A 71,723-nucleotide genomic window follows, 5' to 3' on the forward strand; every position below is an offset into this window, starting at 1 on the left:
AAAGCCATGCACAGATGGCGGATATACTAAAGAAGCATTTTGTGCAGCAGATGAATTGTTTGAAGGATTACCAAACAAAAACCCCATTATGGCCAGGGTTAAAGATATCCCTGTTTCTGCAAGAACTGTTCAGCGCCGTGTCAGTGATATGATGCTTATTATAAGGGAACAACAAGTGACTGGACCTAAAGATTGTGTCGTGTTTAGTGTTGCACTTGATGAAAGTGTAGACATCAATGACTTGCCTCGTTTGGCCATTTTGGCAAGATTTTGTGATTCTGCTGGAATCCGAGAGGAACTTGTGCTGTGTAAAACCCATCTATGGTACCACAAAAGGTGAAGATTTGGTTAAAACCTTTGTAGAGCATTTTTTAAAGTGTTGCTGTTGACATGCGAAACATCTCTGCAATCACAAGTGATGGTGGGAAAGCAAAAAGGATTCACCAGAATAATTGAGGAACAAATTGGGCGCCCTGTTATTAAGCTCCACTGCATTATACACCAGGAAAACCTCTGGGCAAAGATGGCAAATTCTGATCTTAATAGGGTGATGGCAATTGTTGTGAAAAGCGAGAATTTTCTGTGAGCTCGCTGTGCCTTGACCGCTGCTTGAAGAAGTGGAGAATGTATACAAAGACATTGCACGTCACTCCAATGTAAGGCGGCCGAGTGCTGGGAAAGTGCTGGAAAGCTTTGTCAGCTGCATTGATGCAATAAAAACCTTCCTTATTGAAAAGGGCGAGGAGTGTCCAGAGCTAGAGGACGTCCAGTGGCTGGAAACACTTATGGTAGATATTACATCACACCTGAATGAGCTTAATGTCTGCATGCAGGGAACTGGACAAACAGTGATGGGGCTACTGTATACGCTTTAGAGGGAAGGAAAATATGTCCTGCTGAAAATGTTAGACCGTTTTTGGATATTAGGCCTGAAGTGTCTGGGGCATTGTTAGTCAGGGCCGGCTCCAGGTGTTTATGGGCCCTTGGGTGACGGAGCCTCAGTGGGCCCCCTTGTGGAGCAAAACTCCATAAAATAATCGGAGACCCGGGGGAATAAAAACATAAAAACACTGTTACTTGTCCCCCAGCTCCGCTGCAGTCCTCCGCTGTCGGCCTTCTTCAATGACATTGGAGACGTCAGACAACTAGGCTGAAGCACGCGAATTTGAGGCCTTTGACCAAATTTCAATTTAATTCAGTTTTAAAGAAATGCTTGTCTGAATTGCAGTCGTCTGACTGCAAAATATCGGCTCATTCCGTTAGAGTAGACGCTGCTACAGAAGCTGCGCGCCTTGGTTTGGATGAGTCGGTGGTTAGAAGAAATCTATGTCCGTCCAGATCTATTTACTGTTGGATTTTCGGTTCACCTTTAGTCGTGTGGATTGTTGGACACTCACTGGTGTATTGGGCACACGTCCGAGTGTAGTGAGAACCTGTCTCTGGATGTTCTGTGGTTCGGCATGCGGGTATGACATGGGAGCCGTTATGGATGAAATTAGGAAATTATCTGATATTAACCCTCACCCTGATTGTCTAATTATTCACTTAGGTGGAAACGACATCGGGAAGGTAAAAACGACTCGTCTTGTTTGAGATGGAGAGAGATCTTCCTTTAATGAAATGTATTCTCCCGCTGCAGTTTTTATAATTTCAGAAATAGTCCCTGGACTGAGTTGTCTCCAAAGTAAGTTATCTATAGGAATAGGGTAAGCAAATAGGGCTATGGGGCATATTTTGCCTTGTTTAGGGGGGTTTTCACATATAAAATCCTAGATACATATCCTACACCTACCTTCTCGGTTATTTTGGATAAACTGGTGACGGAGGGGGTGAACCTGGGGATTATCCGTGAAACAGAGAAAAAAACATCTATTAGTGGATCATCCGGTTGTTCCGTTGTTTCACAGACTCCCCAAGATCCACAAAAATACAACCCCTCCGCCACTTTGTCCTATCATTGCTGGGATTTCCTCCCTAAATGAAAAAATTAGCGAATGGATTGATATGCTATTACAGCCTCTAGTTGCCAATCTGCCAGGCTTTTTGAGAGATACCAAACAGGTACTACAAAACTTTGATGGGTTCCAATGGAAATCCAATTATGTCTGGGTTACAAGTGATGTCAGCAGCCTTTAATCTTCGATCCCACATGACATGGCCTTGCGAGCCCTTTGTGATTTTTTACATCAACATTCTACATTTTCTGATGTATTATGTGAATACATCATCTCCGTAACACATTACCTCCTCAACACACAATTTTTTCTCTTTTGACAAGAAGTTTTACTTGCAGGTCTGCGGGGCCCCTATGGGGTCTCGTTTCTCTCCCACTCTCGCAAATATTTATATGGCGTGGTGGGAGAAGTTTGTTTATACTAACGATAATCCGTTTAGGGAACATCTGTGTTGGTACAGCCGCTACATAGATGACCTGTTGATGGTCTGGTCGGGGGAAGTAGCGGCCGTATCGGCACTTTTGGATTATTTCAATAACAATGGGATGAATTTGAAATTTACACACGAGGTAAAACTAGAATCAGTACATTTTTTGGACATTTGTTTAACGGGGAATAGCGAGGAGGGCACAGTTTCTTCCAATTTATTTCGGAAGGAACTATCAGGCAACACAATTTTACACGCAGCCAGCTGCCATCCTCGCCACACCACGCCAGTCCATCCCCGTGGGAGAGCTCATTAGAGCCAAACGAGCCTGTTCATCTGATACGGATTTTTGCGCACAGGAGTGCGATATACACACCAGACTAAAACATAGAGGATATCCCTCTTGGCAATTGAGGAGGGCTTCCTCTATTGTCAGTAAGAGATCTAGATCCTCACTCTTGATGGACTATAGTCGGAATGATGTAACCAAACATAATACAGAGGGTGTTTACTTTTGCACCAATTATAGCAAAGATTATAATAAAATTATTGACATCGTTAGGAGATATTTACCAATACTAGAACAGGATGATGTGACAGCAAACATTCTGAGAGAGGGATGTAAATTTATCTCCCGGAGAGGGAACTCCTTGGGTAGCATATTATCCCCCAGTTTATATCTTGGCTCTCAAATTAATAGAAATACTACTTGGCTAAATATCCAAGGATTTTTTAGGTGTGGAGCACCCAGGTGTCGGGCATGTAATTTTGGAGTGAAAACTCAGGTTTTTGAGAATACACACACCCACAAGAAATATCACATTAAACAATTTTTGAATTGCAAAACCAGTTACATAGTTTACTTAATTTGGTGCAGCCATTGCAATCTCTTTTATGTGGGCTGTACTATTCGGCCACTAAAAGTACGCATTTCTGAACATCTCTCTGATTGCAATAAAACCTCTGCTAGCAATATTTCTGGTGCTTCGAAACACTTTTCTATGCACCATAATGGTGATGTTTCTTTCTTTCGTTTCTGTGGAATTGAACATGTTAATAGACCCACAAGAGATGGTGACTGGAGGAGGAAATTACTGAAACGGGAGGCCTTTTGGATTTTTGAGCTGGGTACTCGATTTCCAGGGGGCCTCAATTTCAGAACTGACCTTATTTATTTTTATTGAAATTGGGACTTTTTCAGCAAAAACATTCAGCTTTTCTCCCCTTTCCTGCCCTCCCCTCTCACTTCCCCTCCTCCTGTTCCCCCCCCCCTTTTCTCCTATACGGTTATGCCCGTAGGTTTTTTCCTTGAATATATATATTAAATTCATTTTTAGTACCCAATCACATAATGTTTATGTTTTGCATCAGTTGCGATTGTTATATATATATTTATTATTGATAATTGCGGATATGCGGATATTGAATATATGAAACTTTTCTGCATATTCATATTTGCATCCGGTATGGTGTATCATATATTGCATTGATGTGGAGACTATTGTTGAGTGAGATAATTTTCCAATTCAGTTTCAGCATCAACCATCGAAATTTCTTTTTTTTTTTTTTTCGTGCGGATTATTTATATTTCTGGGAGTTCTATTATGGCCCTTTTCTGCAATCATATGATTTTTCATTATATGTTTTTGAGTTTCCATGGTCAATTCATAAGATATTTGGAACATTCATTCTGGTCACCGCCTCTTGCGATCACATGGTTCTATTTACGATCACGTGACTGGTCTGGTTTCCTTGGTAAGCTTATGCAGTGTTTTGGATCTCCTTTCTGTCATCACGTCTAGCCGTACACACGGGCCTTGGAGTTATTAGGAGTTTCTCTCCTAATATACACATCATCCATGATAGGGGAGTCCCCCTTTTTATGCATATATATGGTTTCTTTTGGGAACCATTTGTGTTGCATCTCGCTTCATGACGTGTAACATGTTGTTTTCTTGTATAACCTAGGGCTTCCCCTTTGGGTCTGATGATATTTTCCATGCATTATTCTTATATATTTTCATGTTAAGTGTTGTTATCATATGTTTATGTGTAGATGACATAGTTCGGATATGATTTTATTTGTGTGTTTAGTGCTTTTTACTTTATTACCCCTGTGGTGACAGCTATAAATACCTAGACCCGAGAGCATTTCTTCATCGCCATGAGTAAGGGACAGATGTCCCGAAACGCGTAGGCTAGTTCTTATGTCGTATACACGTATGCCATAAGTTCCTTTGATTTTGTTTTTCACTTACCTGTTTTTCTGGTGCTATAATGAGGAAAGTTTTTTATATTTTATTTTTTTTTTTCAAATAAAAATTCTAAAATTTAAAAAAAAATGAAGACATTTTTGCTCTGTTGTGCTGAATAACTCTTTAATGTGATTTGTGCCTTTTGGATCCCCACCGGAGGATGTTTTTTTGGGCACACAGAGCGGTTACTGGATGCAATAGATTGGGATAAGCAGAGCTGTGGACCTTTTCTTTATTGGGTTTTTCCTATAGACTCCATGAATTGGAGGGGATTATCGCCGGTCTCTACAGAGCTGACAGCGTGCACCTCTCCGATATGCTATTGAGGTGGCCTGCGGCGTTTGGGGGGGGCTTGTCTGATTGTCAGACCCGCCCGCCCTGCCCTTTTTATTTTTTCGTGGACTGGTTTTCTTTCTTTCAGGTTCGTTGTCACAGCTAGCGGGGGGGTCCATGCCCAGATACGGTAAAGTTGGGACCTACATGCTCGCTGGTTCGCAGCGGAGCATCCAGGAGGAGGAGGAGGGGCATGGACGAGTTTCACTTTTCCCAGTGGTTTTTGTTTGTTCAGTTTAATAAAGCTGTGGCCTCCCCCACTTATACCACATTTAAGGAGTCGTGTTTTTATTGTGGGAAAGCTTATGGTTTTAGGTCGCCATGGTTTAGGGTTTTATTATTATTTATACGGTCCAAGGAGTCTTCTTCACACCCTGAAAAACTCCAAAAAAATAGCTGTTTGCAAGAACTTTCTCCTGGGTTCTGGCGATGTGGAGACGCCGCCTTATTTGATAGCCTGGGAAAGAGATCCTGAGATCAAACTAGATGAGGAACAAATGTTTAAAGTGCTGAAATGCTCCCATGGCTGCTCCGCTGGCGTCTGACACCAAGAGACCCTATATCAATTGTTATCGCGCTGGTACAGGACCCCGAATGGGTTATTCAGACATAATCTAACAATCTAGCTAACTAATAATTGCTGGAGATGCAAAAGAGAAGCCGGTACTTATTTAGACCTTCGGTGGTCCTGTGGACTTGTTAGAAACCACTGGTCTGAAATTGAAGAATACATGGGTAAGGTCCTCCAGAGACCACCTTTCCCCAGAAATGATCTTCCTTCCCCCCCCCCCCCCATGCTGTCATGGTGTATGGAGGGTTTCTAATAACTTTATATTAAATAGGTTACATTTTTTATTATTTTTGTTGGCTACATTTGCACGGCTGTTCGGGGGCAGAGACTTGGCCAGAGACAAGGAAGCGAGATGGAGGATCTGATGGAATAAGGAGACTGGAGGAACGTGTTGGTCGGTTTGTGGGATCTGATGACTGGAGGGGCGAGGTCTTCATACTCTGCTTTCTTTCTTGGACCAGGTATATGTGCCCAGATAGCACTGCTACAATGTGCCCGGGATCTCCAGTGCTGCTCCCGATCCTCCTCCCGTCTCATTCTTAATGGACCCCATCACAAAGGACATCCAACGGTGCAAACGACCCCCAAACATAGGCCAGACAAGTACAGATCCTGGCCTGCACCATTAATACTCTATTGCTGTGCTCAGGGGCAGACGTTACAGTAGGATTGGGTTTGCTGCTGTCAAAGACACGTTCGCAATGAAGGATATAATAAACCCAAAAGCTTTAACCTCTTAAACTTTACACTTCTGTATCTGGAATCAGCAAAATGTTTATGATAATGAGGTCAATGAAATAAAAGGAACATCAAATAGTCACATCCTAAAGGAGCTGCTGATGGAGATGACCGTACGCCTTATCAATCATGATGTCTAACACTAAAGGTACTCTGGCTAATACCCCATAGATGAGAGAACTTATGGAAGAAACTGTGTAATATGCTGGAATTGATGGAATGCTATGTTTTGCACAAAGATATAGAGTTTGAAACCCCACAAGTTTGAAGGTCCATTCACATGGAGTATTTTGGTGCTGACTCTGGCGTGGAATCTGCAATCAGCAAGGAAAACGGCTCCCCATAGAGATATATGGGTTCTGCTAGCAGAAAAAAAAAGCTTCCTTCAGCTGCTTTCAGACAGAGTAACGCTCCGCTCACTCTGACACGTAAACACGAGTCAGAGTGAGCGCTTCAAAACAGAATCCCATTGACTTCATTGAAAGCAATAGGTGAAAAAAAAGCCTCCCATTGAGTTGAATGAGTAGTATGCACAAGACAGAACCCACTGAAGTCAATGGGATTCTGTTAATCGCTCACTCTGACTCATGTTTGTTTGCAAACAGCCTGAACTTGCCACAAAAGCCAACCCTTCACACCCCCACCAGCTTGCAGAAGAACCCTGCTCGGCTCCATCTTAATGTCAGTAGTGCCTAACTTAACGTTTTTTTTCTTAAAAATGATATTTCAATGCAGAGGGGATGTGACTTTGTGCACAGACAGGATCTGGGTTCTGCATTTGTAATTAGCAGAATTTCCCTTGGCTTGCATGTTTATGAACTGGATGTGAAATCTGTTTTCTATATTTCGGCTTCTGCAGAGCCATCCTGTCCACCAGGACCAAGCAGCTGCCTTACCACCGGATGGACATGAACGTGTCCCGACTCCACCAAACAGTACGTGGATGCTACACATACAGCCCAAGTTTACAAGGTGCACTCTTTGCAATATAATGTTGCTTGCAAATTTGGTACTTACAAACTCTGGCAGTGCATGGTTTTGGTTTGCAATTGCTACATGTGGCCCTTATGTATTATAGTCTATCTTCTTCCAAATCCCCCCAGACAGTGGCCCTTGTAGTGGCCTAGAAGAAAAAAAAAAAAAAAACACTCCTCTTTTTTGTGTTTTTGGCTGCAAATTCGCCTTTAGGGCCTCCTCCTGCTGTGTTGATATGGTTTCTTAATATTTTTTTTAGTTTTTCTAACCGTGCAGGTTCACTCCAAGCCCAATCTTTGGGATAAGGAAGATCCCCTATATCCCGATCGGCACACCCGGGCAGCCAGCTGGGTTTCCATTTGCTAGAGCAGCTGTACCCGGAGTGGCCCTCATTTAGCCGGGCACAAACAATGTGCACAGGTGAGTATATAGAGATATTTGTCCTTGTTTTTAGTGTTTCTGTCCTTTATCAGGAGGGTGAACAGCGAGGACCTGTGTAATTACTGTGGCCCCGATCTGCCACCAGCCGCCACATCCTAGGCAGCAGTTATTTAAAGCCTATGTCCACGCTGTGGCAGCAGACGCTCCTGACACGCCGGAAGTGGATTCTATGATAACTCAGTTCCGGCAGTTCTGTCGCATCCACCATGGTACTTTGTATAGAGGCTGAGATTACCAAATCTCGGCCTCTACGCAAACCAAACCCCTTTATTTTACACCTGCCCCACCTTTTCAACCACCCCCTGCTCCCCGTCTTGATCCCCCTCTCCCTCCTGGTGGTGGTGAATTTTTGCGTTCCTTATATGACCCTTTTTACCCTCCTCCTCCTTAACCCCACACCTTTTTGGTGCAAGTTTATTTGGGATAGGGGAAGGGAGTTGGCTTTGGATATGTGGGGTGGTGGGTGGTGTTTTGGGTAGTTTTTATATCTTATAAATTTTGTTGATTAAAATTTATTTTTTCATCTTCCAAAAATGTGTTTGTGGGTTTTTTTCAAAAATTTGATTTACTTTTTGATTACTTTTCTCTTTTTTTTCTGGTCGTTATGTCAAAATAGTGAACGTCTGAACACAAATTTAGAAATTTGCGCAGTACGGTCGTGTCGTTCTCCACACAAAAATGGCGCCAGAGGGAGCGCTACTGCGCATGCGCGGGATTTCGATCTAAACCACCGTGAATAAAGACATTTAGAGGCAGTAAATAGAAAGCAGGAGGAGGTCTTACAGAGAAGAACCAAGAGAGGAGGCGTCAACAAAGTATGACGTGGAGGGTGCACGGAACGCCCATGGTGCACGGTGGGACTCATTCACATATATGTTTTAACGTTAATTCATCATAACGGGGGGAGGGGTCTTTTGACAAACAATTAGCAGGACCTGTATAGACTGTTTATCTATAATAGCCAAAATCAATTGATAGAGCCCCTTTAATTTTTTTGGATTGTTTTATTTCCAATTTCAGGCGTTGGACTCCGCCAGTTTGGATCAGGACCGGTTCATACCAGCCATGGACAGTCAACTCCCGATCCAGCTGGTGGAGGAACAGGCCGATCCCCGGGAGCGAGCGAACAGTATAAGGACAATAGGATGTGGGAGGAATCACAGGCCAGGCCATCACTTACCGGGAGGAAGGAAGCCCACAAGACAAAGCTCATTCAGGTCACTAAATAAAAATTTTTTTATAAAAATGTTACATTTTTTGAAGACATTTTTATGACTGGAAGGTGGTTAAATATATTTGTTAATAATATTTCTTTATAATATATTTTAGTTAAAATTTTAATTCACCCACCCTACTAAATAAAGCATAGAAAAATGTGGTGGGTTTTAACAAAACATTTTTATATATTTTTTTTCAGTGAATGATGTCAAAGTGCGGCGGCGATCAAGAGACAGAATGAAGAGTCAGTACGAGGCCGAGCAACGCCCCAAGTGTCCGGCAGTACTTGCTTCACTCAGACACTTCGGTTCCTAACCCCATCGTGCCGCACCAGAGAGTAAGTAAAAAAATTTATATTCTTTTAAATCTATTAAATAGAAGTGTTTGTAAATGAAAAAATCTAATTGTATTTCACAAACAGATATGTAGAATATGACAGTATTGTTACAGCAGAGCTAGGACTGTACAAGAAGATCCCGCTGTTACAGAAGAATAATCCCTACGAGCAGCCCTGGACGCTATCGCCTTGTGAAACACATCGATGGCTGAATTCTTATCTACACAGCCTCAGCTTGTAGTTGGCGACATTGGATAGGACAAGTTCTCTGTCCATAAAATAGTGTTTTGGGTTTTTTTTATAATATTTCATTTTGTTAAAGGAAAAGGTTTATTTTATTCTTTTCTTTCTACAGCAGCGGTAACCTCTGAGCCGCCCATCCCCCACCCTCCAGCAAGTGATGACCCTGCTCCGCCAACCTCTGCTTATAGGGCAGGTTTGGGACATGGCGCTCCCCGGCCTGGTTTCCCACTCAGCAGCTCCTCATCAGGAGGGATAGAGGAGGCAGGAGACGGCAATGGAGGATCTCACAAGTATCTGTCATGATACTTTTACAAGACGGGATGAACGGACGGACAGATATGAGGAGACTTTCAGCAATCCATCAGGAAATCGGCTCAGAACATCGACAACTGGAAGGGATGGTGTTGTCGAAATCTTCCTCAATCAGTTCACAGTGCCGCCAAACTCTGGAGCCACGGATGGAGCAAATGAGTCCAAGCAATGCCTATAAGTGTAGTATGGCTGCCACTCACATGTTCTGGAACTTTCTACAGCCCCCCCCCCCCCCCCCCATATTGTGTATATTAGTGTAGTAGTCATATTATTATCATGTATATTAGTGTAGTAGTCATATCATTGTGTATATTAGTGTAGTACTTGCTATTTCCTATATGTAATTGCTGTATTTGAGCTGTTATATTACAGATCAGTGAACACATGTTGGAAGGAAATATAATAATAATACATTTTATTTCTATAGCGCCAACATATTCCGCAGCGCTGTACAATTTATAGGGTTCAGATACAGACATACATAACAAAGAACGTCATTTCACACAATGGGACTGAGGGCCCTGCTCACAAGAGCTTACAATCTATGAGGTAGAGGGGGTGACACAAGAGCTTACAATCTATGAGGTAGAGGGGGGGACACAAGAGCTTACACTCTATGAGGTAGAGGGGGGACACAAGAGCTTACAGTCTATGAGGTAGAGGGGGTGACACAAGAGCTTACAATCTATGAGGTAGAGGGGGGGACACAGGAGCTTACAGTCTATGAGGTAGAGGGGAGGACACAAGAGCTTACAATCTATGAGGTAGAGGGGGGGACACAGGAGCTTACACTCTATGAGGTAGAGGGGGGACACAAGAGCTTACAGTCTATGAGGTAGAGGGGGGACACAAGAGCTTACACTCTATGAGGTAGAGGGGGGACACAAGAGCTTACAGTCTATGAGGTAGGTGGGGGGGACACAGGAGCTTACACTCTATGAGGTAGAGGGGGTGACACAAGAGCTTACAATCTATGAGGTAGAGGGGGGGACACAAGAGCTTACAATCTATGAGATAGAGGGGGGGACACAGGAGCTTACAATCTATGAGGTAGAGGGGGGGGGACACAAGAGCTTACAGTCTATGAGGTAGAGGGGGGACACAAGAGCTTACACTCTATGAGGTAGAGGGGGGACACAAGAGCTTACACTCTATGAGGTAGAGGGGGTGACACAAGAGCTTACAATCTATGAGGTAGAGGGGGGGGGACACAAGAGCTTACACTCTATGAGGTAGAGGGGGGACACAAGAGCTTACAGTCTATGAGGTAGGTGGGGGGGACACAGGAGCTTACACTCTATGAGGTAGAGGGGGGACACAAGAGCTTACACTCTATGAGGTAGGTGGGGGGGACACAAGAGCTTACAATCTATGAGGTAGAGGGGGGGACACAAGAGCTTACACTCTATGAGGTAGAGGGGGGACACAAGAGCTTACAGTCTATGAGGTAGGTGGGGGGGACACAAGAGCTTACAGTCTATGAGGTAGAGGGGGTGACACAAGAGCTTACACTCTATGAGGTAGAGGGGGGACACAAGAGCTTACACTCTATGAGGTAGGTGGGGGGGACACAAGAGCTTACAGTCTATGAGGTAGAGGGGGGGACACAAGAGCTTACACTCTATGAGGTAGAGGGGGGACACAAGAGCTTACAGTCTATGAGGTAGAGGGGGTGACACAAGAGCTTACAATCTATGAGGTAGAGGGGGGACACAAGAGCTTACAGTCTATGAGGTAGAGGGGGGGACACAAGAGCTTACAATCTATGAGGTAGAGGGGGGACACAAGAGCTTACAGTCTATGAGGTAGAGGGGGGGACACAAGAGCTTACAATCTATGAGGTAGAGGGGGGGACACAAGAGCTTACAATCTATGAGGTAGAGGGGGTGACACAAGAGCTTACAATCTATGAGGTAGAGGGGGGACACAAGAGCTTACAGTCTATGAGGTAGAGGGGGGGACACAAGAGCTTACAATCTATGAGGTAGAGGGGGGGACACAAGAGCTTACAATCTATGAGGTAGAGGGGGGACACAAGAGCTTACAATCTATGAGGTAGAGGGGGGACACAAGAGCTTACACTCTATGAGGTAGAGGGGGGGACACAAGAGCTTACAATCTATGAGGTAGAGGGGGTGACACAGGAGCTTACAATCTATGAGGTAGAGGAGGGGACACAAGAGCTTACAGTCTATGAGGTAGAGGGGGGGACACAAGAGCTTACAATCTATGAGGTAGAGGGGGGGGGACACAAGAGCTTACAATCTATGAGGTAGAGGAGGTGACACAAGAGCTTACAATCTATGAGGTAGAGGGGGTGACACAAGAGCTTACACTCTATGAGGTAGAGGGGGGACACAAGAGCTTACAATCTATGAGGTAGAGGGGGTGACACAAGAGCTTACAATCTATGAGGTAGAGGGGGGGACACAAGAGCTTACAATCTATGAGGTAGAGGAGGGGACACAAGAGCTTACACTCTATGAGGTAGGTGGGGGGGACACAAGAGCTTACAGTCTATGAGGTAGAGGGGGTGACACAAGAGCTTACAGTCTATGAGGTAGAGGGGGTGACACAGGAGCTTACAATCTATGAGGTAGAGGGGGTGACACAAGAGCTTACAATCTATGAGGTAGAGGGGGGGGACACAGGAGCTTACAGTCTATGAGGTAGAGGAGGGGACACAAGAGCTTACAGTCTATGAGGTAGAGGAGGGACACAAGAGCTTACAATCTATGAGGTAGAGGGGGTGACAAGAGCTTACAATCTATGAGGTAGAGGGGGTGACACAAGAGCTTACAATCTATGAGGTAGAGGGGGGGGACACAGGAGCTTACAGTCTATGAGGTAGAGGAGGGGACACAAGAGCTTACAGTCTATGAGGTAGAGGGGGGACACAAGAGCTTACAATCTATGAGGTAGAGGGGGGGACACAAGAGCTTACAATCTATGAGGTAGAGGGGGGACACAAGAGCTTACAGTCTATGAGGTAGAGGAGGGGACACAGGAGCTTACAATCTATGAGGTAGAGGGGGGGACACAAGAGCTTACAATCTATGAGGTAGAGGGGGTGACACAAGAGCTTACAATCTATGAGGTAGAGGGGGTGACACAAGAGCTTACAATCTATGAGGTAGAGGGGGGGGACACAAGAGCTTACAGTCTATGAGGTAGAGGGGGGGACACAAGAGCTTACAGTCTATGAGGTAGAGGAGGGGACACAGGAGCTTACAATCTATGAGGTAGAGGGGGGGACACAAGAGCTTACAATCTATGAGGTAGAGGGGGGGACACAAGAGCTTACAGTCTATGAGGTAGAGGGGGGACACAGGAGCTTACAGTCTATGAGGTAGAGGGGGGACACAGGAGGTAGCAGGGGCGGCATTGCTTATACAGTGTTCAGACAATTTTGTGCATGAGGAATTGTGATCGGCCGGTCTGATAAGATGCGTCTTTAGTTTGTGTTTGAAACTGTAGAAGTTGGGAGTTAATCTGATTGTCCGGGGTAGAGCATTCCAGAGAAGTGGTGCAGCTCAGGAGAAGTCTTGTATACGAGCGGGGGAGGTTCTGATAATAGAGGATGTAAGTGTTAGATCATTGAGTGAGCGGAGAACACAGGTTGGGCGGTAGACAGAGATGAGGGAAGAAATGTAGGGAGGTGCAGCTTTATGGAGAGCCTTGTGGGGGAGGGGGAGAACTTTATATTTTATTCTATAATGAATAGGCAGCCAATGTAGTGACCGGCACAGACCAGAGGCCTCGCTGTAGTGACCGGCACAGACCGGAGGCCTCGCTGTAGTGACCGGCACAGACCGGAGGCCTCGCTGTAGTGACCGGCACAGACCGGAGGCCTCGCTGTAGTGACCGGCACAGACCGGAGGCCTCGCTGTAGTGACCGGCACAGACCGGAGGCCTCGCTGTAGTGACCGGCACAGACCGGAGGCCTCGCTGTAGTGACCGGCACAGACCGGAGGCCTCGCTGTAGTGACCGGCACAGACCGGAGGCCTCGCTGTAGTGACCGGCACAGATCAGAGGCCTCGCTGTAGTGACCGGCACAGACCGGAGGCCTCGCTGTAGTGACCGGCACAGACCGGAGGCCTCGCTGTAGTGACCGGCACAGACCGGAGGCCTCGCTGTAGTGACCGGCACAGACCGGAGGCCTCGCTGTAGTGACCGGCACAGACCCGAGGCCTCGCTGTAGTGACCGGCACAGACCGGAGGCCTCGCTGTAGTGACCGGCACAGACCGGAGGCCTCGCTGTAGTGACCGGCACAGACCCGAGGCCTCGCTGTAGCGTCTAGCCTGATAGATGAGCCTGGCCGCTGCATTCAGAATAGATTGTAGAGGAGAGAGTTTAGTGAGGGGAAGACGGATTAGTAAGGAGTTACAGTAGTCAAGGCGAGAATGAATCAGAGAGACAATAAGTGTCTTTAGTGTATCTCTGGTAAGGAAAGGGTGTATTCTGGAGATGTTTTTGAGGTGGAGGTGACATGAACGTGCGAGTGATTCAATATGAGGGGTGAAGGAAAGGTCTGCGTCACACATGACCCCGAGGCAGCGGGCCTACTGCCTAGGAGTTATAGTAAGGCCTGAGACTGCAATGGATATATCAGGGACAGATCTGTTAGATGGTGGAAACAGCAGTAGTTCAGTCTTAGAGAGATTTAGTGTCAGATAGAGCGAGGACATGATATTAGAGACAGCAGAGAGACAGTCACTGGTGTTCTGTATGAGTGCAGGGGTGATGTCACGGGAAGATGTGTATAATTGGGTGTCATCAGCATAAAGATGGTACCTGAGGCCAAATCTGGTGATGGTTTGTCCATTGGGGGCTGTGTAGAGAGAAAAGAGCAGGGGGCCTAGGACCGAGCCCTGAGGAACCCCAACAGCAAGGGAAAGAGGGGAGGAAACAGAGCCCGCAAATGATAGACTGAAAGTGTGGTCTGAGAGATAAGAGGAGAACCAGGAGAGCGCAGTGTCCATGAGGCCGACTGAGCGGAGCAGAGTGAGGAGGAGATGATGGTCAACAGTGTCACAAGCTGCAGAGAGGTCCAGAAGAATAAGAAGAGAGAAGTCACCATTGGATTTAGCCTTTAGTAGATCATTAGAGACTTTTGTGAGAGCCGTTTCAGTAGAGTGCAGAGCGCGGAAACCAGATTGTAAGGGGTCAAGCAGAGAGTTAGCAGAGAGATAACGGATTAACCGAGAATGAACCAGGCGTTCCAAGAGTTTAGAGATGAAGGGGAGGTTAGAGACGGGTCGATAGTTAGCAGCACAGGACGGGTCCAGGGAGGGTTTTTTCAGTAGCGGGATTATAACAGCATGAAGGGGGATGGGAAGATTCCAGAAGAGAGAGAGAGGTTAAATATTTTAGTAAGGTAAGTAGTGACAGCAGGCGACAGAGATTGGAGAAGGTGTGAGGGGAAGGGGTCACTACTGCAGGTTGTGGGGCGAGATGAAGAAAGTAGCTGGGAGACTTCCTCTTCTGTAACAGGTTCAAAAGATGAGAATGGACAGTCTGAAGTGCGGCTGGTGAGGGGATCAGTACTATCGTAGGTGTGGGAGTCAATGCCACCTGGGGCTTGGGCAGTAATTTCCTGACGGATCTTATCAATTTTATCATGGAAATACATGGCCAGGTCATCAGCACTAAGGTCTGTGAATGACGTCTGTTCCTTGGGTGTGAGTAAGGAGTGAAATATATCTGGTGCATGAAGACGTTTCAGAAACTGATGGAGAGAATGTTTCATCTTTTGTAAGTTAGAACATCTTCCCAAACCTATTTAGGGGGAAAATTGCAGAAAAATGTTGTTAAACAGAGAAGTATTTAGAATGATGGAAATAAACACTAGACATCCGTGTGGGCGCAATACAGAATCAGAACTGGCACACACATATTAAGGGAATAAAGTTCTTAATAAAAGATACAGTCCAGCCTGCGGTAAATATGAGACGGATTACGCCGCATTCATATATAGAGAGTTTACATTGGGTATATACTCCCTACTGATCAGCTACTTGTTTTTGTAATTTGGTAGAAATTTGGAAGGTTGGGGCAACACGGTGGCTCAGTAGTTAGCACTGCAGCCTTGCAACACTGGAGTCCTGGGTTCGAATCCCACCAGGAACCTCATCTGCAAGGAGTTTGTATGTTCTCTCCGTGTTTGTGTGGATTTCCTCCCATTCTACAAAAGACATACTGATAGGAAAAATGTACATTGTGATCCCTGTATGAGGGAAGGTCCTTCAGATAATTAATAGGTGTTTGTAGGAAACAGAGGTGATTGCGATAGTAATATACATGATATATTCTTGTAAGCTTAAATGTATATATATCTATTTGATTTTGCCTCTTCAGTGCACATTCTAGCAATGATTTGCCTGTTTGTGGGTGTTGTATCCATAAGAGATGAATGTATCTGAGCCGCGTGTGTTATGTCACAGTAAGTTTGTATTCTGTGTAATTTGGGGAGTTTGTGCCGTTGCTTTGGCCTCCCGCTGTATTTTTTGGAATGGATCATGTGACTGTCTTTGTTATGTCAGTGCGTCTCGTTGCGTGCTCAGTCACGTGACCCATTCTGGGTTCTGGGTTTCTAGAAGCAGGAGGGGGGGGGTCTCCTATCACGGTTTGTTTCATATTTGGATCAGTGATTTCTTTGTGAGTTTTTCTGTATATTTTTTCTTTTTTTGATCATTATTTTTTTTTCTATTGTTGCAGGTTATTTGTATTTGGTACATGCAGGGTTATAGTGATATCGTAGGTGAAGGTTTGTGCTCCACGGGTGCTTTTAAATAAATCCTTTCTGTTTTTAGTGTATTAGGCCACAAGGAAGGGTTTGGTGCCCTAAACCGCGTCGGCTTCTCAGGGATCGACATTCTTCCTGTTAGTAACACGGTCACTTATTATTCGTGCACAAGTACATTTGTATTACATGTGGATTATTGCTGGCGGCTGCTGATAAGGAATTATTATTATTATTGCCGGATTATTCCTTTTATGGGATTTTTTATCGGTTTATATTTTCCTTTTGTTTGCTGAAGTCCTGACGGCGATTCCTTGCAGTCTGACTCAGCGCCAATCACCTGGATACGGCTGAGAGAACATCTCCCTTACGGCCTAAGAGCTTGTGCGTAGCGTCACTCCTGCCTACAGAATAGAACGTCTTATGGACAAGGACATTATCCGGATCTGGACCCCGATACTATAGACCAGTAGTACAGATTATAGGAGAGGCGACATATGTATTTCTCAGTTTGGAGCAGCTTCATCCGTCACATGGGGATCCAAACTGCAAATGAGGGTCAATGCGGATGAATGTTAAGTCCTGTATGTGGTCACTAATAATCCTCATGTGACATGTTCTAGGGGAGGTCCCTGGTGGAGAAGGGTCTGGGGGTCCTTGTAGGTCTGGTCTGGGGGTCCTTGTAGGTCTGGTCTGGGGGTCCCTGGTGGGGAAGGGTCTGGGGGTCCTTGTAGGTCTGGTCTGGGGGTCCCTGGTGGGGAAGGGTCTGGGGGTCCTTGTAGGTCTGGTCTGGGGGTCCCTGGTGGAGAAGGGTCTGGGGTCCTTGTAGGTCTGGTCTGGGGGTCCCTGGGGGTCCTTGTAGGTCTGGTCTGGGGGTCCCTGGTGGAGAAGGGTCTGGGGTCCTTGTAGGTCTGGTCTGGGGGTCCCTGGTGGGGAAGGGTCTGGGGGTCCTTGTAGGTCTGGTCTGGGGGTCCCTGGTGGAGAAGGGTCTGGGGGTCCTTGTAGGTCTGGTCTGGGGTCCTTGTAGGTCTGGTCTGGGGGTCCTTGTAGGTCTGGTCTGGGGGTCCCTGGTGGAGAAGGGTCTGGGGGTCCCTGGTGGAGAAGGGTCTGGGGGTCCCTGGTGGAGAAGGGTCTGGGGGTCCTTGTAGGTCTGGTCTGGGGTCCTTGTAGGTCTGGTCTGGGGGTCCCTGGTGGAGAAGGGTCTGGGGGTCCCTGGTGGAGAAGGGTCTGGGGGTCCTTGTAGGTCTGGGGGTCCCTGGTGGAGAAGGGTCTGGGGGTCTTTGTAGGTTTGGTCTGGGGGTCCCTGGTGGAGAAGGGTCTGGGGGTCCTTGTAGGTCTGGGGGTCCCTGGTGGAGAAGGGTCTGGGGGTCCTTGTAGGTCTGGTCTGGGGGTCCCTGGTGGAGAAGGGTCTGGGGGTCCTTGTAGGTCTGGGGGTCCCTGGTGGAGAAGGGTCTGGGGGTCTCCTCTGTGATTTGGCCTCCTCTCCCCATAGCCCCTGCTCTGCCGTCTACTCCTGCTCTGGGACTTGTGCTCAGAGGTTTTATGATCTCTGTGACACCAGCACCGCTGTCCTGACTCACTAGATCCCTTTGATCTCCTTATACTGTGTGTGCATTACAGTCCATTTCTGACCCAGCCCTATAGAAATGGTGTGAGGTGTGTCCTGTAGTGTCATGGTGGCCACACACTGTACAGAACCCTCCTCTGATCACCTCCTGTCCCCCATTACACACTATCCCCCTGTTATGTCTCCCCCACAGCTCCAGCACAACCTCCCCCTCCGCATACAAGGCACAAAATGGCGACATCAGCTCAGAGGAACTCTAATATACCCCGCAGTACAGAGCGGCAGTCACAGCGCAGAATCACAGCGACACCTAGTGGCGGGAGGAGGAACTGACTGCAGCTAATGCTCTATTATACCCCACAGTACAGAGCGGCAGTCACAGCGCAGAATCACAGCGACACATAATGGCGGGAGGAACTGACTGCAGCTAATGCTCTATTATACCCCACAGTACAGAGCGGCAGTCACAGCGCAGGAGCACAGCGACACCTAGTGGCGGGAGGAGGAACTGATTGCAGCTAATGTGCTAGCATTACACATAGAGCAGTCTATCAGTGACTGTGCAGGACTGAGATCTCATCATGTCAGACTGTCTAATAAGAGAGATGCACTGATAGTCTCATATAGGGACTGACCTGCTCCATGTGGAAACTCCCATGTAAGGACTGACTTCACTTATGTGTATTAACAGATGGCTGCACCATTGTACCAAACAAGCCCCCTGCCCTCCTGTGTCCCCCTATCTCCTCATAGACTGTAAGCTCTTGTGCCCGGGCTCTCTGACCTCTTGTGTCCCCCTATCTCCTCATAGACTGTAAGCTCTTGTGCCCGGCCCTCTGACCTCTTGTGTCCCTCTATCTCCTCATAGACTGTAAGCTCTTGTGCCCGGCCCTCTGACCTCCTGTGTCCCCCTATCTCCTCATAGACTGTAAGCTCTTGTGCCCGGCCCCCTGACCTCCTGTGTCCCCCTATCTCCTCATAGACTGTAAGCTCTTGTGCCCGGGCTCTCTGACCTCCTGTGTCCCTCTATCTCCTCATAGACTGTAAGCTCTTGTGCCCGGGCTCTCTGACCTCTTGTGTCCCTCTATCTCCTCATAGACTGTAAGCTCTTGTGCCCGGGCTCTCTGACCTCTTGTGTCCCTCTATCTCCTCATAGACTGTAAGCTCTTGTGCCCGGCCCCCTGACCTCTTGTGTCCCTCATTCTCCTCATAGACTGTAAGCTCTTGTGCCCGGCTCTCTGACCTCTTGTGTCCCCCTATCTCCTCATAGACTGTAAGCTCTTGTGCCCGGGCTCTCTGACCTCTTGTGTCCCCCTATCTCCCCATAGATTGTAAGCTCTTGTGCCCGGGCTCTCTGACCTCTTGTGTCCCTCTATCTCCCCATAGATTGTAAGCTCTTGTGCCCGGCTCTCTGACCTCTTGTGTCCCTCTATCTCCTCATAGATTGTAAGCTCTTGTGCCCGGGCTCTCTGACCTCCTGTGTCCCTCTATCTCCTCATAGATTGTAAGCTCTTGTGCCCGGCCCCCTGACCTCTTGTGTCCCTCTATCTCCTCATAGACTGTAAGCTCTTGTGCCCGGCCCCCTGACCTCTTGTGTCCCTCATTCTCCTCATAGACTGTAAGCTCTTGTGCCCGGGCTCTCTGACCTCCTGTGTCCCTCTATCTCCTCATAGATTGTAAGCTCTTGTGCCCGGCCCCCTGACCTCTTGTGTCCCTCTATCTCCTCATAGACTGTAAGCTCTTGTGCCCGGCCCCCTGACCTCTTGTGTCCCTCATTCTCCTCATAGACTGTAAGCTCTTGTGCCCGGGCTCTCTGACCTCTTGTGTCCCTCTATCTCCTCATAGATTGTAAGCTCTTGTGCCCGGCCCCCTGACCTCTTGTGTCCCCCTATCTCCTCATAGATTGTAAGCTCTTGTGCCCGGCCCCCTGACCTCCTGTGTCCCCCTATCTCCTCATAGACTGTAAGCTCTTGTGCCCGGGCTCTCTGACCTCTTGTGTCCCTCTATCTCCTCATAGATTGTAAGCTCTTGTGCCCGGGCTCTCTGACCTCCTGTGTCCCCCTATCTCCCCATAGACTGTAAGCTCTTGTGCCCGGGCTCTCTGACCTCTTGTGTCCCTCTATCTCCTCATAGACTGTAAGCTCTTGTGCCCGGCCCCCTGACCTCCTGTGTCCCTCTATCTCCTCATAGACTGTAAGCTCTTGTGCTCGGCCCTCTGACCTCTTGTGTCCCTCTATCTCCTCATAGATTGTAAGCTCTTGTGCTCGGCCCTCTGACCTCTTGTGTCCCCCTATCTCCTCATAGACTGTAAGCTCTTGTGCCCGGGCTCTCTGACCTCTTGTGTCCCTCTATCTCCTCATAGACTGTAAGCTCTTGTGCTCGGCCCTCTGACCTCTTGTGTCCCCCTATCTCCTCATAGACTGTAAGCTCTTGTGCCCGGCCCTCTGACCTCTTGTGTCCCTCTATCTCCTCATAGACTGTAAGCTCTTGTGCCCGGCTGTCACGGAGCAAAGGTATACGTCTTCCTCCGGATGGTCTTTTGAATCAACACGGACGCAAGAGGTCAGGAGACAACAGCAATTTATTGTAATCCACAAAGTTAGTAGCCGGCGGCGGTCACATCAACCGTAACAACAATAAGTCCACAGAAGTCACAATCCAATGATAACTTTGGTTCCTTGGTCCTGTAACTAAATTCTGGCTCTCTGCAGAGCTGTGCATCCATGTTGGCTTCTCCCTGAGCTTGGCTTCGGGTCACTGCTCCCACAAAGTGGCACTGTAGATTTCCAACATCGTTGCCTAACAGAACATCAGCCGGCAGCCCGCTCATCACACCAATTGTGCATCGTTTTGGTCCATAACCATAGTCAAGTTCCACGGTAGCTTTAGGAATACGTCTCCGAGTACCCCCTGCCAACTTGATAGAAATGCCAGGGCCCTCCTCTAGGGCCTCGGGTCGCACAACTCGGGGGTCCGCTACCGTTAGGAAAGCTCCCGAGTCCCGGAATCCAACAACTGTTCGACCATCCAGTAGGACCTCCTGCAAGTGCTTCCGCTGAAGGTTTGCGGGATGTGTGGCAGAAGGCTGAATCCCATAGACCCCTGGAGGTGGAACAGATGGGTCATTCATGGGGTCATCTGGAAATGGGGCCAAACTTTCTGTCCTAGGGGTGGTTCCCAGGTAGTGAATAGGCCGGGATGCCACGGTGGCCCGTGCCCCCATGTTAACAGGGCAACTAGCTTGCAAATGTCCAGGCCGCCCGCACCCAAAACATCTGCGCTCTAGCATTCTTCCAGTAGGTCGTTGTCTAGGGACAGGGTTGTTCATAGCTGGAGGCCGATGGGCTGGGGCAAAGGTAGAGGGGGAATTGTAATCCTGAGGCCGGGCACGAAAGGTGGGTGGCTGGATGAAGGGTGTCTGGCGGACTGTGGTAGTTTTCCGCTCCTCTGCAAACAACCTCTTCCACTGCGGCTTGATGGTCAGGCCCTCATCTGCAAGGGAAGCAGCTTGCTCAACTGTGGCTGGGTTCCGTTCCAGCACCCACTCACGGATCTCAGCGGGGCACTGGGAAAAGAACTGTTCCTTAAGTATGACTTGGAGGATCTTATCGACTGTGACAGCCTCCTCTCCTTCTAGCCAGCGCTTGCATGCTTGCTTCAACTTGTGGGCGAACATGTGGAAGGAGCTTCCCCCATTGTAAGACAAAGAGCGGAACTGAACTCGGTAGGTCTCTGGAGTGACTGCATAATACTTCTGCACCGCTCTTTTAATGGCCTCATAGTCCCGCTGATCACTAGGGTCCATGGCTCTGAGAGCTTCCGCAGCCCCATCTCGTAGGTGCCCCACCAGATACCGGACCCAATCCTTCTCTGGGACTTCCATCAGGTGGCACTGGTGTTCGAAGTCCTGAAAATATCCATCAACATCCCCAGCCGCTTCATCAAAGGTCTTGAAGTGTTTATGGGAGACATATGGTGGTTCTCTCACTGTTGGGCTGGGGGTCGACGTTTGATTATAATTCCTCATAGTTATCTCAGCCATTCGCATTTCATGCGCCATTCTTTCCTTTTCATGCGCCATTCTCTGTTCCTCCTTCTCCGTTTCCTGAGCCCTCTGTAATGCTCTACTCCTTTGCTCTGCAGTTGCTCCTAGCCCCAGCACTGCCAATTCCTCCTCATACAAAACAACCCATCTGCTCTTTTGGGTCTGTACCTGCCACTCCTGTATCTCTCCAGTCTCCTGGGGGCAGCCCTCCTCATGGTCGCTTTGCAGGGTCATCTCCTCCAGTGCTTCGATCAGTTGCTCTTTCGTTCTTCCCTGATAACTCAGGTTTAGTTCCCGGGCCCTTACTTGTAGACTTGCCATAGTCCAGTTCCTGTATTCTGAGGTTGTGGCTCCATTAATCGCTGCGCTGCTGTAGTCCATCTCGCTGTCCGCTGTTGATCCCACCGCTGCCAACCAGTTGTCACGGAGCAAAGGTATACGTCTTCCTCCGGATGGTCTTTTGAATCAACACGGACGCAAGAGGTCGGGAGACAACAGCAATTTATTGTAATCCACAAAGTTAGTAGCCGGCGGCGGTCACATCAACCGTAACAACAATAAGTCCACAGAAGTCACAATCCAATGATAACTTTGGTTCCTTGGTCCTGTAACTAAATTCTGGCTCTCTGCAGAGCTGTGCACAGGCCGGCTAACACATACTAACTGCTAGCTACAACTATATACTAAGACTGTTACTTCCTCTATCTGTGGGTGGGGAGGGCTGAGTCACAGATCCTTCCCCCCTCACCTATACCAAGGAGAGCAGACTCCCTGTCTCCTGTGGACAATGCACCGTCCAACATCTTCTTGGAGACACTGATCAGATTATCTCCACCCATTGTCCTCACTGGTCCTCACTAGTTAGAGGTATTTGCATACAATGTGCTAACACACTAGACCCTAATCAGCCAACTACACACTGATGTTTACAACAGGTTAGAGAATACATTCCACATGAAATATATATTACACATTGCCTATAGTATAGACTCTAACCATCCCGTGACACCGGCCCCCTGACCTCCTGTGTCCCTCTATCTCCTCATAGACTGTAAGCTCTTGTGCCCGGGCTCTCTGACCTCCTGTGTCCCCCTATCTCCTCATAGACTGTAAGCTCTTGTGCCCGGGCTCTCTGACCTCCTGTGTCCCCCTATCTCCTCATAGACTGTAAGCTCTTGTGCCCGGCCCTCTGACCTCCTGTGTCCCCCTATCTCCTCATAGACTGTAAGCTCTTGTGCCCGGCCCTCTGACCTCCTGTGTCCCCCTATCTCCTCATAGATTGTAAGCTCTTGTGCCCGGCTCTCTGACCTCCTGTGTCCCCCTATCTCCCCATAGACTGTAAGCTCTTGTGCCCGGCTCTCTGACCTCTTGTGTCCCCCTATCTCCTCATAGACTGTAAGCTCTTGTGCCCGGCCCTCTGACCTCCTGTGTCCCCCTATCTCCTCATAGATTGTAAGCTCTTGTGCCCGGCTCTCTGACCTCTTGTGTCCTCTCTATCTCCTCATAGATTGTAAGCTCTTGTGCCCGGCTCTCTGACCTCCTGTGTCCTCTCTATCTCCTCATAGATTGTAAGCTCTTGTGCCCGGCCCTCTGACCTCCTGTGTCCCCCTATCTCCTCATAGACTGTAAGCTCTTGTGCCCGGGCTCTCTGACCTCTTGTGTCCCTCTATCTCCTCATAGACTGTAAGCTCTTGTGCCCGGCCCCCTGACCTCCTGTGTCCCTCTATCTCCTCATAGACTGTAAGCTCTTGTGCCCGGGCTCTCTGACCTCCTGTGTCCCCCTATCTCCTCATAGACTGTAAGCTCTTGTGCCCGGGCTCTCTGACCTCCTGTGTCCCCCTATCTCCTCATAGACTGTAAGCTCTTGTGCCCGGCCCTCTGACCTCCTGTGTCCCCCTATCTCCTCATAGACTGTAAGCTCTTGTGCCCGGCCCTCTGACCTCCTGTGTCCCCCTATCTCCTCATAGATTGTAAGCTCTTGTGCCCGGCTCTCTGACCTCCTGTGTCCCCCTATCTCCCCATAGACTGTAAGCTCTTGTGCCCGGCTCTCTGACCTCTTGTGTCCCCCTATCTCCTCATAGACTGTAAGCTCTTGTGCCCGGCCCTCTGACCTCCTGTGTCCCCCTATCTCCTCATAGATTGTAAGCTCTTGTGCCCGGCTCTCTGACCTCTTGTGTCCTCTCTATCTCCTCATAGATTGTAAGCTCTTGTGCCCGGCTCTCTGACCTCCTGTGTCCTCTCTATCTCCTCATAGATTGTAAGCTCTTGTGCCCGGCCCTCTGACCTCCTGTGTCCCCCTATCTCCTCATAGACTGTAAGCTCTTGTGCCCGGGCTCTCTGACCTCTTGTGTCCCTCTATCTCCTCATAGACTGTAAGCTCTTGTGCCCGGCTCTCTGACCTCCTGTGTCCCTCTATCTCCTCATAGACTGTAAGCTCTTGTGCCCGGCCCCCTGACCTCCTGTGTCCCTCTATCTCCTCATAGACTGTAAGCTCTTGTGCCCGGCTCTCTGACCTCCTGTGTCCCTCTATCTCCTCATAGACTGTAAGCTCTTGTGCCCGGGCTCTCTGACCTCCTGTGTCCCTCTATCTCCTCATAGACTGTAAGCTCTTGTGCCCGGCCCCCTGACCTCTTGTGTCCCTCTATCTCCTCATAGACTGTAAGCTCTTGTGCCCGGCCCCCTGACCTCTTGTGTCCCTCTATCTCCTCATAGATTGTAAGCTCTTGTGCCCGGGCTCTCTGACCTCTTGTGTCCCTCTATCTCCTCATAGACTGTAAGCTCTTGTGCCCGGCCCCCTGACCTCTTGTGTCCCCCTATCTCCTCATAGACTGTAAGCTCTTGTGCCCGGCCCTCTGACCTCCTGTGTCCCCCTATCTCCTCATAGACTGTAAGCTCTTGTGCCCGGCCCCCTGACCTCTTGTGTCCCCCTATCTCCTCATAGACTGTAAGCTCTTGTGCCCGGCCCTCTGACCTCCTGTGTCCCTCTATCTCCTCATAGACTGTAAGCTCTTGTGCCCGGGCTCTCTGACCTCTTGTGTCCCCCTATCTCCCCATAGATTGTAAGCTCTTGTGCCCGGCCCCCTGACCTCTTGTGTCCCTCTATCTCCTCATAGACTGTAAGCTCTTGTGCCCGGCCCCCTGACCTCTTGTGTCCCCCTATCTCCTCATAGATTGTAAGCTCTTGTGCCCGGGCTCTCTGACCTCTTGTGTCCCTCTATCTCCTCATAGACTGTAAGCTCTTGTGCCCGGCTCTCTGACCTCTTGTGTCCCCCTATCTGCTCATAGATTGTAAGATCTTGTGCCCGGCCCCCTGACCTCCTGTGTCCCCCTATCTCCTTATAGACTGTAAGCTCTTGTGCCCGGGCTCTCTGACCTCTTGTGTCCTCCTATCTCCTCATAGATTGTAAGCTCTTGTGCCCGGGCTCTCTGACCTCTTGTGTCCCCCTATCTCCTCATAGACTGTAAGCTCTTGTGCCCGGGCTCTCTGACCTCCTGTGTCCCTCTATCTCCTCATAGACTGTAAGCTCTTGTGCCCGGCCCCCTGACCTCCTGTGTCCCCCTATCTCCTCATAGACTGTAAGCTCTTGTGCCCGGCCCCCTGACCTCCTGTGTCCCCCTATCTCCTCATAGACTGTAAGCTCTTGTGCCCGGCCCCCTGACCTCTTGTGTCCCTCTATCTCCTCATAGACTGTAAGCTCTTGTGCCCGGGCTCTCTGACCTCTTGTGTCCCTCTATCTCCTCATAGATTGTAAGCTCTTGTGCCCGGCCCCCTGACCTCTTGTGTCCCTCATTCTCCTCATAGACTGTAAGCTCTTGTGCCCGGCTCTCTGACCTCTTGTGTCCCCCTATCTCCCCATAGATTGTAAGCTCTTGTGCCCGGGCTCTCTGACCTCTTGTGTCCCTCTATCTCCTCATAGATTGTAAGCTCTTGTGCCCGGCTCTCTGACCTCTTGTGTCCCTCTATCTCCCCATAGACTGTAAGCTCTTGTGCCCGGCTCTCTGACCTCTTGTGTCCCTCTATCTCCTCATAGATTGTAAGCTCTTGTGCCCGGCTCTCTGACCTCTTGTGTCCCTCATTCTCCTCATAGACTGTAAGCTCTTGTGCCCGGCTCTCTGACCTCTTGTGTCCCCCTATCTCCCCATAGATTGTAAGCTCTTGTGCCCGGGCTCTCTGACCTCTTGTGTCCCTCTATCTCCTCATAGATTGTAAGCTCTTGTGCCCGGCCCCCTGACCTCTTGTGTCCCTCTATCTCCTCATAGACTGTAAGCTCTTGTGCCCGGCCCCCTGACCTCTTGTGTCCCTCATTCTCCTCATAGACTGTAAGCTCTTGTGCCCGGCCTTCTGACCTCCTGTGTCCCCCTATCTCCCCATAGACTGTAAGCTCTTGTGCCCGGGCTCTCTGACCTCTTGTGTCCCTCTATCTCCTCATAGACTGTAAGCTCTTGTGCCCGGCCCCCTGACCTCTTGTGTCCCCCTATCTCCTCATAGATTGTAAGCTCTTGTGCCCGGCCCCCTGACCTCCTGTGTCCCCCTATCTCCTCATAGACTGTAAGCTCTTGTGCCCGGGCTCTCTGACCTCTTGTGTCCCTCTATCTCCTCATAGATTGTAAGCTCTTGTGCCCGGGCTCTCTGACCTCCTGTGTCCCTCTATCTCCTCATAGACTGTAAGCTCTTGTGCTCGGCCCTCTGACCTCTTGTGTCCCTCTATCTCCTCATAGACTGTAAGCTCTTGTGCTCGGCCCTCTGACCTCTTGTGTCCCTCTATCTCCTCATAGACTGTAAGCTCTTGTGCTCGGCCCTCTGACCTCTTGTGTCCCTCTATCTCCTCATAGACTGTAAGCTCTTGTGCCCGGCCCCCTGACCTCTTGTGTCCCTCTATCTCCTCATAGACTGTAAGCTCTTGTGCCCGGCCCTCTGACCTCTTGTGTCCCTCTATCTCCTCATAGACTGTAAGCTCTTGTGCCCGGCCCCCTGACCTCCTGTGTCCCCCTATCTCCTCATAGACTGTAAGCTCTTGTGCCCGGGCTCTCTGACCTCCTGTGTCCCCCTATCTCCTCATAGACTGTAAGCTCTTGTGCCCGGCCCCCTGACCTCTTGTGTCCTCTCTATCTCCTCATAGATTGTAAGCTCTTGTGCCCGGCCCTCTGACCTCCTGTGTCCCCCTATCTCCTCATAGACTGTAAGCTCTTGTGCCCGGCTCTCTGACCTCTTGTGTCCCTCTATCTCCCCATAGACTGTAAGCTCTTGTGCCCGGGCTCTCTGACCTCTTGTGTCCCTCTATCTCCTCATAGACTGTAAGCTCTTGTGCCCGGCCCCCTGCCCTCCTGTGTCCCTCTATCTCCTCATAGACTGTAAGCTCTTGTGCCCGGCCCTCTGACCTCCTGTGTCCCCCTATCTCCTCATAGATTGTAAGCTCTTCTGCCCGGCCCCCTGACCTCTTGTGTCCCTCTATCTCCTCATAGACTGTAAGCTCTTGTGCCCGGCCCCCTGACCTCTTGTGTCCCTCTATCTCCTCATAGATTGTAAGCTCTTGTGCCCGGGCTCTCTGACCTCTTGTGTCCCTCTATCTCCTCATAGACTGTAAGCTCTTGTGCCTGGCCCCCTGACCTCTTGTGTCCCCCTATCTCCTCATAGACTGTAAGCTCTTGTGCCCGGGCTCTCTGACCTCTTGTGTCCCTCTATCTCCTCATAGACTGTAAGCTCTTGTGCCCGGCCCCCTGACCTCTTGTGTCCCCCTATCTCCTCATAGACTGTAAGCTCTTGTGCCCGGGCTCTCTGACCTCTTGTGTCCCTCTATCTCCTCATAGACTGTAAGCTCTTGTGCCCGGCTCTCTGACCTCCTGTGTCCCTCTATCTCCTCATAGATTGTAAGCTCTTGTGCCCGGGCTCTCTGACCTCCTGTGTCCCCCTATCTGCTCATAGATTGTAAGATCTTGTGCCCGGCCCCCTGACCTCCTGTGTCCCCCTATCTCCTTATAGACTGTAAGCTCTTGTGCCCGGGCTCTCTGACCTCTTGTGTCCCTCTATCTCCCCATAGACTGTAAGCTCTTGTGCCCGGCCCCCTGACCTCCTGTGTCCCCCTATCTCCTCATAGACTGTAAGCTCTTGTGCCCGGGCTCTCTGACCTCTTGTGTCCCTCTATCTCCCCATAGACTGTAAGCTCTTGTGCCCGGCTCTCTGACCTCCTGTGTCCCCCTATCTCCTCATAGACTGTAAGCTCTTGTGCCCGGGCCCTCTGACCTCTTGTGTCCCCCTATCTCCTCATAGACTGTAAGCTCTTGTGCCCGGCCCTCTGACCTCCTGTGTCCCCCTATCTCCTCATAGACTGTAAGCTCTTGTGCTCGGCCCTCTGACCTCTTGTGTCCCCCTATCTCCTCATAGACTGTAAACTCTTGTGCCCGGCCCCCTGCCCTCCTGTGTCCTCTCTATCTCCTCATAGATTGTAAGCTCTTGTGCCCGGCCCCCTGACCTCTTGTGTCCCCCTATCTGATCATAGACTGTAAGCTCTTGTGCCCGGCCCTCTGACCTCCTGTGTCCCCCTATCTCCCCATAGACTGTAAGCTCTTGTGCCCGGCTCTCTGACCTCCTGTGTCCCCCTATCTCCCCATAGACTGTAAGCTCTTGTGCCCGGCCCCCTGCCCTCCTGTGTCCCCCTATCTCCCCACAGACTGTAAGCTCTTGTGCCCGGCTCTCTGACCTCTTGTGTCCCCCTATCTCCTCATAGACTGTAAGCTCTTGTGCCCGGCCCTCTGACCTCCTGTGTCCCCCTATCTCCTCATAGATTGTAAGCTCTTGTGCCCGGCCCCCTGACCTCTTGTGTCCCCCTATCTCCTCATAGACTGTAAGCTCTTGTGCCCGGCCCCCTGCCCTCCTGTGTCCCCCTATCTCCTCATAGATTGTAAGCTCTTGTGCCCGGGCTCTCTGACCTCTTGTGTCCCCCTATCTCCTCATAGACTGTAAGCTCTTGTGCCCGGGCTCTCTGACCTCTTGTGTCCTCTCTATCTCCTCATAGACTGTAAGCTCTTGTGCCCGGCCCCCTGACCTCTTGTGTCCCCCTATCTCCTCATAGACTGTAAGCTCTTGTGCCCGGGCTCTCTGACCTCTTGTGTCCCTCTATCTCCTCATAGATTGTAAGCTCTTGTGCCCGGCCCCCTGACCTCTTGTGTCCCTCATTCTCCTCATAGACTGTAAGCTCTTGTGCCCGGCTCTCTGACCTCTTGTGTCCCCCTATCTCCCCATAGATTGTAAGCTCTTGTGCCCGGGCTCTCTGACCTCCTGTGTCCCCCTATCTCCTCATAGACTGTAAGCTCTTGTGCCCGGGCTCTCTGACCTCTTGTGTCCCTCTATCTCCTCATAGATTGTAAGCTCTTGTGCCCGGGCTCTCTGACCTCTTGTGTCCCTCTATCTCCTCATAGATTGTAAGCTCTTGTGCCCGGCTCTCTGACCTCTTGTGTCCCTCATTCTCCTCATAGACTGTAAGCTCTTGTGCCCGGCCCCCTGACCTCTTGTGTCCCTCTATCTCCTCATAGACTGTAAGCTCTTGTGCCCGGCTCTCTGACCTCTTGTGTCCCCCTATCTCCCCATAGATTGTAAGCTCTTGTGCCCGGGCTCTCTGACCTCTTGTGTCCCTCTATCTCCTCATAGACTGTAAGCTCTTGTGCCCGGCTCTCTGACCTCTTGTGTCCCCCTATCTCCCCATAGATTGTAAGCTCTTGTGCCCGGCCCCCTGACCTCTTGTGTCCCTCATTCTCCTCATAGACTGTAAGCTCTTGTGCCCGGCTCTCTGACCTCTTGTGTCCCTCTATCTCCTCATAGACTGTAAGCTCTTGTGCTCGGCCCTCTGACCTCTTGTGTCCCTCTATCTCCTCATAGACTGTAAGCTCTTGTGCTCGGCCCTCTGACCTCTTGTGTCCCTCTATCTCCTCATAGACTGTAAGCTCTTGTGCCCGGCCCTCTGACCTCTTGTGTCCCCCTATCTCCTCATAGATTGTAAGCTCTTGTGCCCGGGCTCTCTGACCTCTTGTGTCCCCCTATCTCCTCATAGACTGTAAGCTCTTGTGCTCGGCCCTCTGACCTCTTGTGTCCCTCTATCTCCTCATAGACTGTAAGCTCTTGTGCTCGGCCCTCTGACCTCTTGTGTCCCTCTATCTCCTCATAGACTGTAAGCTCTTGTGCCCGGCCCTCTGACCTCTTGTGTCCCCCTATCTCCTCATAGATTGTAAGCTCTTGTGCCCGGGCTCTCTGACCTCTTGTGTCCCCCTATCTCCTCATAGACTGTAAGCTCTTGTGCCCGGCCCTCTGACCTCTTGTGTCCCCCTATCTCCTCATAGATTGTAAGCTCTTGTGCCCGGGCTCTCTGACCTCTTGTGTCCCCCTATCTCCTCATAGATTGTAAGCTCTTGTGCCCGGCCCCCTGACCTCTTGTGTCCCTCTATCTCCTCATAGACTGTAAGCTCTTGTGCCCGGCCCTCTGACCTCTTGTGTCCCTCTATCTCCTCATAGACTGTAAGCTCTTGTGCCCGGGCTCTCTGACCTCCTGTGTCCCCCTATCTCCTCATAGACTGTAAGCTCTTGAGCCCGGCCCTCTGACCTCTTGTGTCCCTCTATCTCCTCATAGACTGTAAGCTCTTGTGCCCGGCTCTCTGACCTCCTGTGTCCCCCTATCTCCCCATAGACTGTAAGCTCTTGTGCCCGGGCTCTCTGACCTCTTGTGTCCCTCTATCTCCTCATAGACTGTAAGCTCTTGTGCCCGGCTCTCTGACCTCCTGTGTCCCCCTATCTCCCCATAGACTGTAAGCTCTTGTGCCCGGGCTCTCTGACCTCCTGTGTCCCCCTATCTCCCCATAGACTGTAAGCTCTTGTGCCCGGCCCCCTGCCCTCCTGTGTCCCCCTATCTCCCCACAGACTGTAAGCTCTTGTGCCCGGGCTCTCTGACCTCTTGTGTCCCCCTATCTCCTCATAGACTGTAAGCTCTTGTGCCCGGCCCTCTGACCTCCTGTGTCCCCCTATCTCCTCATAGATTGTAAGCTCTTGTGCCCGGCCCCCTGACCTCTTGTGTCCCCCTATCTCCTCATAGACTGTAAGCTCTTGTGCCCGGCCCCCTGCCCTCCTGTGTCCCCCTATCTCCTCATAGATTGTAAGCTCTTGTGCCCGGGCTCTCTGACCTCTTGTGTCCCCCTATCTCCTCATAGACTGTAAGCTCTTGTGCCCGGGCTCTCTGACCTCTTGTGTCCTCTCTATCTCCTCATAGACTGTAAGCTCTTGTGCCCGGCCCCCTGACCTCTTGTGTCCCCCTATCTCCTCATAGACTGTAAGCTCTTGTGCCCGGGCTCTCTGACCTCTTGTGTCCCTCTATCTCCTCATAGATTGTAAGCTCTTGTGCCCGGCCCCCTGACCTCTTGTGTCCCTCATTCTCCTCATAGACTGTAAGCTCTTGTGCCCGGCTCTCTGACCTCTTGTGTCCCCCTATCTCCTCATAGATTGTAAGCTCTTGTGCCCGGGCTCTCTGACCTCCTGTGTCCCCCTATCTCCTCATAGACTGTAAGCTCTTGTGCCCGGGCTCTCTGACCTCTTGTGTCCCTCTATCTCCTCATAGATTGTAAGCTCTTGTGCCCGGGCTCTCTGACCTCTTGTGTCCCTCTATCTCCTCATAGATTGTAAGCTCTTGTGCCCGGCTCTCTGACCTCTTGTGTCCCTCATTCTCCTCATAGACTGTAAGCTCTTGTGCCCGGCCCCCTGACCTCTTGTGTCCCTCTATCTCCTCATAGACTGTAAGCTCTTGTGCCCGGCTCTCTGACCTCTTGTGTCCCCCTATCTCCCCATAGATTGTAAGCTCTTGTGCCCGGGCTCTCTGACCTCTTGTGTCCCTCTATCTCCTCATAGACTGTAAGCTCTTGTGCCCGGCCCCCTGACCTCTTGTGTCCCTCATTCTCCTCATAGACTGTAAGCTCTTGTGCCCGGCCCTCTGACCTCTTGTGTCCCTCTATCTCCTCATAGACTGTAAGCTCTTGTGCCCGGCTCTCTGACCTCTTGTGTCCCTCTATCTCCTCATAGACTGTAAGCTCTTGTGCTCGGCCCTCTGACCTCTTGTGTCCCTCTATCTCCTCATAGACTGTAAGCTCTTGTGCTCGGCCCTCTGACCTCTTGTGTCCCTCTATCTCCTCATAGACTGTAAGCTCTTGTGCCCGGCCCTCTGACCTCTTGTGTCCCTCTATCTCCTCATAGACTGTAAGCTCTTGTGCCCGGCCCCCTGACCTCTTGTGTCCCCCTATCTCCTCATAGACTGTAAGCTCTTGTGCTCGGCCCTCTGACCTCTTGTGTCCCTCTATCTCCTCATAGACTGTAAGCTCTTGTGCCCGGCCCTCTGACCTCTTGTGTCCCTCTATCTCCTCATAGACTGTAAGCTCTTGTGCCCGGCCCCCTGACCTCCTGTGTCCCCCTATCTCCTCATAGACTGTAAGCTCTTGTGCCCGGGCTCTCTGACCTCCTGTGTCCCCCTATCTCCTCATAGACTGTAAGCTCTTGAGCCCGGCCCTCTGACCTCTTGTGTCCCTCTATCTCCTCATAGACTGTAAGCTCTTGTGCCCGGCTCTCTGACCTCCTGTGTCCCCCTATCTCCCCATAGACTGTAAGCTCTTGTGCCCGGGCTCTCTGACCTCCTCTGTCCCCCTATCTCCTCATAGACTGTAAGCTCTTGTGCCCGGGCTCTCTGACCTCTTGTGTCCCTCTATCTCCTCATAGACTGTAAGCTCTTGTGCCCGGCTCTCTGACCTCCTGTGTCCCCCTATCTCCCCATAGACTGTAAGCTCTTGTGCCCGGGCTCTCTGACCTCCTGTGTCCCTCTATCTCCTCATAGACTGTAAGCTCTTGTGCCCGGCTCTCTGACCTCCTGTGTCCCCCTATCTCCCCATAGACTGTAAGCTCTTGTGCCCGGGCTCTCTGACCTCCTGTGTCCCTCTATCTCCTCATAGATTGTAAGCTCTTGTGCCCGGGCTCTCTGACCTCTTGTGTCCCTCTATCTCCTCATAGACTGTAAGCTCTTGTGCCCGGCCCCCTGACCTCTTGTGTCCCCCTATCTCCTCATAGACTGTAAGCTCTTGTGCCCGGCCCCCTGACCTCTTGTGTCCCCCTATCTCCTCATAGACTGTAAGCTCTTGTGCCCGGGCTCTCTGACCTCTTGTGTCCCTCTATCTCCTCATAGAATGTAAGCTCTTGTGCCCGGGCTCTCTGACCTCCTGTGTCCCCCTATCTGCTCATAGATTGTAAGATCTTGTGCCCGGCCCCCTGACCTCCTGTGTCCCCCTATCTCCTTATAGACTGTAAGCTCTTGTGCCCGGGCTCTCTGACCTCTTGTGTCCCTCTATCTCCCCATAGACTGTAAGCTCTTGTGCCCGGCCCCCTGCCCTCCTGTGTCCCCCTATCTCCTCATAGACTGTAAGCTCTTGTGCCCGGGCTCTCTGACCTCTTGTGTCCCTCTATCTCCTCATAGACTGTAAGCTCTTGTGCCCGGCCCTCTGACCTCTTGTGTCCTCTCTATCTCCTCATAGATTGTAAGCTCTTGTGCCCGGCCCCCTGACCTCTTGTGTCCCCCTATCTGATCATAGACTGTAAGCTCTTGTGCCCGGCCCCCTGCCCTCCTGTGTCCCCCTATCTCCCCATAGACTGTATGCTCTTGTGCCCGGCTCTCTGACCTCCTGTGTCCCCCTATCTCCCCATAGATTGTAAGCTCTTGTGCCCGGCCCCCTGCCCTCCTGTGTCCCCCTATCTCCCCATAGACTGTAAGCTCTTGTGCCCGGGCTCTCTGACCTCTTGTGTCCCCCTATCTCCTCATAGACTGTAAGCTCTTGTGCCCGGCCCTCTGACCTCCTGTGTCCCCCTATCTCCTCATAGATTGTAAGCTCTTGTGCCCGGCCCCCTGACCTCTTGTGTCCCCCTATCTCCTCATAGACTGTAAGCTCTTGTGCCCAGCCCCCTGACCTCTTGTGTCCCTCTATCTCCTCATAGATTGTAAGCTCTTGTGCTCGGCCCTCTGACCTCCTGTGTCCCCCTATCTCCTCATAGACTGTAAGCTCTTGTGCCCGGCTCTCTGACCTCTTGTGTCCCCCTATCTCCTCATAGATTGTAAGCTCTTGTGCCCGGGCTCTCTGACCTCTTGTGTCCCCCTATCTCCTCATAGACTGTAAGCTCTTGTGCCCGGGCTCTCTGACCTCTTGTGTCCCTCTATCTCCTCATAGATTGTAAGCTCTTGTGCCCGGCTCTCTGACCTCTTGTGTCCCTCTATCTCCCCATAGACTGTAAGCTCTTGTGCCCGGCTCTCTGACCTCTTGTGTCCCTCTATCTCCTCATAGATTGTAAGCTCTTGTGCCCGGCTCTCTGACCTCTTGTGTCCCTCATTCTCCTCATAGACTGTAAGCTCTTGTGCCCGGCTCTCTGACCTCTTGTGTCCCCCTATCTCCCCATAGATTGTAAGCTCTTGTGCCCGGGCTCTCTGACCTCTTGTGTCCCTCTATCTCCTCATAGATTGTAAGCTCTTGTGCCCGGCCCCCTGACCTCTTGTGTCCCTCTATCTCCTCATAGACTGTAAGCTCTTGTGCCCGGCCCCCTGACCTCTTGTGTCCCTCATTCTCCTCATAGACTGTAAGCTCTTGTGCCCGGCTCTCTGACCTCTTGTGTCCCCCTATCTCCTCATAGACTGTAAGCTCTTGTGCCCGGCCCCCTGACCTCTTGTGTCCCCCTATCTCCTCATAGACTGTAAGCTCTTGTGCTCGGCCCTCTGACCTCTTGTGTCCCTCTATCTCCTCATAGACTGTAAGCTCTTGTGCCCGGCCCCCTGACCTCTTGTGTCCCTCTATCTCCTCATAGACTGTAAGCTCTTGTGCCCGGCCCTCTGACCTCTTGTGTCCCTCTATCTCCTCATAGACTGTAAGCTCTTGTGCCCGGCCCTCTGACCTCTTGTATCCCCCTATCTCCTCATAGACTGTAAGCTCTTGTGCCCGGGCTCTCTGACCTCCTGTGTCCCCCTATCTCCTCATAGACTGTAAGCTCTTGTGCCCGGCCCCCTGACCTCTTGTGTCCTCTCTATCTCCTCATAGATTGTAAGCTCTTGTGCCCGGCCCTCTGACCTCCTGTGTCCCCCTATCTCCTCATAGACTGTAAGCTCTTGTGCCCGGGCTCTCTGACCTCTTGTGTCCCTCTATCTCCTCATAGACTGTAAGCTCTTGTGCCCGGCTCTCTGACCTCCTGTGTCCCCCTATCTCCCCATAGACTGTAAGCTCTTGTGCCCGGGCTCTCTGACCTCTTGTGTCCCTCTATCTCCTCATAGACTGTAAGCTCTTGTGCCCGGCCCCCTGCCCTCCTGTGTCCCTCTATCTCCTCATAGACTGTAAGCTCTTGTGCCCGGCCCCCTGACCTCTTGTGTCCCCCTATCTCCTTATAGACTGTAAGCTCTTGTGCCCGGCCCTCTGACCTCCTGTGTCCCCCTATCTCCTTATAGACTGTAAGCTCTTGTGCCCGGCCCTCTGACCTCCTGTGTCCCCCTATCTCCTCATAGATTGTAAGCTCTTGTGCCCGGCCCCCTGACCTCTTGTGTCCCTCTATCTCCTCATAGACTGTAAGCTCTTGTGCCCGGCCCCCTGACCTCTTGTGTCCCTCTATCTCCTCATAGATTGTAAGCTCTTGTGCCCGGGCTCTCTGACCTCTTGTGTCCCTCTATCTCCTCATAGACTGTAAGCTCTTGTGCCCGGGCTCTCTGACCTCTTGTGTCCCTCTATCTCCTCATAGACTGTAAGCTCTTGTGCCCGGGCACTCTGACCTCTTGTGTCCCTCTATCTCCTCATAGATTGTAAGCTCTTGTGCCCGGGCTCTCTGACCTCCTGTGTCCCCCTATCTGCTCATAGATTGTAAGATCTTGTGCCCGGCCCCCTGACCTCCTGTGTCCCCCTATCTCCTTATAGACTGTAAGCTCTTGTGCCCGGGCTCTCTGACCTCTTGTGTCCCTCTATCTCCCCATAGACTGTAAGCTCTTGTGCCCGGCCCCCTGACCTCCTGTGTCCCCCTATCTCCTCATAGACTGTAAGCTCTTGTGCCCGGGCTCTCTGACCTCTTGTGTCCCTCTATCTCCCCATAGACTGTAAGCTCTTGTGCCCGGCTCTCTGACCTCCTGTGTCCCCCTATCTCCTCATAGACTGTAAGCTCTTGTGCCCGGGCCCTCTGACCTCTTGTGTCCCCCTATCTCCTCATAGACTGTAAGCTCTTGTGCCCGGCCCTCTGACCTCCTGTGTCCCCCTATCTCCTCATAGACTGTAAGCTCTTGTGCCCGGCCCCCTGACCTCTTGTGTCCCCCTATCTGATCATAGACTGTAAGCTCTTGTGCCCGGCCCTCTGACCTCCTGTGTCCCCCTATCTCCCCATAGACTGTAAGCTCTTGTGCCCGGCTCTCTGACCTCCTGTGTCCCCCTATCTCCCCATAGACTGTAAGCTCTTGTGCCCGGCCCCCTGCCCTCCTGTGTCCCCCTATCTCCCCACAGACTGTAAGCTCTTGTGCCCGGGCTCTCTGACCTCCTGTGTCCCCCTATCTCCTCATAGACTGTAAGCTCTTGTGCCCGGCCCTCTGACCTCCTGTGTCCCCCTATCTCCTCATAGATTGTAAGCTCTTGTGCCCGGCCCCCTGACCTCTTGTGTCCCCCTATCTCCTCATAGACTGTAAGCTCTTGTGCCCGGCCCCCTGACCTCTTGTGTCCCTCTATCTCCTCATAGATTGTAAGCTCTTGTGCTCGGCCCTCTGACCTCCTGTGTCCCCCTATCTCCTCATAGACTGTAAGCTCTTGTGCCCGGCTCTCTGACCTCTTGTGTCCCCCTATCTCCTCATAGATTGTAAGCTCTTGAGCCCGGGCTCTCTGACCTCCTGTGTCCCCCTATCTCCTCATAGACTGTAAGCTCTTGTGCCCGGCCCCCTGACCTCTTGTGTCCCCCTATCTCCTCATAGATTGTAAGCTCTTGTGCCCGGGCTCTCTGACCTCTTGTGTCCCTCTATCTCCTCATAGATTGTAAGCTCTTGTGCCCGGGCTCTCTGACCTCCTGTGTCCCCCTATCTCCTCATAGACTGTAAGCTCTTGTGCTCGGCTCTCTGACCTCCTGTGTCCCCCTATCTCCTCATAGACTGTAAGCTCTTGTGCCCGGCCCCCTGACCTCCTGTGTCCCCCTATCTGATCATAGATTGTAAGCTTTTGTGTCCCTCTATCTCCTCATAGACTGTAAGCTCTTGTGCCCGGCCCTCTGACCTCCTGTGTCCCTCTATCTCCTCATAGATTGTAAGCTCTTGTGCCCGGCCCCCTGACCTCTTGTGTCCTCTCTATCTCCTCATAGATTGTAAGCTCTTGTGCCCGGCCCTCTGACCTCTTGTGTCCTCTCTATCTCCTCATAGACTGTAAGCTCTTGTGCCCGGCCCTCTGACCTCCTGTGTCCCTCTATCTCCTCATAGACTGTAAGCTCTTGTGCCCGGCCCTCTGACCTCTTGTGTCCCTCTATCTCCTCATAGACTGTAAGCTCTTGTGCCCGGGCTCTCTGATCTCCTGTGTCCCCCTATCTCCTCATAGACTGTAAGCTCTTGTGCCCGGCCCTCTGACCTCCTGTGTCCCTCTATCTCCCCATAGACTGTAAGCTCTTGTGCCCGGCCCTCTGACCTCTTGTGTCCCTCTATCTCCTCATAGACTGTAAGCTCTTGTGCCCGGGCCCCCTGACCTCTTGTGTCCCCCTATCTCCTCATAGATTGTAAGCTCTTGTGCCCGGCCCCCTGACCTCTTGTGTCCCCCTATCTCCTCATAGACTGTAAGCTCTTGTGCCCGGCCCCCTGCCCTCCTGTGTCCCCCTATCTCCTCATAGACTGTAAGCTCTTGTGCCCGGGCTCTCTGACCTCTTGTGTCCCCCTATCTCCTCATAGACTGTAAGCTCTTGTGCCCGGGCTCTCTGACCTCTTGTGTCCCTCTATCTCCTCATAGATTGTAAGCTCTTGTGCCCGGGCTCTCTGACCTCCTGTGTCCCTCTATCTCCTCATAGACTGTAAGCTCTTGTGCTCGGCCCTCTGACCTCTTGTGTCCCTCTATCTCCTCATAGACTGTAAGCTCTTGTGCTCGGCCCTCTGACCTCTTGTGTCCCTCTATCTCCTCATAGACTGTAAGCTCTTGTGCTCGGCCCTCTGACCTCTTGTGTCCCTCTATCTCCTCATAGATTGTAAGCTCTTGTGCCCGGCCCCCTGACCTCTTGTGTCCCCCTATCTCCTCATAGACTGTAAGCTCTTGTGCCCGGCCCCCTGACCTCTTGTGTCCCTCTATCTCCTCATAGACTGTAAGCTCTTGTGCCCGGGCTCTCTGACCTCTTGTGTCCCTCTATCTCCTCATAGACTGTAAGCTCTTGTGCCCGGCCCCCTGCCCTCCTGTGTCCCCCTATCTCCTCATAGACTGTAAGCTCTTGTGCCCGGCCCCCTGACCTCTTGTGTCCTCTCTATCTCCTCATAGATTGTAAGCTCTTGTGCCCGGCCCTCTGACCTCCTGTGTCCCCCTATCTCCTCATAGACTGTAAGCTCTTGTGCCCGGGCTCTCTGACCTCTTGTGTCCCTCTATCTCCTCATAGACTGTAAGCTCTTGTGCCCGGCTCTCTGACCTCCTGTGTCCCCCTATCTCCCCATAGACTGTAAGCTCTTGTGCCCGGGCTCTCTGACCTCTTGTGTCCCTCTATCTCCTCATAGACTGTAAGCTCTTGTGCCCGGCTCTCTGACCTCTTGTGTCCCTCTATCTCCCCATAGACTGTAAGCTCTTGTGCCCGGGCTCTCTGACCTCTTGTGTCCCTCTATCTCCTCATAGATTGTAAGCTCTTGTGCCCGGGCTCTCTGACCTCCTCTGTCCCCCTATCTCCTCATAGACTGTAAGCTCTTGTGCCCGGCCCCCTGCCCTCCTGTGTCCCTCTATCTCCTCATAGACTGTAAGCTCTTGTGCCCGGCCCTCTGACCTCCTGTGTCCCCCTATCTCCTCATAGATTGTAAGCTCTTGTGCCCGGCCCCCTGACCTCTTGTGTCCCTCTATCTCCTCATAGATTGTAAGCTCTTGTGCCCGGCCCTCTGACCTCTTGTGTCCCCCTATCTCCTCATAGACTGTAAGCTCTTGTGCCCGGCCCTCTGACCTCTTGTGTCCCTCTATCTCCTCATAGACTGTAAGCTCTTGTGCCCGGCCCCCTGACCTCTTGTGTCCCCCTATCTCCTCATAGACTGTAAGCTCTTGTGCCCGGGCTCTCTGACCTCTTGTGTCCCTCTATCTCCTCATAGACTGTAAGCTCTTGTGCCCGGCCCCCTGACCTCTTGTGTCCCCCTATCTCCTCATAGACTGTAAGCTCTTGTGCCCGGGCTCTCTGACCTCTTGTGTCCCTCTATCTCCTCATAGACTGTAAGCTCTTGTGCCCGGCCCCCTGACCTCCTGTGTCCCCCTATCTCCTTATAGACTGTAAGCTCTTGTGCCCGGGCTCTCTGACCTCTTGTGTCCCTCTATCTCCCCATAGACTGTAAGCTCTTGTGCCCGGCTCTCTGACCTCCTGTGTCCCCCTATCTCCTCATAGACTGTAAGCTCTTGTGCCCGGGCCCTCTGACCTCTTGTGTCCCCCTATCTCCTCATAGACTGTAAGCTCTTGTGCCCGGCCCTCTGACCTCCTGTGTCCCCCTATCTCCTCATAGACTGTAAGCTCTTGTGCCCGGCCCCCTGCCCTCCTGTGTCCTCTCTATCTCCTCATAGATTGTAAGCTCTTGTGCCCGGCCCCCTGACCTCTTGTGTCCCCCTATCTGATCATAGACTGTAAGCTCTTGTGCCCGGCCCTCTGACCTCCTGTGTCCCCCTATCTCCCCATAGACTGTAAGCTCTTGTGCCCGGCCCCCTGCCCTCCTGTGTCCCCCTATCTCCCCACAGACTGTAAGCTCTTGTGCCCGGGCTCTCTGACCTCTTGTGTCCCCCCTATCTCCTCATAGACTGTAAGCTCTTGTGCCCGGCCCTCTGACCTCCTGTGTCCCCCTATCTCCTCATAGATTGTAAGCTCTTGTGCCCGGCCCCCTGACCTCTTGTGTCCCCCTATCTCCTCATAGACTGTAAGCTCTTGTGCCCGGCCCCCTGACCTCTTGTGTCCTCTCTATCTCCTCATAGACTGTAAGCTCTTGTGCCCGGCCCCCTGACCTCTTGTGTCCCCCTATCTCCTCATAGACTGTAAGCTCTTGTGCCCGGGCTCTCTGACCTCTTGTGTCCCTCTATCTCCTCATAGATTGTAAGCTCTTGTGCCCGGCCCCCTGACCTCTTGTGTCCCTCATTCTCCTCATAGACTGTAAGCTCTTGTGCCCGGCTCTCTGACCTCTTGTGTCCCCCTATCTCCCCATAGATTGTAAGCTCTTGTGCCCGGGCTCTCTGACCTCCTGTGTCCCCCTATCTCCTCATAGACTGTAAGCTCTTGTGCCCGGGCTCTCTGACCTCTTGTGTCCCTCTATCTCCTCATAGATTGTAAGCTCTTGTGCCCGGCCCCCTGACCTCTTGTGTCCCTCTATCTCCTCATAGACTGTAAGCTCTTGTGCCCGGGCTCTCTGACCTCCTGTGTCCCCCTATCTCCCCATAGATTGTAAGCTCTTGTGCCGGGCTCTCTGACCTCTTGTGTCCCTCTATCTCCTCATAGATTGTAAGCTCTTGTGCCCGGCTCTCTGACCTCTTGTGTCCCTCTATCTCCTCATAGATTGTAAGCTCTTGTGCCCGGGCTCTCTGACCTCTTGTGTCCCTCTATCTCCTCATAGATTGTAAGCTCTTGTGCCCGGCTCTCTGACCTCTTGTGTCCCTCATTCTCCTCATAGGACTGTAAGCTCTTGTGCCCGGCCCCCTGACCTCTTGTGTCCCTCTATCTCCTCATAGACTGTAAGCTCTTGTGCCCGGCTCTCTGACCTCTTGTGTCCCCCTATCTCCCCATAGATTGTAAGCTCTTGTGCCCGGGCTCTCTGACCTCTTGTGTCCCTCTATCTCCTCATAGATTGTAAGCTCTTGTGCCGGCCCCCTGACCTCTTGTGTCCCTCTATCTCCTCATAGACTGTAAGCTCTTGTGCCCGGCCCCCTGACCTCTTGTGTCCCTCATTCTCCTCATAGACTGTAAGCTCTTGTGCCCGGCTCTCTGACCTCTTGTGTCCCTCTATCTCCCCATGGACTGTAAGCTCTTGTGCCCGGGCTCTCTGACCTCTTGTGTCCCCCTATCTCCTCATAGACTGTAAGCTCTTGTGCCCGGGCCCTCTGACCTCCTGTGTCCCTCTATCTCCCCATAGACTGTAAGCTCTTGTGCCCGGCCCCCTGACCTCCTGTGTCCCTCTATCTCCTCATAGACTGTAAGCTCTTGTGCTCGGCCCTCTGACCTCTTGTGTCCCTCTATCTCCTCATAGACTGTAAGCTCTTGTGCTCGGCCCTCTGACCTCTTGTGTCCCTCTATCTCCTCATAGACTGTAAGCTCTTGTGCCCGGCCCTCTGACCTCCTGTGTCCCTCATTCTCCTCATAGACTGTAAGCTCTTGTGCCCGGCCCTCTGACCTCTTGTGTCCCCCTATCTCCTCATAGATTGTAAGCTCTTGTGCCCGGGCTCTCTGACCTCCTGTGTCCCCCTATCTCCTCATAGACTGTAAGCTCTTGTGCCCGGGCTCTCTGACCTCTTGTGTCCCCCTATCTCCCCCCATAGACTGTAAGCCTCTTGTGCCCGGCCCCCCTGACCCTCTTGTGTCCCTCTATCTCCTCATAGATTGTAAGCTCTTGTGCCCGGGCTCTCTGACCTCTTGTGTCCCTCTATCTCCTCATAGACTGTAAGCTCTTGTGCCCGGCCCCCTGACCTCCTGTGTCCCCCTATCTCCTCATAGACTGTAAGCTCTTGTGCCCGGGCTCTCTGATCTCCTGTGTCCCCCTATCTCCTCATAGACTGTAAGCTCTTGTGCCCGGGCTCTCTTACCTCTTGTGTCCCTCTATCTCCTCATAGACTGTAAGCTCTTGTGCCCGGCCCCCTGACCTCCTGTGTCCCTCTATCTCCTCATAGACTGTAAGCTCTTGTGCCGCGGGCTCTCTGACCTCCTGTGTCCCTCTATCTCCTCATAGACTGTAAGCTCTTGTGCCCGGCTCTCTGACCTCCTGTGTCCCCCTATCTCCCCATAGACTGTAAGCTCTTGTGCCCGGGCTCTCTGACCTCCTGTGGTCGCCTCTGCCTATCTCCTCATAGACTGTAAGCTCTTGTGCCCGGGCTCTCTGACCTCCTGTGTCCCCCTATCTCCTCATAGACTGTAAGCTCTTGTGCTCGGCCCCCTGACCTCTTGTGTCCCTCTATCTCCTCATAGATTGTAAGCTCTTGTGCCCGGGCTCTCTGACCTCTTGTGTCCCTCTATCTCCTCATAGACTGTAAGCTCTTGTGCCCGGCCCCCTGACCTCTTGTGTCCCTCTATCTCCTCATAGATTGTAAGCTCTTGTGCCCGGCTCTCTGACCTCCTGTGTCCCCCTATCTCCTCATAGACTTGTAAGCTCTTGTGCTCCGGCCCCCTGACCTCTTGTGTCCCTCTATCTCCTCATAGACTGTAAGCTCTTGTGCCCCGGCCCCCTGACCCCCGCCCCCCCCCCCCCCCCCCCCCCCTCTTGTGTCCCCCTATCTCCTCATAGACTGTAAGCTGTTGTGCCCGGGCTCTCTGACCTCCTTGTGTCCCTCTATCTCCTCATAGAATGTAAGCTCTTGTGCCCGGGCTCTCTGACCTCCTGTGTCCCCCTATCTGCTCATAGATTGTAAGATCTTGTGCCCGGCCCCCCTGACCTCCTGTGTCCCCCTATCTCCCTTATAGACTGTAAGCTCTTGTGCCCGGGCTCTCTGACCTCTTGTGTCCCTCTATCTCCCCATAGACTGTAAGCTCTTGTGCCCGGCCCCCTGCCCTCCTGTGTCCCCCTATCTCCTCATAGACTGTAAGCTCTTGTGCCCGGCTCTCTGACCTCTTGTGTCCCTCTATCTCCTCATAGACTGTAAGCTCTTGTGCCCGGCCCTCTGACCTCTTGTGTCCTCTCTATCTCCTCATAGACTGTAAGCTCTTGTGCCCGGCCCTCTGACCTCCTGTGTCCCCCTATCTCCTCATAGACTGTAAGCTCTTGTGCCGCGGCTCTCTGACCTCTTGTGTCCCTCTATCTCCTCATAGACTGTAAGCTCTTGTGCCCGGCTCTCTGACCTCCTGTGTCCCCCTATCTCCCCATAGACTGTAAGCTCTTGTGCCCGGCCCCCTGACCTCCTGTGTCCCCCTATCTCCCCATAGACTGTAAGCTCTTGTGCCCGGCCCCCTGCCCTCCTGTGTCCCCCTATCTCCCCATAGACTGTAAGCTCTTGTGCCCGGGCTCTCTGACCTCTTGTGTCCCCCTATCTCCTCATAGACTGTAAGCTCTTGTGCCCGGCCCTCTGACCTCCTGTGTCCCCCTATCTCCTCATAGATTGTAAGCTCTTGTGCCCGGGCTCTCTGACCTCTTGTGTCCCCCTATCTCCCCATAGACTGTAAGCTCTTGTGCCCGGCCCCCTGACCTCTTGTGTCCCCCTATCTCCTCATAGACTGTAAGCTCTTGTGCCCAGCCCCCTGACCTCTTGTGTCCCTCTATCTCCTCATAGATTGTAAGCTCTTGTGCTCGGCCCTCTGACCTCCTGTGTCCCCCTATCTCCTCATAGACTGTAAGCTCTTGTGCCCGGCTCTCTGACCTCTTGTGTCCCCCTATCTCCTCATAGATTGTAAGCTCTTGTGCCCGGGCTCTCTGACCTCTTGTGTCCCCCTATCTCCTCATAGACTGTAAGCTCTTGTGCCCGGGCTCTCTGACCTCCTGTGTCCCTCTATCTCCTCATAGACTGTAAGCTCCTGTGCCCGGCCCCCTGACCTCCTGTGTCCCCCTATCTCCTCATAGACTGTAAGCTCTTGTGCCCGGCCCCCTGACCTCTTGTGTCCCTCTATCTCCTCATAGACTGTAAGCTCTTGTGCCCGGGCTCTCTGACCTCTTGTGTCCCTCTATCTCCTCATAGATTGTAAGCTCTTGTGCCCGGCCCCCTGACCTCTTGTGTCCCTCATTCTCCTCATAGACTGTAAGCTCTTGTGCCCGGCTCTCTGACCTCTTGTGTCCCCCTATCTCCCCATAGATTGTAAGCTCTTGTGCCCGGGCTCTCTGACCTCTTGTGTCCCTCTATCTCCTCATAGATTGTAAGCTCTTGTGCCCGGCTCTCTGACCTCTTGTGTCCCTCTATCTCCCCATAGACTGTAAGCTCTTGTGCCCGGCTCTCTGACCTCTTGTGTCCCTCTATCTCCTCATAGATTGTAAGCTCTTGTGCCCGGCTCTCTGACCTCTTGTGTCCCTCATTCTCCTCATAGACTGTAAGCTCTTGTGCCCGGCTCTCTGACCTCTTGTGTCCCCCTATCTCCCCATAGATTGTAAGCTCTTGTGCCCGGGCTCTCTGACCTCTTGTGTCCCTCTATCTCCTCATAGACTGTAAGCTCTTGTGCCCGGCCCCCTGACCTCTTGTGTCCCTCTATCTCCTCATAGACTGTAAGCTCTTGTGCCCGGCCCCCTGACCTCTTGTGTCCCTCATTCTCCTCATAGACTGTAAGCTCTTGTGCCCGGCTCTCTGACCTCTTGTGTCCCTCTATCTCCTCATAGACTGTAAGCTCTTGTGCCCGGCCCCCTGACCTCTTGTGTCCCCCTATCTCCTCATAGACTGTAAGCTCTTGTGCTCGGCCCTCTGACCTCTTGTGTCCCTCTATCTCCTCATAGACTGTAAGCTCTTGTGCCCGGCCCTCTGACCTCTTGTGTCCCTCTATCTCCTCATAGACTGTAAGCTCTTGTGCCCGGCCCTCTGACCTCTTGTATCCCCCTATCTCCTCATAGACTGTAAGCTCTTGTGCCCGGCCCCCTGACCTCTTGTGTCCTCTCTATCTCCTCATAGATTGTAAGCTCTTGTGCCCGGCCCTCTGACCTCCTGTGTCCCCCTATCTCCTCATAGACTGTAAGCTCTTGTGCCCGGGCTCTCTGACCTCTTGTGTCCCTCTATCTCCTCATAGACTGTAAGCTCTTGTGCCCGGCTCTCTGACCTCCTGTGTCCCCCTATCTCCCCATAGACTGTAAGCTCTTGTGCCCGGGCTCTCTGACCTCTTGTGTCCCTCTATCTCCTCATAGACTGTAAGCTCTTGTGCCCGGCCCCCTGACCTCTTGTGTCCCCCTATCTCCTTATAGACTGTAAGCTCTTGTGCCCGGCCCTCTGACCTCCTGTGTCCCCCTATCTCCTCATAGATTGTAAGCTCTTGTGCCCGGCCCCCTGACCTCTTGTGTCCCTCTATCTCCTCATAGACTGTAAGCTCTTGTGCCCGGCCCCCTGACCTCTTGTGTCCCCCTATCTCCTTATAGACTGTAAGCTCTTGTGCCCGGCCCTCTGACCTCCTGTGTCCCCCTATCTCCTCATAGATTGTAAGCTCTTGTGCCCGGCCCCCTGACCTCTTGTGTCCCTCTATCTCCTCATAGACTGTAAGCTCTTGTGCCCGGCCCCCTGACCTCTTGTGTCCCTCTATCTCCTCATAGACTGTAAGCTCTTGTGCCCGGCCCCCTGACCTCTTGTGTCCCTCTATCTCCTCATAGACTGTAAGCTCTTGTGCCCGGCCCTCTGACCTCCTGTGTCCCTCTATCTCCTCATAGACTGTAAGCTCTTGTGCCCGGGCTCTCTGACCTCTTGTGTCCCTCTATCTCCTCATAGATTGTAAGCTCTTGTGCCCGGGCTCTCTGACCTCTTGTGTCCCTCTATCTCCTCATAGACTGTAAGCTCTTGTGCCCGGCCCCCTGACCTCTTGTGTCCCCCTATCTCCTCATAGACTGTAAGCTGTTGTGCCCGGGCTCTCTGACCTCTTGTTTCCCTCTATCTCCTCATAGAATGTAAGCTCTTGTGCCCGGGCTCTCTGACCTCCTGTGTCCCCCTATCTGCTCATAGATTGTAAGATCTTGTGCCCGGCCCCCTGACCTCTTGTGTCCCCCTATCTCCTTATAGACTGTAAGCTCTTGTGCCCGGGCTCTCTGACCTCTTGTGTCCCTCTATCTCCTCATAGACTGTATTCTCTTGTGCCCGGCCCTCTGACCTCTTGTGTCCTCTCTATCTCCTCATAGATTGTAAGCTCTTGTGCCCGGCCCCCTGACCTCTTGTGTCCCCCTATCTGATCATAGACTGTAAGCTCTTGTGCCCGGCCCCCTGCCCTCCTGTGTCCCCCTATCTCCCCATAGACTGTAAGCTCTTGTGCCCGGCCCCCTGCCCTCCTGTGTCCCCCTATCTCCCCATAGACTGTAAGCTCTTGTGCCCGGGCTCTCTGACCTCTTGTGTCCCCCTATCTCCTCATAGACTGTAAGCTCTTGTGCCCGGCCCTCTGACCTCCTGTGTCCCCCTATCTCCTCATTGATTGTAAGCTCTTGTGCCCGGGCTCTCTGACCTCTTGTGTCCCCCTATCTCCCCATAGACTGTAAGCTCTTGTGCCCGGCCCCCTGACCTCTTGTGTCCCCCTATCTCCTCATAGACTGTAAGCTCTTGTGCCCAGCCCCCTGACCTCTTGTGTCCCTCTATCTCCTCATAGATTGTAAGCTCTTGTGCTCGGCCCTCTGACCTCCTGTGTCCCCCTATCTCCTCATAGACTGTAAGCTCTTGTGCCCGGCTCTCTGACCTCTTGTGTCCCCCTATCTCCTCATAGATTGTAAGCTCTTGTGCCCGGGCTCTCTGACCTCTTGTGTCTGACCTCCTGTGTCCCTCTATCTCCTCATAGACTGTAAGCTCCTGTGCCCGGCCCCCTGACCTCCTGTGTCCCCCTATCTCCTCATAGACTGTAAGCTCTTGTGCCCGGCCCCCTGACCTCTTGTGTCCCTCTATCTCCTCATAGACTGTAAGCTCTTGTGCCCGGGCTCTCTGACCTCTTGTGTCCCTCTATCTCCTCATAGATTGTAAGCTCTTGTGCCCGGCCCCCTGACCTCTTGTGTCCCTCATTCTCCTCATAGACTGTAAGCTCTTGTGCCCGGCTCTCTGACCTCTTGTGTCCCCCTATCTCCCCATAGATTGTAAGCTCTTGTGCCCGGGCTCTCTGACCTCTTGTGTCCCTCTATCTCCTCATAGATTGTAAGCTCTTGTGCCCGGCTCTCTGACCTCTTGTGTCCCTCTATCTCCCCATAGACTGTAAGCTCTTGTGCCCGGCTCTCTGACCTCTTGTGTCCCTCTATCTCCTCATAGATTGTAAGCTCTTGTGCCCGGCTCTCTGACCTCTTGTGTCCCTCATTCTCCTCATAGACTGTAAGCTCTTGTGCCCGGCTCTCTGACCTCTTGTGTCCCCCTATCTCCCCATAGATTGTAAGCTCTTGTGCCCGGGCTCTCTGACCTCTTGTGTCCCTCTATCTCCTCATAGACTGTAAGCTCTTGTGCCCGGCCCCCTGACCTCTTGTGTCCCTCTATCTCCTCATAGACTGTAAGCTCTTGTGCCCGGCCCCCTGACCTCTTGTGTCCCTCATTCTCCTCATAGACTGTAAGCTCTTGTGCCCGGCTCTCTGACCTCTTGTGTCCCTCTATCTCCTCATAGACTGTAAGCTCTTGTGCCCGGCCCCCTGACCTCTTGTGTCCCCCTATCTCCTCATAGACTGTAAGCTCTTGTGCTCGGCCCTCTGACCTCTTGTGTCCCTCTATCTCCTCATAGACTGTAAGCTCTTGTGCCCGGCCCCCTGACCTCTTGTGTCCCTCTATCTCCTCATAGACTGTAAGCTCTTGTGCCCGGCCCTCTGACCTCTTGTGTCCCTCTATCTCCTCATAGACTGTAAGCTCTTGTGCCCGGCCCTCTGACCTCTTGTATCCCCCTATCTCCTCATAGACTGTAAGCTCTTGTGCCCGGCCCCCTGACCTCTTGTGTCCTCTCTATCTCCTCATAGATTGTAAGCTCTTGTGCCCGGCCCTCTGACCTCCTGTGTCCCCCTATCTCCTCATAGACTGTAAGCTCTTGTGCCCGGGCTCTCTGACCTCTTGTGTCCCTCTATCTCCTCATAGACTGTAAGCTCTTGTGCCCGGCTCTCTGACCTCCTGTGTCCCCCTATCTCCCCATAGACTGTAAGCTCTTGTGCCCGGGCTCTCTGACCTCTTGTGTCCCTCTATCTCCTCATAGACTGTAAGCTCTTGTGCCCGGCCCCCTGACCTCTTGTGTCCCCCTATCTCCTTATAGACTGTAAGCTCTTGTGCCCGGCCCTCTGACCTCCTGTGTCCCCCTATCTCCTCATAGATTGTAAGCTCTTGTGCCCGGCCCCCTGACCTCTTGTGTCCCTCTATCTCCTCATAGACTGTAAGCTCTTGTGCCCGGCCCCCTGACCTCTTGTGTCCCCCTATCTCCTTATAGACTGTAAGCTCTTGTGCCCGGCCCTCTGACCTCCTGTGTCCCCCTATCTCCTCATAGATTGTAAGCTCTTGTGCCCGGCCCCCTGACCTCTTGTGTCCCTCTATCTCCTCATAGACTGTAAGCTCTTGTGCCCGGCCCCCTGACCTCTTGTGTCCCTCTATCTCCTCATAGACTGTAAGCTCTTGTGCCCGGCCCCCTGACCTCTTGTGTCCCTCTATCTCCTCATAGACTGTAAGTTCTTGTGCCCGGCCCCCTGACCTCTTGTGTCCCTCTATCTCCTCATAGACTGTAAGCTCTTGTGCCCGGCCCTCTGACCTCCTGTGTCCCTCTATCTCCTCATAGACTGTAAGCTCTTGTGCCCGGGCTCTCTGACCTCTTGTGTCCCTCTATCTCCTCATAGATTGTAAGCTCTTGTGCCCGGGCTCTCTGACCTCTTGTGTCCCTCTATCTCCTCATAGACTGTAAGCTCTTGTGCCCGGGCTCTCTGACCTCTTGTGTCCCTCTATCTCCTCATAGATTGTAAGCTCTTGTGCCCGGGCTCTCTGACCTCTTGTGTCCCTCTATCTCCTCATAGATTGTAAGCTCTTGTGCCCGGGCTCTCTGACCTCTTGTGTCCCTCTATCTCCCCATAGACTGTAAGCTCTTGTGCCCGGCTCTCTGACCTCCTGTGTCCCTCTATCTCCTCATAGACTGTAAGCTCTTGTGCCCGGCCCTCTGACCTCCTGTGTCCCCCTATCTCCTCATAGACTGTAAGCTCTTGTGCCCGGCCCCCTGACCTCTTGTGTCCCCCTATCTGATCATAGACTGTAAGCTCTTGTGCCCGGCCCTCTGACCTCCTGTGTCCCCCTATCTCCCCATAGACTGTAAGCTCTTGTGCCCGGCTCTCTGACCTCCTGTGTCCCCCTATCTCCCCATAGACTGTAAGCTCTTGTGCCCGGGCTCTCTGACCTCTTGTGTCCCCCTATCTCCTCATAGACTGTAAGCTCTTGTGCCCGGCCCTCTGACCTCCTGTGTCCCCCTATCTCCCCACAGACTGTAAGCTCTTGTGCCCGGCTCTCTGACCTCTTGTGTCCCCCTATCTCCTCATAGATTGTAAGCTCTTGTGCCCGGGCTCTCTGACCTCTTGTGTCCCCCTATCTCCTCATAGACTGTAAGCTCTTGTGCCCGGCCCCCTGACCTCTTGTGTCCCCCTATCTCCTCATAGATTGTAAGCTCTTGTGCCCGGGCTCTCTGACCTCTTGTGTCCCTCTATCTCCTCATAGATTGTAAGCTCTTGTGCCCGGGCTCTCTGACCTCCTGTGTCCCTCTATCTCCTCATAGATTGTAAGCTCTTGTGCCCGGCCCCCTGACCTCCTGTGTCCCCCTATCTCCTCATAGACTGTAAGCTCTTGTGCTCGGCTCTCTGACCTCCTGTGTCCCCCTATCTCCTCATAGACTGTAAGCTCTTGTGCCCGGCCCCCTGACCTCCTGTGTCCCCCTATCTGATCATAGATTGTAAGCTTTTGTGTCCCTCTATCTCCTCATAGACTGTAAGCTCTTGTGCCCGGCCCTCTGACCTCCTGTGTCCCTCTATCTCCTCATAGATTGTAAGCTCTTGTGCCCGGCCCTCTGACCTCTTGTGTCCTCTCTATCTCCTCATAGACAGTAAGCTCTTGTGCCCGGCCCTCTGACCTCTTGTGTCCCTCTATCTCCTCATAGACTGTAAGCTCTTGTGCCCGGGCTCTCTGATCTCCTGTGTCCCCCTATCTCCTCATAGACTGTAAGCTCTTGTGCCCGGCCCTCTGACCTCCTGTGTCCCTCTATCTCCCCATAGACTGTAAGCTCTTGTGCCCGGCCCTCTGACCTCTTGTGTCCCTCTATCTCCTCATAGACTGTAAGCTCTTGTGCCCGGGCCCCCTGACCTCTTGTGTCCCCCTATCTCCTCATAGATTGTAAGCTCTTGTGCCCGGCCCCCTGACCTCTTGTGTCCCCCTATCTCCTCATAGACTGTAAGCTCTTGTGCCCGGCCCCCTGCCCTCCTGTGTCCCCCTATCTCCTCATAGACTGTAAGCTCTTGTGCCCGGGCTCTCTGACCTCTTGTGTCCCCCTATCTCCTCATAGACTGTAAGCTCTTGTGCCCGGGCTCTCTGACCTCTTGTGTCGCCCTATCTCCTCATAGACTGTAAGCTCTTGTGCCCGGCCCCCTGCCCTCCTGTGTCCCCCTATCTCCTCATAGACTGTAAGCTCTTGTGCCCGGGCTCTCTGACCTCCTGTGTCCCTCTATCTCCCCATAGACTGTAAGCTCTTGTGCCCGGCCCCCTGACCTCCTGTGTCCCCCTATCTCCTCATAGACTGTAAGCTCTTGTGCCCGGCCCTCTGACCTCTTGTATCCCCCTATCTCCTCATAGATTGTAAGCTCTTGTGCCCGGGCTCTCTGACCTCTTGTGTCCCTCTATCTCCTCATAGATTGTAAGCTCTTGTGCCCGGCCCCCTGCCCTCCTGTGTCCCCCTATCTCCTCATAGACTGTAAGCTCTTGTGCCCGGCTCTCTGACCTCCTGTGTCCCTCTATCTCCCCATAGACTGTAAGCTCTTGTGCCCGGCCCTCTGACCTCCTGTGTCCCTCTATCTCCCCATAGACTGTAAGCTCTTGTGCCCGGCCCTCTGCCCTCTTGTGTCCCTCTATCTCCTCATAGACTGTAAGCTCTTGTGCCCGGCCCCCTGCCCTCCTGTGTCCCCCTATCTCCTCATAGACTGTAAGCTCTTGTGCTCGGCCCTCTGACCTCTTGTGTCCCTCTATCTCCTCATAGATTGTAAGCTCTTGTGCCCGGGCTCTCTGACCTCTTGTGTCCCCCTATCTCCTCATAGACTGTAAGCTCTTGTGCCCGGCCCCCTGCCCTCCTGTGTCCCCCTATCTCCTCATAGACTGTAAGCTCTTGTGCCCGGGCTCTCTGACCTCTTGTGTCCCCCTATCTCCTCATAGACTGTAAGCTCTTGTGCCCGGCCCCCTGCCCTCCTGTGTCCCTCTATCTCCCCATAGACTGTAAGCTCTTGTGCCCGGCCCCCTGACCTCTTGTATCCCCCTATCTCCTCATAGACTGTAAGCTCTTGTGCCCGGGCTCTCTGACCTCCTGTGTCCCCCTATCTCCTTATAGACTGTAAGCTCTTGTGCCCGGGCTCTCTGACCTCCTGTGTCCCCCTATCTCCTTATAGACTGTAAGCTCTTGTGCCCGGCCCTCTGACCTCTTGTATCCCCCTATCTCCTCATAGACTGTAAGCTCTTGTGCCCGGGCTCTCTGACCTCCTGTGTCCCCCTATCTCCTTATAGACTGTAAGTTCTTGTGCCCGGCCCCCTGCCCTCCTGTGTCCCCCTATCTCCTCATAGATTGTAAGCTCTTGTGCCCGGCTCTCTGACCTCCTGTGTCCCCCTATCTCCTCATAGACTGTAAGCTCTTGTGCCCGGGCTCTCTGACCTCTTGTGTCCCCCTATCTCCTCATAGACTGTAAGCTCTTGTGCCCGGCCCTCTGACCTCCTGTGTCCCTCTATCTCCCCATAGACTGTAAGCTCTTGTGCCCGGCCCTCTGACCTCTTGTGTTCCCCTATCTCCTCATAGACTGTAAGCTCTTGTGCCTGGCCCCCTGCCCTCCTGTGTCCCCCTATCTCCTCATAGACTGTAAGCTCTTGTGCCCGGGCCCCCTGACCTCTTGTGTCCCCCTATCTCCCCATAGACTGTAAGCTCTTGTGCCCGGGCTCTCTGACCTCTTGTGTCCCCCTATCTCCTCATAGACTGTAAGCTCTTGTGCCCGGGCTCTCTGACCTCTTGTGTCCCTCTATCTCCCCATAGACTGTAAGCTCTTGTGCCCGGCCCCCTGCCCTCCTGTGTCCCCCTATCTCCTCATAGACTGTAAGCTCTTGTGCCCGGGCTCTCTGACCTCCTGTGTCCCCCTATCTCCTCATAGACTGTAAGCTCTTGTGCCCGGGCTCTCTGACCTCTTGTGTCCCCCTATCTCCTCATAGACTGTAAGCTCTTGTGCCCGGCCCCCTGACCTCCTGTGTCCCCCTATCTCCTCATAGACTGTAAGCTCTTGTGCCCGGCCCCCTGCCCTCCTGTGTCCCCCTATCTCCTCATAGATTGTAAGCTCTTGTGCCCGGCCCCCTGACCTCTTGTGTCCCTCTATCTCCTCATAGATTGTAAGCTCTTGTGCCCGGGCTCTCTGACCTCTTGTGTCCCTCTATCTCCCCATAGATTGTAAGCTCTTGTGCCCGGCCCCCTGACCTCTTGTGTCCCTCTATCTCCTCATAGATTGTAAGCTCTTGTGCCCGGGCTCTCTGACCTCTTGTGTCCCTCTATCTCCTCATAGATTGTAAGCTCTTGTGCCCGGGCTCTCTGACCTCCTGTGTCCCTCTATCTCCTCATAGACTGTAAGCTCTTGTGCCCGGGCTCTCTGACCTCTTGTGTCCCTCTATCTCCTCATAGACTGTAAGCTCTTGTGCCCGGCCCCCTGCCCTCCTGTGTCCCCCTATCTCCTCATAGATTGTAAGCTCTTGTGCCCGGCCCCCTGACCTCTTGTGTCCCTCTATCTCCTCATAGACTGTAAGCTCTTGTGCCCGGGCTCTCTGACCTCCTGTGTCCCCCTATCTCCTCATAGACTGTAAGCTCTTGTGCCCGGCCCCCTGACCTCTTGTGTCCCCCTATCTCCTCATAGACTGTAAGCTCTTGTGCCCGGCCCCCTGACCTCCTGTGTCCCCCTATCTCCTCATAGACTGTAAGCTCTTGTGCCCGGCCCCCTGACCTCCTGTGTCCCCCTATCTGATCATAGACTGTAAGCTCTTGTGCCCGGCCCCCTGACCTCTTGTGTCCCCCTATCTCCTCATAGACTGTAAGCTCTTGTGCCCGGCCCCCTGACCTCTTGTGTCCCCCTATCTCCTTATAGACTGTAAGCTCTTGTGCCCGGGCTCTCTGACCTCTTGTGTCCCCCTATCTCCTCATAGACTGTAAGCTCTTGTGCCCGGCCCCCTGACCTCTTGTGTCCCCCTATCTCCTTATAGACTGTAAGCTCTTGTGCCCGGGCTCTCTGACCTCCTGTGTCCCCCTATCTCCCCATAGACTGTAAGCTCTTGTGCCCGGCCCTCTGACCTCCTGTGTCCCCCTATCTCCTCATAGATTGTAAGCTCTTGTGCCCGGCCCCCTGACCTCCTGTGTCCCCTATCTGATCATAGATTGTAAGCTCTTGTGTCCCTCTATCTCCTCATAGACTGTAAGCTCTTGTGCCCGGCCCTCTGACCTCCTGTGTCCCCCTATCTCCTCATAGACTGTAAGCTCTTGTGCCCGGCCCCCTGCCCTCCTGTGTCCCTCTATCTCCTCATAGACTGTAAGCTCTTGTGCCCGGCCCTCTGACCTCTTGTGTCCCTCTATCTCCTCATAGACTGTAAGCTCTTGTGCCCGGGCTCTCTGACCTCCTGTGTCCCCCTATCTCCTCATAGACTGTAAGCTCTTGTGCCCGGCCCCCTGACCTCTTGTGTCCCTCTATCTCCTCATAGATTGTAAGCTCTTGTGCCCGGCCCTCTGACCTCCTGTGTCCCCCTATCTCCTCATAGACTGTAAGCTCTTGTGCTCGGCCCCCTGACCTCCTGTGTCCCTCTATCTCCTCATAGACTGTAAGCTCTTGTGCCCGGCCCCCTGACCTCTTGTGTCCCCCTATCTCCTCATAGACTGTAAGCTCTTGTGCCCGGGCTCTCTGACCTCTTGTGTCCCTCTATCTCCTCATAGACTGTAAGCTCTTGTGCCCGGCCCCCTGCCCTCCTGTGTCCCCCTATCTCCTCATAGACTGTAAGCTCTTGTGCCCGGCCCCCTGCCCTCCTGTGTCCCCCTATCTCCTCATAGACTGTAAGCTCTTGTGCCCGGCCCCCTGACCTCTTGTGTCCTCTCTATCTCCTCATAGATTGTAAGCTCTTGTGCCCGGCCCCCTGACCTCTTGTGTCCTCTCTATCTCCCCATAGACTGTAAGCTCTTGTGCCCGGCCCCCTGACCTCTTGTATCCCCCTATCTCCTCATAGACTGTAAGCTCTTGTGCCCGGCCCCCTGCCCTCCTGTGTCCCCCTATCTCCTCATAGACTGTAAGCTCTTGTGCCCGGCCCCCTGACCTCTTGTGTCCCTCTATCTCCTCATAGACTGTAAGCTCTTGTGCCCGGGCTCTCTGACCTCCTGTGTCCCCCTATCTCCTCATAGACTGTAAGCTCTTGTGCCCGGCCCCCTGCCCTCCTGTGTCCCCCTATCTCCTCATAGACTGTAAGCTCTTGTGCCCGGCCCCCTGCCCTCCTGTGTCCCCCTATCTCCTCATAGACTGTAAGCTCTTGTGCCCGGGCCCCCTGACCTCTTGTGTCCCCCTATCTCCTCATAGATTGTAAGCTCTTGTGCCCGGGCTCTCTGACCTCTTGTGTCCCCCTATCTCCTCATAGACTGTAAGCTCTTGTGCCCGGCCCCCTGCCCTCCTGTGTCCCCCTATCTCCTCATAGACTGTAAGCTCTTGTGCCCGGGCTCTCTGACCTCTTGTGTCCCCCTATCTCCTCATAGACTGTAAGCTCTTGTGCCCGGCCCCCTGCCCTCCTGTGTCCCCCTATCTCCTCATAGACTGTAAGCTCTTGTGCCCGGCCCTCTGACCTCCTGTGTCCCTCTATCTCCTCATAGACTGTAAGCTCTTGTGCCCGGCCCCCTGCCCTCCTGTGTCCCTCTATCTCCTCATAGATTGTAAGCTCTTGTGCCCGGCCCTCTGACCTCTTGTGTCCCCCTATCTCCTCATAGACTGTAAGCTCTTGTGCCCGGCCCCCTGCCCTCCTGTGTCCCCCTATCTCCTCATAGATTGTAAGCTCTTGTGCCCGGGCCCCCTGACCTCTTGTGTCCCCCTATCTCCTCATAGACTGTAAGCTCTTGTGCCCGGCCCCCTGACCTCTTGTGTCCCTCTATCTCCTCATAGATTGTAAGCTCTTGTGCCCGGGCTCTCTGACCTCTTGTGTCCCCCTATCTCCCCATAGACTGTAAGCTCTTGTGCCCGGCCCCCTGCCCTCCTGTGTCCCCCTATCTCCTCATAGACTGTAAGCTCTTGTGCCCGGGCTCTCTGACCTCTTGTGTCCCTCTATCTCCTCATAGACTGTAAGCTCTTGTGCCCGGCCCCCTGCCCTCCTGTGTCCCCCTATCTCCTCATAGATTGTAAGCTCTTGTGCCCGGCCCCCTGACCTCTTGTGTCCTCTCTATCTCCTCATAGATTGTAAGCTCTTGTGCCCGGGCTCTCTGACCTCTTGTGTCCCCCTATCTCCCCATAGACTGTAAGCTCTTGTGCCCGGCCCTCTGACCTCTTGTGTCCCCCTATCTCCTCATAGACTGTAAGCTGTGTATACGGCTATGGCAGTGTTGTGTATACGGCTATGGGAGCGCTGTGTATACGGCTATGGGAGTGTTGTGTATACGGCTATGGCAGTGTTGTGTATACGGCTATGGGAGCGCTGTGTATACGGCTATGGGAGCGCTGTGTATACGGCTATGGGAGTGCTGTGTATACGGCTATGGGAGTGCTGTGTATACGGCTATGGGAGTGCTGTGTATACGGCTATGGGAGTGCTGTGTATGCGGCTATGGCAGTGTTGTGTATACGGCTATGGGAGCGCTGTGTATACGGCTATGGGAGCGCTGTGTATACGGCTATGGGAGTGTTGTGTATACGGCTATGGCAGTGTTGTGTATACGGCTATGGGAGTGTTGTGTATACGGCTATGAGAGCGCTGTGTATACGGCTATGGGAGTGCTGTGTATACGCCTATGGCAGTGTTGTGTATACGGCTATGGGAGCGCTGTGTATACGGCTATGGGAGCGCTGTGTATACGGCTATGGGAGTGTTGTGTATACGGCTATGGCAGTGTTGTGTATACGGCTATGGGAGTGTTGTGTATACGGCTATGAGAGCGCTGTGTATACGGCTATGGGAGTGCTGTGTATACGGCTATGGGAGTGCTGTGTATACGGCTATGGGAGTGCTGTGTATACGCCTATGGCAGTGTTGTGTATACGGCTATGAGAGCGCTGTGTATACGGCTATGGGAGTGCGGTGTATACGGCTATGGGAGTGCTGTGTATACGGCTATGGGAGTGTTGTGTATACGGCTATGGCAGTGTTGTGTATACAGCTATGGGAGTGCTGTGTATACGGCTATGAGAGCGCTATGTATACGGCTATGGGAGTGCGGTGTATACGGCTATGGGAGTGCTGTGTATACGGCTATGGGAGTGCTGTGTATACGGCTATGGGAGTGCTGTGTATACGGCTATGGGAGTGCTGTGTATACGGCTATGGGAGTGCTGTGTATACGGCTATGGGAGTGCTGTGTATACGGCTATGGGAGTGCTGTGTATACGGCTATGGGAGTGCTGTGTATACGGCTATGGGAGTGCTGTGTATACGGCTATGGGAGTGCTGTGTATACGGCTATGGGAGTGCTGTGTATACGGCTATGGGAGCGCTGTGTATACGGCTATGGGAGTGCTGTGTATACGCCTATGGCAGTGTTGTGTATACGGCTATGAGAGCGCTGTGTATACGGCTATGGCAGTGTTGTGTATACGGCTATGGGAGCGCTGTGTATACGGCTATGGCAGTGTTGTGTATACGGCTATGGGAGTGCTGTGTATACGGCTATGGCAGTGTTGTGTATACGGCTATGGGAGCGCTGTGTATACGGCTATGGGAGTGCTGTGTATACGGCTATGGCAGTGTTGTGTATACGGCTATGGGAGCGCTGTGTATACGGCTATGGGAGTGCTGTGTATACGGCTATGGCAGTGTTGTGTATACGGCTATGGGAGCGCTGTGTATACGGCTATGGGAGTGCTGTGTATACGGCTATGGCAGTGTTGTGTATACGGCTATGGGAGTGCTGTGTATACGGCTATGGGAGCGCTGTGTATACGGCTATGGGAGTGTTGTGTATACGGCTATGAGAGTGCTGTGTATACGGCTATGGGAGTGCTGTGTATACGGCTATGGGAGCGCTGTGTATACGGCTATGGGAGCGCTGTGTATACGGCTATGGGAGTGCGGTGTATACGCCTATGGCAGTGTTGTGTATACGGCTATGAGAGCGCTGTGTATACGGCTATGGGAGCGCTGTGTATACGCCTATGGCAGTGTTGTGTATACGGCTATGAGAGCGCTGTGTATACGGCTATGGCAGTGTTGTGTATACGGCTATGGGAGCGCTGTGTATACGGCTATGGCAGTGTTGTGTATACGGCTATGGGAGTGCTGTGTATACGGCTATGGGAGTGCTGTGTATACGCCTATGGCAGTGTTGTGTATACGGCTATGAGAGCGCTGTGTATACGGCTATGGCAGTCCCTGGATGTGGCTCCCTCTGCTGAACCCAGATAAGCTCAGCAGCTATGAATAGGAGGCGGTATTCCTCCTGTAACTGGGGCTAAATGTGTCAGCCCCCCACCAAATAAAGTCTTCAGATGCCCCCCAAAGATCGATTATGACCTTATAGGGGACACAATGTAAATAAGAAAATAAACCGCCAATAGCGCGCCCACAGCACAGCTTATAGCCCCACCCCCGACCACACAACATCAGCTATACATTTCTGTAACATGAAGGGAGAACTATTGGCGGAGGCCTCACATTGGGGGAACGCAGCGGTTTTTGTTGCAGATTTTGTTGTGGTTTTTTGAGCCAAAGTCAGGAGGGAAATGTCTAAGAACTTCCTTTATATTTTCCATCTGCGACAATAAACCCTGCGTTACTGCAACGTGGAGCTTCAGTCTTACAGTCTTTAGTCGCATTTGTTTTTCAGACGCTTCCCGTTGGGTTTTCCTTCCATTTTTGGGGGACATTTCTCTGGATATGTTTTTTTATTTTTATATAATTGCCATTTTCTCCTTTTACTTTCAGCGACGGATTAACTTCTGGAAAATAAATTCTAGCAACTCTCTGCCCTGGATAAAATATTTCAGGGGTGCGGCTTCCAACATGGGGTCACATATCCGGGGATTCCACTATACTGGGATTTATATGTCGTGTCGTCCAAAAACCAAAGAGCACTCCTTCCCTCCTGCACCCGGCTGTGCATTAAACTGTGGGGGTAGCTGTGGGGACACTAAACTGGGGGTAACTGGAGGGTGACATTAACCTGGAATTAACCAGAGGGTAACATTAAATCGGGGGCAACTAAAGGCAGATTGCCCCCCTCCAGCTACCCTCACAGCTTAATGTCTCAGTTGCCCCCAGTTTAATATCCTCTTCCAACTTGCCCTTAGTTTGTCATGTTCTATCTGCCCCCCTTTCATCTGCCCACAGTTTAATGTTCCCCTCCATCTGCCACCAGTTTAATGTCCCCCTCCATCTGCCACCAGTGTAATGTCCCCCTCCACCTGCCTCCAGTTTAATGTCCCCCTCCATCTGCCCCCAGTTTAATGTCCCCCTCCATCTGCCTACAGCTTAATGTCCCCCTCCATCTGCCCCAGTTTAATATCCCTCTCCACCTGCCCCCAGTTTAATGTCCCCCTCCATCTGCCTCCAGTTTAATGTCCCCCTCCATCTGCCCCCAGTTTAATGTCCCCCTCCATCTGCCCCCTGTTTAATGTCCCCCTCCATCTGCCCCCTGTTTAATGTCCCCCTCCATCTGCCCCCAGTTTAATGTCCCCCTCCATCTGCCTACAGTTTAATGTCCAACCTCCATCTGCCTCCAGTTTAATGTCCAACCTCCATCTGCCTCCAGTTTAATGTCTCCCTCCATCTGCCCCCAGTTTAATGTCCCCCTCCATCTGCCCCCAATTTAATGTCCCCCTCCACCTGTTCCCAGTTTAATGCCCCCTCCATCTGCCCCCAGTTTAATGTCCCCTCCATCTGCCTCCAGTTTAATGTCCTCCTCCATCTGCCTCCAGTTTAATGTCCAACCTCCATCTGCCTCCAGTTTAATGTCCAACCTCCATCTGCCTCCAGTTTAATGTCCCCCTCCATCTGCCCCAGTTTAATGTCCCCCTCCATCTGCCCCCAGTTTAATGTCCCCCTCCACCTGCCTCCAGTTTAATGTTGTCACGGGATGGTTAGAGTCTATACTATAGGCAATGTGTAATATATATTTCATGTGGAATGTATTCTCTAACCTGTTGTAAACATCAGTGTGTAGTTGGCTGATTCGGGTCTAGTGTGTTAGCACATTGTATGCAAATACCTCTAACTAGTGAGGACAATGGGTGGAGATAATCTGATCAGTGTCTCCAAGAAGATGTTGGATGGTGCATTGTCCATAGTAGACAGGGAGTCTGCTCTCCTTGGCATAGGTGAGGGGGGAAGGATCTGTGGCTCAGCCCTTCCCACCCACAGATATAGGTGTAACAGTTTAGTATATAGTATATAGCTAGCAGTTAGTATGTGTTAGCCGGCCTGTGCACAGCTCTGCAGAGAGCCAGAATTTAGTTACAGGACCAAGGAACCAAAGCTATCATTGGATTGTGACTTCTGTGGACTTATTGTTATTACGGTTGATGTGACCGCCGCCGGCTACTAACTTTGTGGATTACAATAAATTGCTGTTGTCTCCCGACCTCTTGCGTCCCTGTTGATTCAAAAGACCATCCGGAGGAAGACGTATACCTTTGCTCCGTGACAACTGGTGGCAGCGGTGGGATCAACAGCGGACAGCGAGATGGACTACAGCAGCCCAGCGATTAATGGAGCCACAACCTCAGAATACAGGAACTGGACTATGGCAAGTCTACAAGTAAGGGCCCGGGAACTAAACCTGAGTTACCAGGGAAGAACGAAAGATCAACTGATCGAGGCACTGGAGGAGATGACCCTGCAAAGCGACCATGAGGAGGGCTGCCCCCAGGAGACAGGAGAGATACAGGAGTGGCAGGTACAGACCCAAAAGAGCAGATGGGTTGTTTTGTATGAGGAGGAATTGGCAGTGCTGGGGCTAGGAGCAACTGCAGAGCAAAGGAGTAGAGCATTACAGAGGGCTCAGGAAACGGAGAAGGAGGAACAGAGAATGGCGTATGAAAAGGAAAGAATGGCGCATGAAATGCGAATGGCTGAGATAACTATGAGGAATTATAATCAAACGTCGACCCCCAGCCCAACAGTGAGAGAACCACCATATGTCTCCCATAAACACTTCAAGACCTTTGAGGAAGCGGCTGGGGATGTTGATGGATATTTTCAGGACTTCGAACACCAGTGCCGCCTGATGGAAGTCCCAGAGAAGGATTGGGTCCGGTATCTGGTGGGGCACCTACGAGATGGGGCTGCGGAAGCTCTCAGAGCCATGGACCCTAGTGATCAGCGGGACTATGAGGCCATTAAAAGAGCGGTGCAGAAGTATTATGCAGTCACTCCAGAATCCTACCGAGTTCAGTTCCGCTCTTTGTCTTACAATGGGGGAAGCTCCTTCCACATGTTCGCCCACAAGTTGAAGCAAGCATGCAAGCGCTGGCTAGAAGGAGAGGAGGCTGTCACAGTCGATAAGATCCTCCAAGTCATACTTAAGGAACAGTTCTTTTCCCAGTGCCCCGCTGAGATCCGTGAGTGGGTGCTGGAACGGAACCCAGCCACAGTTGAGCAAGCTGCTTCTCTTGCAGATGAGGGCCTGACCATCAAGCCGCAGTGGAAGAGGTTGTTTGCAGAGGAGCGGAAAACTACCACAGTCCGCCAGACACCCTTCAGCCAGCCACCCACCTTTCGTGCCCGGCCTCAGGATTACAATTTCCCCTCTACCCTTGCCCCAGCCCATCGGCCTCCAGCTATGAACAACCCTGTCCCTAGACAACGACCTACTGGAAGAATGCTAGAGCGCAGATGTTTTGGTTGCGGGCGGCCTGGACATTTGCAAGCTAGTTGCCCTGTTAACATGGGGGCACGGGCCACCGTGGCATCTCGGCCTATTCACTACCTGGGAACCACCCCTAGGACAGAAAGTTTGGCCCCATGTCCAGATGACTCCATGAATGACCCATCTGTTCCACCTCCAGGGGTCTATGGGATTCAGCCTTCTGCCACACATCCTGCAAACCTTCAGCGGAAGCACTTGCAGGAGGTCCTACTGGATGGCCGAACAGTTGTTGGATTCCGGGACTCGGGAGCTTTCCTAACGGTAGCGGACCCCCGAGTTGTGCGACCCGAGGCCCTAGAGGAGGGCCCTGGCATTTCTATCGAGTTGGCAGAGGGTACTCGGAGACGTATTCCTAAAGCTACCGTGGAACTTGACTATGGTTATGGACCAAAACGATGCACAATTGGTGTGATGAGCGGGCTGCCGGCCGATGTTCTGTTAGGCAACGATGTTGGAAATCTACAGTGCCACTTTGTGGGAGCAGTGACCCGAAGCCAAGCTCAGGGAGAAGCCAACATGGATCCACCGGATTTTCTGACAGATGCCAGCCCTTCAACCCTACAACTTTACCATTCAGTACCGCCGAGGGAACCAACACCAGAACGCAGATGGGTTATCCCGGCAGGAGGAAATATGAGCTATAGAGACTGATGTGCATTCCCCAATTTACCTGTGTAGGCCAATTGTGTCATGCACATGTTTTGAGAGGGGGAGGGGTTGTCACGGGATGGTTAGAGTCTATACTATAGGCAATGTGTAATATATATTTCATGTGGAATGTATTCTCTAACCTGTTGTAAACATCAGTGTGTAGTTGGCTGATTCGGGTCTAGTGTGTTAGCACATTGTATGCAAATACCTCTAACTAGTGAGGACAATGGGTGGAGATAATCTGATCAGTGTCTCCAAGAAGATGTTGGATGGTGCATTGTCCATAGTAGACAGGGAGTCTGCTCTCCTTGGCATAGGTGAGGGGGGAAGGATCTGTGGCTCAGCCCTTCCCACCCCCAGGTATAGGTGTAACAGTTTAGTATATAGTATATAGCTAGCAGTTAGTATGTGTTAGCCGGCCTGTGCACAGCTCTGCAGAGAGCCAGAATTTAGTTACAGGACCAAGGAACCAAAGCTATCATTGGATTGTGACTTCTGTGGACTTATTGTTATTACGGTTGATGTGACCGCCGCCGGCTACTAACTTTGTGGATTACAATAAATTGCTGTTGTCTCCCGACCTCTTGCGTCCCTGTTGATTCAAAAGACCATCCGGAGGAAGACGTATACCTTTGCTCCGTGACAAATGTCCCCCTCCATCTGCCTCCAGTTTAATGTCCCCCTCCACCTGCCTCCAGTTTAATGTCCCCCTCCATCTGCCTCCAGTTTAATGTCCTCCTCCATCTGCCTCCAGTTTAATGTCCCCCTCCATCTGCCCCCAGTTTAATGTCCCCCTCCACCTGCCTCCAGTTTAATGTCCCCCTCCATCTGCCTCCAGTTTAATGTCCCCCTCCATCTGCCCCCAGTTTATTGTCCCCCTCCATCTGCCTCCAGTTTAATGTCCCCCTCCATCTGCCCCCAGTTTATTGTCCCCCTCCATCTGCCCCCAGTTTATTGTCCCCCTCCATCTGCCTCCAGTTTAATGTCCCCCTCCACCTGCCTCCAGTTTAATGTCCCCCTCCATCTGCCTCCAGTTTAATGTCCTCCTCCATCTGCCTCCAGTTTAATGTCCCCCTCCATCTGCCCCCAGTTTAATGTCCCCCTCCACCTGCCTCCAGTTTAATGTCCTCCTCCATCTGCCTCCAGTTTAATGTCCCCCTCCATCTGCCCCCAGTTTATTGTCCCCCTCCATCTGCCTCCAGTTTAATGTCCCCCTCCATCTGCCCCCAGTTTATTGTCCAACCTCCATCTGCCTCCAGTTTAATGTCCCCCTCCATCTGCCTCCAGTTTAATGTCCCCCTCCATCTGCCCCCAGTTTATTGTCCCCCTCCATCTGCCCCCAGGTTAATGTCCCCCTCCATCTGCCTCCAGTTTAATGTCCCCCTCCATCTGCCCCCAGTTTATTGTCCCCCTCCACCTGCCTCCAGTTTAATGTCCCCCTCCATCTGCCCCCAGTTTAATGTCCCCCTCCACCTGCCTCCAGTTTAATGTCCTCCTCCATCTGCCTCCAGTTTAATGTCCCCCTCCATCTGCCCCCAGTTTATTGTCCCCCTCCATCTGCCTCCAGTTTAATGTCCCCCTCCATCTGCCCCCAGTTTATTGTCCCCCTCCATCTGCCTCCAGTTTAATGTCCCCCTCCATCTGCCCCCAGTTTATTGTCCCCCTCCATCTGCCTCCAGTTTAATGTCCCCCTCCATCTGCCTCCAGTTTAATGTCCCCCTCCATCTGCCCCCAGTTTATTGTCCCCCTCCATCTGCCCCCAGTTTATTGTCCCCCTCCATCTGCCTCCAGTTTAATGTCCCCCTCCATCTGCCTCCAGTTTAATGTCCCCCTCCATCTGCCTCCAGTTTATTGTCCCCCTCCATCTGCCTCCAGTTTAATGTCCCCCTCCATCTGCCTCCAGTTTAATGTCCCCCTCCATCTGCCTCCAGTTTAATGTCCCCCTCCATCTGCCTCCAGTTTATTGTCCCCCTCCATCTGCCTCCAGTTTAATGTCCCCCTCCATCTGCCCCCAGTTTATTGTCCCCCTCCATATGCCTCCAGTTTAATGTCCCCCTCCATCTGCCCCCAGTTTATTGTCCCCCTCCATCTGCCCCCAGTTTATTGTCCCCCTCCACCTGCCTCCAGTTTAATGTCCCCCTCCATCTGCCTCCAGTTTAATGTCCCCCTCCATCTGCCCCCAGTTTATTGTCCCCCTCCATCTGCCCCCAGTTTATTGTCCCCCTCCACCTGCCTCCAGTTTAATGTCCCCCTCCATCTGCCTCCAGTTTAATGTCCCCCTCCATCTGCCCCCAGTTTATTGTCCCCCTCCATCTGCCCCCAGTTTATTGTCCCCCTCCACCTGCCCCCAGTTTAATGTCCCCCTCCACCTGCCTCCAGTTTAATGTCCTCCTCCATCTGCCTCCAGTTTAATGTCCTCCTCCATCTGCTCTCTGTGGATGGCTCCTGCTTCATTACTGTATTCAACTCATCTGTGTCCTCCCTGGATGATGAGTTAAATCCAGGTCAAATCGCCCGCCGCCCGGGACATAAACCCAATCTGGGACTGTCCCGCCGACCCCGGGAAGGTTGGGAGCTATGGAAAAGTGACCCCCTCTAAGAATTTATCAAGGGGTGTAGTGAGCATTAGTATCCCAGGTGGGAATGAACAGCGGATGGTGATATTTGGTGTTGCCAATGTTCTCCACACATTGTACAATTCCCCCTGGAGCTCCTATGATTATGGGGGTCACTTCTGGGGTCTTTACCCTCATAATCCCTAAATTTGTTATACACTAGAACAGCTGGTACATACCCCGTATTCCACGTCATAGAGTTAGTAATGTCCGGGCTCCTATATAACACTGTCTGTATTGTGAGACTATTGTGAGCACTAGGAACAAATTCCTTCCATCTCTATCACACACAATGTAACAATGTAACTGCCGGATACAATGTGTGAGGACAACACAATCCTAACACCAGAGACTTATCAGTACATTAATAACAAATATGTAAACCAGGACTGGTCCAGACACTGCTGTCATTCTCCTCCTCAAGATCTCCATCATATTCCTGCAGTTTCTTCTCCTTTGGGATATCTTACTTCTTCATGGTAAAACAGAAGGAAGAAGAGAATGAAGGATTGGGCGACATCTTGTGGCCCTTCTGTATTACTGCAACTACTTGTGGACAAGACGAATCATGCTGAGCTCTGAGGACCTCTAGTGGCGAGACCTTCTGCTATCTATAGAGACCCTGTACTATCTATAGAGACCCTGTACTATCTATAGAGACCCTGTACTATATATGGAGACCCTGTGCTATCTATAGAGACCCTGTACTATCTATAGAGACTGTATACTATATATGGAGACTGTATACTATCTATAGAGACCCTGTACTATGTATAGAGACCCTGTACTATCTATAGAGGCCCTGTACTATCTATAGAGACTGTATACTATCTATAGAGGCCCTGTACTATCTATAGAGACTGTATACTATATATGGAGACTGTATACTATCTATAGAGACCCTGTACTATCTATAGAGGCCCTGTACTATCTATAGAGGCCCTATACTATATATGGAGACCCTCTGCTATCTATAGAGACCCTGTACTATCTATAGAGACCCTGTACTATCTATAGAGGCCCTGTACTATCTATAGAGGCCCTGTACTATCTATAGAGGCCCTGTACTATCTATAGAGACCCTGTACTATCTATAGAGACCCTGTACTATCTATAGAGACCCTGTACTATCTATAGAGGCCCTGTACTATCTATAGAGGCCCTGTACTATCTATAGAGGCCCTATACTATATATGGAGACCCTCTGCTATCTATAGAGACCCTGTACTATCTATAGAGACCCTGTACTATCTATAGAGACCCTGTACTATCTATAGAGGCCCTATACTATATATGGAGACCCTCTGCTATCTATAGAGACCCTGTACTATCTATAGAGACCCTGTACTATCTATAGAGGCCCTATACTATATATGGAGACCCTGTACTATCTATAGAGACCCTGTACTATCTATAGAGACCCTGTACTATATATGGAGACCCTGTACTATCTATAGAGACCCTCTGCTATCTATAGAGACCCTGTACTATCTATAGAGGCCCTGTACTATCTATAGAGGCCCTGTACTATCTATAGAGACCTTATACTATCTATAGAGGCCCTATACTATATATGGAGACCCTCTGCTATCTATAGAGACCCTGTACTATCTATAGAGACCCTGTACTATCTATAGAGGCCCTGTACTATCTATAGAGGCCCTGTACTATCTATAGAGGCCCTGTACTATCTATAGAGGCCCTGTACTATCTATAGAGACCCTGTACTATCTATAGAGACCCTGTACTATCTATAGAGACCCTGTACTATCTATAGAGGCCCTGTACTATCTATAGAGGCCCTGTACTATCTATAGAGGCCCTGTACTATCTATAGAGGCCCTGTACTATCTATAGAGACCCTGTACTATCTATAGAGACCCTGTACTATCTATAGAGACCCTGTACTATCTATAGAGACCCTGTACTATCTATAGAGGCCCTATACTATATATGGAGACCCTGTACTATCTATAGAGACCCTGTACTATCTATAGAGACCCTGTACTATATATGGAGACCCTGTACTATCTATAGAGACCCTCTGCTATCTATAGAGACCCTGTACTATCTATAGAGACCCTGTACTATCTATAGAGGCCCTGTACTATCTATAGAGGCCCTGTACTATCTATAGAGGCCCTGTACTATCTATAGAGGCCCTGTACTATCTATAGAGACCCTGTACTATCTATAGAGACCCTGTACTATCTATAGAGACCCTGTACTATCTATAGAGGCCCTGTACTATCTATAGAGGCCCTGTACTATCTATAGAGGCCCTGTACTATCTATAGAGGCCCTGTACTATCTATAGAGACCCTGTACTATCTATAGAGACCCTGTACTATCTATAGAGACCCTGTACTATCTATAGAGACCCTGTACTATCTATAGAGGCCCTATACTATATATGGAGACCCTGTACTATCTATAGAGACCCTGTACTATCTATAGAGACCCTGTACTATATATGGAGACCCTGTACTATCTATAGAGACCCTCTGCTATCTATAGAGACCCTGTACTATCTATAGAGGCCCTGTACTATCTATAGAGGCCCTGTACTATCTATAGAGGCCCTGTACTATCTATAGAGGCCCTGTACTATCTATAGAGACCTTATACTATCTATAGAGGCCCTATACTATATATGGAGACCCTCTGCTATCTATAGAGACCCTGTACTATCTATAGAGACCCTGTACTATCTATAGAGGCCCTGTACTATCTATAGAGGCCCTGTACTATCTATAGAGGCCCTGTACTATCTATAGAGGCCCTGTACTATCTATAGAGACCCTGTACTATCTATAGAGACCCTGTACTATCTATAGAGACCCTGTACTATCTATAGAGGCCCTGTACTATCTATAGAGGCCCTGTACTATCTATAGAGGCCCTATACTATATATGGAGACCCTCTGCTATCTATAGAGACCCTGTACTATCTATAGAGACCCTGTACTATCTATAGAGACCCTGTACTATCTATAGAGACCCTGTACTATCTATAGAGGCCCTATACTATATATGGAGACCCTCTGCTATCTATAGAGACCCTGTACTATCTATAGAGACCCTGTACTATCTATAGAGGCCCTATACTATATATGGAGACCCTGTACTATCTATAGAGACCCTGTACTATCTATAGAGACCCTGTACTATATATGGAGACCCTGTACTATCTATAGAGACCCTCTGCTATCTATAGAGACCCTGTACTATCTATAGAGGCCCTGTACTATCTATAGAGGCCCTGTACTATCTATAGAGGCCCTGTACTATCTATAGAGGCCCTGTACTATCTATAGAGACCTTATACTATCTATAGAGGCCCTATACTATATATGGAGACCCTCTGCTATCTATAGAGACCCTGTACTATCTATAGAGACCCTGTACTATCTATAGAGGCCCTGTACTATCTATAGAGGCCCTGTACTATCTATAGAGGCCCTGTACTATCTATAGAGGCCCTGTACTATCTATAGAGACCCTGTACTATCTATAGAGACCCTGTACTATCTATAGAGACCCTGTACTATCTATAGAGGCCCTGTACTATCTATAGAGGCCCTGTACTATCTATAGAGGCCCTATACTATATATGGAGACCCTCTGCTATCTATAGAGACCCTGTACTATCTATAGAGACCCTGTACTATCTATAGAGACCCTGTACTATCTATAGAGACCCTGTACTATCTATAGAGGCCCTATACTATATATGGAGACCCTCTGCTATCTATAGAGACCCTGTACTATCTATAGAGACCCTGTACTATCTATAGAGGCCCTGTACTATCTATAGAGGCCCTGTACTATCTATAGAGGCCCTATACTATATATGGAGACCCTGTACTATCTATAGAGACCCTGTACTATCTATAGAGGCCCTATACTATATATGGAGACCCTCTGCTATCTATAGAGACCCTGTACTATCTATAAAGACCTTATACTATCTATAGAGATCCTATACTATCTATAGAGACTGTATACTATATATGGAGACAGTATACTATCTATAGAGGCCCTGTACTATCTATAGAGACTGTATACTATCTATAGAGATCCTGTACTATCTATAGAGACCCTCTGCTATCGATAGAGACTGTATACTATCTATAGAGACTGTATACTATCTATAGAGACCTTATACTATCTATAGAGATCCTGTACTATCTATAGAGACCCTCTGCTATCGATAGAGACTGTATACTATCTATAGAGACTGTATACTATCTATAGAGACCTTATACTATCTATAGAGACCCTGTACTATCTATAGAGACCCTATACTATCTATAGAGACTGTATACTATCTATAGAGGCCCTGTACTATCTATAGAGGCCCTATACTATCTATAGAGACTGTATACTATCTATAGAGACCCTATACTATCTATAGAGACCTTATACTATCTATAGAGATCCTGTACTATCTATAGAGACCCTCTGCTATCGATAGAGACTGTATACTATCTATAGAGACTGTATACTATCTATAGAGACCTTATACTATCTATAGAGACCCTGTACTATCTATAGAGACCCTATACTATCTATAGAGACCCTGTACTATCTATAGAGACCTTATACTATCTATAGAGACCCTGTACTATCTATAGAGACCCTATACTATCTATAGAGACTGTATACTATCTATAGAGGCCCTGTACTATCTATGGAGACTGTATACTATCTATAGAGGCCCTATACTATCTATATAGACCTTATACCATCTATAGAAACTCTATACCAGGGGTCTGCAAACTTTTTAAAAGGTGGGCCAGGTCACTGTCCCTCGGACCATTGGAGGGACCGGAATATAGTTTAAAGGGATTCTACCATTAAAATCACATTTTTTTCTCGATAACACATAGGGATAGCCTTAAGAAAGCCTTTTCTTCTCCTACCTTTTGATTTCTTCTTTGCCCCGCCGTTTGGTTAAAATTCCGTTTTCTGTCGGTATGCAAATGAGTTCTCTTGCAGCACTGGTGGCATCCCCAATGCTGCGAGAGAACTCTCCAGCGCCGCCTCCATCTTCTTCTGGAATGTCGTCTTTATGCGTCTTCTTCTGGTGCAGGCAGAGCCGACTGAGCATGTCCACAGGCCACAAGAAAATGGCCGCTTACTTACTGTGCTAGCAGCCATTTTTCTTGTGGCCGCGGGCATGTGCAGTCGGCTCTGAGCGAGGCCCAAGGCGTACAAGTTTCACCGCCTGCGCCGGGAGATGACGTTCCAGAAGAAGATGGAGGCGTCGCTGGAGAGTTCTCTCGCAGCATTAGGGACGCCCCCAGTGCTGCAGGAGAACTCATTTGCATACCGACAGAAAACGGAATTTTAACTGAATGGCGGCGCGGAGAAGAATCGCCTTCCTTAAGCCTTCCTTAGGGCTATTCTGACGTGTCAACGACAAAAACAGTTTTTAATGGTAGACTCCCTTTAAAGCTGAGCCAGCGGAGTGCAGACACCAAACACAAGTGTGAGCGCCCCCTGTGGTGTGATTAATCCTACAGTGAGATATTCTAGTGCTGACTTCAGGGGGCGCAGGGCAGGTCTGGGATCCAGGGAGTCAGCAGCCACTAAACCAAACCAGTGAGGTGGCTTTGCCCACTGTAATTTGGGCTGCCTCAGCTCAGGTCACGTTGCTATGGTGGCCTGACTGACGAAGTGACGCGGAGGGCTACAATAGACGATACCGGGCCAGGCCATGGAGACAGCGCGCTTCACTTTACTGATCGGAGGGCACCGCTCCTGATGTCTGCGCGATCTGCTCTGTCTCCGGTATCCGCCTGTGTCCTTCTGTCACATCACAAGTATGCCATGTAAGGAGGATAGCGGAGGCAGAGCAGATCGCGCAGACATCAGGAGCGGTGCCCTCCCATAGGTAAAGTGAAGCGCGCTACATGGCCTGGCCCGAGCTCCCCAGGAGCCTCATTATAAATGCACGCCTGCCGGTGGTGCCGGCGGGCCGGACAGATGTGCTCGGCGGGCCGTAGTTTGAGGACCCCTGCTATATACTATATATGGAGATCCTACACTATCTATAGAGACCCTCTGCTATCTATAGAGACTGTATACTATCTATAGAGGTCCTATATTATCTATATAGACCCTGTACTGTCTATAGAGACCCTCTGCTATCTAAAGAGACTGTATACTATCTATAGAGACCCTCTGCTATCTATAGAGACCCTGTACTATCTATAGAGACCTTATACTATCTATAGAGACCCTCTGCTATCTATAGAGACTGTATACTGTACTATATATGGAGACACTCTGCTATCTATAGAGACCCTGTACTATCTATAGAGACCCTCTGCTATCTATAGAGACCCTAGACTATCTATAGAGGCCCTCTGCTATATACTATATATGGAGACCCTACACTATCTATAGAGACCCTCTGCTATCTATAGAGACTGTATACTGTACTATATATGGAGACACTCTGCTATCTATAGAGACCCTGTACTATCTATAGAGACCCTCTGCTATCTATAGAGACTGTATACTGTACTATATATGGAGACACTATACTATCTATAGAGACCCTCTGCTATCTATAGAGACTGTATACTGTACTATATATGGAGACACTCTGCTATCTATAGAGACCCTGTACTATCTATAAAGAATCTGTACTATCTATAGAGACCCTAGACTATCTATAGAGGCCCTTTACTATCTATAGAGACCATCTGCTATCTACAGATACCCTATACTATCTATAGAGACCCTGTACTATCTATAGAGACCCTGTACTATCTATATAGACCCTGTACTATCTATAGAGACCCTGTACTATCTATAGAGACCCTAGACTATCTATAGAGGCCCTTTACTATCTATAGAGACCCTCTGCTATCTACAGATACCCTATACTATCTATATAGACCCTGTACTATCTATAGAGACCCTGTACTATCTATATAGACCCTGTACTATCTATAGATACCCTAGACTATGGATAGAGTCCCTGGACTATC

The sequence above is a fragment of the Leptodactylus fuscus genome, chromosome 4 (assembly GCF_031893055.1).
Source record: "Leptodactylus fuscus isolate aLepFus1 chromosome 4, aLepFus1.hap2, whole genome shotgun sequence".
In the NCBI taxonomy this organism is placed as follows: Eukaryota; Metazoa; Chordata; class Amphibia; order Anura; family Leptodactylidae; genus Leptodactylus; species Leptodactylus fuscus.